General features: G+C 40.2%; 1 protein-coding gene across 1 annotated transcript; it reads right to left on the bottom strand.

Annotated features, from left to right (window-relative positions):
* Positions 1-20,321: 20,321 nt before the first annotated feature.
* tox3 (TOX high mobility group box family member 3) lies at positions 20,322-63,972 on the bottom strand. Its single transcript, XM_022196167.2, has 7 exons — positions 63,152-63,972; positions 37,637-37,702; positions 30,027-30,278; positions 23,524-23,787; positions 23,180-23,410; positions 22,912-22,992; positions 20,322-22,729 (listed from the first exon to the last, which is right to left on the bottom strand). Exons 1-7 carry the CDS (start codon positions 63,251-63,253, stop codon positions 21,890-21,892), a joined length of 1,836 nt encoding a protein of 611 aa, XP_022051859.1. The 5' UTR covers positions 63,254-63,972; the 3' UTR covers positions 20,322-21,889.
* Positions 63,973-72,089: the final 8,117 nt, after the last annotated feature.

Below are 72,089 nucleotides of genomic sequence, written 5' to 3'. Positions count from 1 at the left end.
GAGCCCATATTATGCACATTTGAAGGCTCACAGTTTAATTTTTTAGGCATATTAAAATAGATTTAGGAGCTTTAGAGTTAACAAAGCATTTTTACCCCTCACCGTACACTGCCACAGCACCTCTTTTTACCATCTGTCTGAAACACTGTGTATCACCTCCTGTTTTTTTAAGGACCCCGTTCCAGAAACTGCATTGTGCTCTGATTGCTCAGCTGGCCAGTGCTGGTCATGGACCATGACCACTGATTCTTTTAGTATAGGTGTAACTGTCAAGCTGGTAACAAAACATTGAAGTTAAATATTACATGTTTAGAGACCCCTGCAGAAGTTGCTATGTTACACAGTGGACAGTGTTTTACTGCGATGGTGTTGCCCTTTCCAAAATTACTTCCATCACGATCATTTATTTTTTTACATTAGTACAGGCAAGAAATTTGAACTAAAAGGTGAGTCCAATTTAGGTTGCACTGAATCACAATTTTTTTTAATGTTGCTAAATGGTTGAGCTTTTTCCATTTCTGAATTACAGTTTTAGCACAGCTCTAACCTGGGAGCCCTAACCTTTTCCTACTGCTGAGGTAACATTGCTATCAAAATTAAAACCAATCCACCATCCTTTCAGTTCTTTAGATTCTGCAACTCTTGTGTTCACAGTCGCGGCTAATAACAATATTTGACATGAGACATTTAGAGTTAGCAGAAGTTGCTGTAGAAAACCAAAACCAGTGGTGGACTGTCAGCTGCTCACTCTTTGTATGAAGGTGTGCCAAACTGGCTGGTAGGCAAGTGCAATGCAAATACATTGCATGATGACGTAGACATGTAATGTAAGAAAAGCCTGGACTGCCAATAAGGCATTTCACTTAGGTCAGGATGTCTGTTTTAGGGAATAACTCAAAATTTTGGAACTTTTCAGGCATGTTGCTTGGATAGAATGGCTGTAGAAACACATAAGGGGAAATAAATTCACATAGCATAATATGGCCTTTTCATTGGGCAGCAGCAGCCGGAATGAATTGGAAGTGAGGATGAGATACATGAAACAAACACTAGATCACATAGCTGTTTTATTTCTTGTGAATTCATTGTGGTTTAGTAAACATTTTAAATCCAACATCCAACCTTGCCAGGAATGATTTAAACCATTGTATAGAGAGGTACTTACAGGATGTAATATAATATATAATAATATATAGTATAAATACCAAGCACAAATAGTATCAAGAGTCAGTTTTATTGTAATGAAAAGCTTACGGATTATAAATTTAAAGTTTAAGAAATTATCAAATGAAAATGCTTGAAGCAGTTGTTTAATGTCAGAAAATGGGTGTTTTATCAACACGGCAGATTATATGGCAGCACAATCTACAAGAAAATTGGCATTTTGTTTATCTTTGTTAATTAAATGCCTCTCTAAAGGCCTGCAGAGCTGAGCTCAGCCTTCATCAAACTAACCAGATCACAACAGAAAATTCTCGTAAATGATCAAATGGGTGATGTAACATGACAATAAAGACTTTGCCCACCCTTTGTTTTTCTTGCTGCCCTATTTTTGTCAAATGGTACCGAGGGAGACTTGAGGTACTGTTGCAGTAATTCAAGCTTTTATCCACATATGAGGAGAGGAAAAGGAAACACTTTGAACTCCACAGGAACAGCAAACAGATGCTAATGAACATGATGTTCTAGTACAGGCCTCTGGCAACAGGATTAAAACAATTTAATGGGGAGTAAGGAGGAGAAGATATCCATACGAGCAAGGATGAACCTGAAAATACTGTGCTGATCATGATTCATACTTGGCCTGGTTAGTATTACCAAGAAAATGATTTGCCTTATTAAGTGTTCTCATGAACAGCAGAGCTATTTCAATATTGCAATGATCCAATTCAAATGTTATGACAGAGTTCTTTCCATAGTTTAAATTGTTAAATTGCCGTAACTACAGCATCGTATTCCTGCAAGCAATTATGTTTTTAAGGCCAATCAGTGAATAGAGACTAAATTGAAATTAAGGGCTAAGGTGAAGGTCTCTCCAACTTCAAGCATTTTGTAAATGACCTTTTTTCAATTAAACTCCATGAAGGACAAAGTATGATGTTTTCAACTTATCACACATAGTGCTTTGCATTTAACCCATATCACTAAATAGGAAATAGTAATTTCTTGCGTCATCATTTCGGATGTGGATGAGAAAAATGTTTTTAATAAGCACATGGCACAAGGTGGGGGGAGGAGGGGGGCTTATTGATCCATTTTCCTGATATAATGTAAAGTGTCAGAGTTTTGTCCATTATTGTAGTGAATTGAGTGTCCCCTGTCTTGCACCCCTGTAATAGGAGAGCCAGGTGTAATTGGTTATTTGACCAGCGTAGTTTATCTGAGATGGACTGTGATGGATGCAGCAGTGAAGGGTGAGGCATAAAATTACATATACTGAGACAGCCAGCCAGTTCTGGTACAAAAGGTTGGAAAATGTCATAAGCAGTGTCTGTGTGTAGCAATAACAAGCAGTAGCATAGTACAAACAGAAGCATGAATAATGTATTTACATGTGCGCACACGTGCCCCCCCACACACACACATACACCACCATACACTACAGTACACACGTGCTTACGCACGCACACAAAACAAATCACGTCAAATAAATGCTTGATTATAATGTATGAAATGTTTCTGATCAGTCAGCTGAAAAACTAATTTCATTTTCTCATTAGAAGTCTCTGCCTGAGGCTCATTCTCATGTCAATGTTTATTACTCTGAAAACAGAAAATTAAAATCATCAGCTTGGTCAGAATCAGAGCTGTGAATCACTATTTATGACTTAGAGGAAGAAAGAGAGGCAGAGAGAGCGAGGGAGGGAGGGAAAACATATGAAAGACTGGACAACAATTGAAAGAACTCATCTCATTTTACTGAGGCAGTAGATTTATAGTCAACATGACCTTTTCTTCTCCAGAGATTTGTTGCAATGCAGTCATCCATCATGCTTCTAATTCAGCATAAGGTACAGTAGGTTAGTGAACAGTTTCCATTAGGTTAGTGAGTATATTTGTGCAAGTTAATGAATTGGTTTTAGAGCTGAGATGACGACAGAGTAGTTTTCAGTGCATCTTTGCTTATAAATGGAATAAACAGCTAATCATTTTTATTGTATTCATGACCAGAATAGATTTGTCTGTGTGGTAATAAAGACTATTGAAAAACTGTGCATAATAATTCAGTAAATGATCATAGCATGTTTTGACTCTAGGGATTATCAACAGAACCAAACCATCCTTGAATGATCAACATACTGTGGTGGAACGTACACAACATAGAAAAAAGACTACTTTCTAAAATTTCTTTTGAAGACCAACAACTACCAAAATACAGCCACAGCTGAAAAAGACAAGAATTTCTAAAGATACTTATTGCATTCAATGCAAGATTTTTGCAGAAAAATACCGCTAGAATTACAGAGTATTCAATTTGTTTGTCAGAGATGTACTTACAGCTGCCCTGATCAATATTTTTTAGTAGATTAAATGACCTATGTATAATAGGGAAAAGGTCACTCACAGTGATTAACCTTTAGAAAATTAGCACTTGACCCTGATGTTCCCTTTAGCTGTATAGAGCATTTTTGCATCTTTTAGCTCAGTAGTTTCAGGACTCACGACTTTACTGTTTTAGCTCACTCCCACATTTTTCATCACATCCAGATACAGCAGGCGGCTCAGAGAAAAAAAGCTTCTAAAACCCACAGTCACAAACTCCAGACAGATAGTGACTTGCTAATGGAGCATTCAGCAACTAAAAAGTCCCACATTTCCCTTAATTATGCAGCTAAAAGGCATGATTTGATAAACAGTAAGCACTGTATGAAAATAGTTACCATGTTAAAAAATGTTATATGTGTAAATTTGGAACTCATTCATACCTTCTAACCTTGGCTGGTATTTTGATCCCCTCTCCTTGGATCTCAGTACATAAGACAGGCTCCAATTTCCATTTGTGCCTAACAGCCTGCCATGGTGCTGTAAACTACTGCAACAGTTACAACATGGACCCACATTCGACAGGCATATGGTTTCTTCTCTTCTGGATTTCAGGGTTGTTTTTTTTCTGGGTACAGTTAATGTCAGTGTAAGGTCTCACTGCAGACACATCAAGCCTCCCAAATCCCTTCAAGTGTGAAATAATTTTGATATGATTAAATAAAGATCAAACCTGGTGTTCCCCCCATAGGGGCTGATTATACACAGTACTTTTTATTTTTAACTAGGTTTACCTGACCTTACACACCAAAGCACTCAGACTGTATGTGTATTTTTCAACACTTTGATTACTATTTCATAGCCTACAATGAAAATATCAGGATAAATCATTATTTTTACAGGGATAAACTGAAAATTATATGGCTAATACTTTAATAACACTGCTATTCCTCCTAGTCTGTGGTGATTTATCTCTAAGTACTGGTTGTCTGGAAAAATGTCATTTATACAGAGATGAATGAAATGAGCCGCTCCTAAATCAATTTAGTTCTGTCTGAGTTACAGTAGTTAAAAGAATAAGGCTTCTCTGCACTGAGATGTCTGCAATGCCCTGCTCAGAATCAAGCTCTCGGGTCATGTACGCTCTTTACTGAAGGGCCAGCTTCCCTATGCAAACTCAGGTAAGTCAGGCACATTGCTGTCTGTTACTGCCTCTATTATTACGACACTGTAGGCAATAATTTTGATACCATTTCTGCAAATCACTGCTGCTGTAAGTTGAGCATCGCTTGAGGTAATACTGCAAAAACATAACCTTGAACTATAAATTGTTTTATATGCTACTAATGTCACAAGTCATGTTGAGGTATATATGAGTACAAGTTACTAAACAATATCATTGTAAACTTAAGTCTAGGTGAAAAGTTTGTCTTTTATGCTGAATATTGTGCTGGATTGTGCAGATTCTATACCTAATAAGCAATGTATTTTCATATCACTATATGTGTACAGTATGGATTTTGAAGCTATGTCTGCAACCATATATTGACCCGTCTCCAGTGCCTTGTTATGTGTTCTCCAAATAGTATTCCAGCCTTACAGGCATGAATGTCACATCTGCTGTCAGCAGGTGTGCTTTATTTGTTATCTATCGTTATGCGTATAAGTCTTATTTTTTTCCAGCATCTGTACAACCAGGAAATCAAAGCCAGGTAAAATCTAAGCTGCACAGGTATAAACAAGTGCCGTATCATAGCTTTTCTGACAGCATTGATTATTATGAATCCACTTTAGTTGGTCATTCCTCCTGAAAAGGAAAATAAACTCAGTGGCTAAAGTATTTGGTTACGTAAGCCGGTCCTTTCAGCCTTAGCATGCCAACCACATGATGTTTCACAAATTCCAAAGACATGATCATACCGTTCTGTAAATGCGCAGAGGATTGCCCTGAGACTCATTAGGACTTGATTTGTTGAGGATTCTTTGCATTGAGGCGCAGCCAGCCATACCTTGCTATAAACAGACTTTATTCCACATCTCAGAAACATGTGTCCTGACCTTTCCACCGAGACCTTTCATTTATTTTCTAATACAGTTTCCCTTGTGAGTTACTGTGTTCTATAGTCATAGAAAAGGTCAAAGCAAGCATTCATGTCTGATGTCTGCCTGCTGAATTGACTGTGTCACCTCTAATTTCTCCAGAATTTCTTTTATTTGACATTGTATGCTCAGTATGCTGCATTAAGCACTAGTGGATGAGCTGAATTCTGTATTTGACTGCAGAAACACAATGGTAGTAATAGGCGTAAATGTCCCAATAGAGCCATTAGAGACTTCTCTTAAGAATTTACCAGATATTTGGATTTGTAAACAATTAAAAAATCTTTAGCTGTGATAAATAATAACAGACATTCGTATCATGCCTTGCCTTGAGTGGGCACCATAAACAACCATTCGGTATCCACTGAGTAAAGCAGACATAAAAGAAGTGCAGAGTGGTGCATCTCTTACACCAGCCCCATTCATCCAAAACGCAGACGTTCCTTTAATAACCAAAAAAAGAATGAGGGGATGTGATTTTCCATTAATCAACAATGGCAGAGCAAGCTCATTTGTATTGTTCTGGAGTGCAATTCTGAATTTAGGACATTGTGAAGAAATGACCCCCTTACGCATGTGAACAGCCTCTGAGAGGGGAGGCGGGGGCTGGCGCCTGTCAAGCCGATGTTGATCGATGATGCTGCCTCAGATTATGAACACAGAATTAGCACATTAGGACTTGTATGATAAATAGACCAACCACCAACCAGTCCCCAAATCACCTCAAAGAGCAGCTAGACAAACCGGCTGCACCCACAGCTTAAGCCGCAGTGACCAGTGCGTGATTGTGTAGAAAGTCTTAGTCAGCTTGCTTGGTTTACTCAACTGTTAGTGTCACACTGGGCAACAATGGAGGGTAAAGGTGACGGCAGAAGTGCATGCATTACTGTGAGGATCTGGTCACGGCAGCAGTTTAAATGGAAAAATGTTCATCTATTTGAATGAAGTCAGCGCAAACAGTGCTGGCAGGGGTGTGCACAAGAAAATTCATGCAAATGTTTCACATTATGTTCAACTTTGCTGAACTGCAATACAGAGACTGGTGCTGTTGACCACAAGCATCTGCATTGACAGCGCTGACCTTTAAGGATACAGAGAGCTGGAGAATTCAAAATGCAATGAGCGATCATAGCTCGTTAGCTGTGTGGCACTGCTCACTTTCCTTTAACTCTCCTCTGTCTGAGTAAAAGCGTCTTCACAAAACCATAATGGCTTCCAGTCAGAGTTAGGTTAGGCAATTTTATAAATCTGTTTTTTGAATGAACTTCATTTGCTCACAGATTTAGCTGTTGGTGTTTGTTTATTGCAGCAACGCGAAGCATTACCTCCAAGACAGGAGGTCTTCCCACATAAAAGAAAATTAATTTTTAACTGATTGCCCAGGTCAATCGCAAAGGTCACGTATGCATTAATGATGTTCTGCAGGATACCTAAAGGCTTTCTGTTAGTTTGTTTTTAATACCAAAACCTTCTTTTGTACACAATAACAGAAATATTTCTACTTGTAGCATTTAAAATGTATTTACTAAAGTAGTTCTATGTGTATTCTTGGTATTATAAAATGAGTTCATTGTGTACTTTTGATTATAATTTTTGGAATAAAGACTTAATTAGTGACATAATTTCAGCATACATGTTCAGTGAATTTTTACATTTTGATCGACTGATCATTTTTTTTGTTTTATTTTCTTCTTTTTTTCCCCCAACTATATTTAAAGTTTCAGTGATCACAAACAAAATTATTTTCCTTTTCCTTTTCCATTTTTTAACCGTTCCCTACCCATTTCGACAACATACAATGAAAAAAAAATGTGTATCAATACTTAGAATATTAATAGTACAGCAAAAAAAAACAACAATAGTAGACAAGAGAGAGAAGGAAGAAAAACCTTCATAAAGATAATAGTTATTAATTAACAAACACGAACAGTTCAGACAAGAAAAACAAAGCAAAACAAGAACAAGCAGACAAAGAAAAAAAAGGGCGGGGGGGGGGGGGGTGCAGTCACCTACAAGCTGTCCTTACAGATAAACTTGTACTATAATGACGTTATATCTGCTGTAACAGATACAAAATAAAAGGTTGCCAGATACAGAGAAACCTGTCCTTAGAACCTTGCCATGAAAGACGTATTTTTTTCTAGCTTCAAGTAGTATAATGTATCCCTGACCCAGTGTTTGAATGGGGGGGGTTAGGGTGTATCCATTGTGTTAAAATAAGCCTTCTAGCTAGGAGAGTGACATATGCTATACAGTGGCAGATTGCTGTCCTCAGGTTGGATTCCAAAAATGGCTGTAAGAGGGTTTGGGGTAATTGGTCTTCCAAGTATTTTGGACAGTGCATTAAAAATGGGTAACCAGTCTTTTGAAAGTCTTGGACAATGCCAGAAAGTATGAGCTAAAGTTGCAGGAGAGTTACCGCATCTAGTGCAGGAGTCAGTAACTGATGGATAAATTTTTGAAAGTCTGGCTTTAGATAGATGAAGTCTATGTACTATTTTGAACTGGATCAGTCCATGCCTGGCACATATTGATGAGGAATGTATTCTTGACATTGTATTTGACCACTCAGTATCTTTAAAGTTAATGCGTCACAAGAAGTTGTTTGATAAGATGAAAGCTTTAAGTATAAGATAGATATTGTGCCCCTCGAGGATGGATCAGCTGGGAACAAAGTGTCGATCGGCTGCTGTTCAGGAATTATTGGAAATGATCTGGTATGATTGCGAAGCCAATCTTGAACCTGCAAGTATCTTAGGAAATAAGAGTTCAATCATTTGTTTTTAACCTAATCTTCGTGAAACATCTTTCTCATTTACACTTAAAGTTGTTTTACTCACAAAAAAATAACTATTAATAGCAAGGAGCTTCAGTGCAACGGGTACACATTCTAATAAAATAGTTGTACAGTCAAAAGATAGGTTAATATTTATGAAACAGCTCATTGTGCCATGGAAAATAGAACATTACTTAAATAATGTAAAGCATTTTTCTTCACTTGATAGTTAGCCCCTTAACATAATGTGGTCAATCACAGTCCTAATGTTAGCTTAAAAGAAGGATTACATGTTTGAAATAGTACATTGTTGTAAAATTATTTTTAAAAAATTGTTATTCTATGGTACTTGGTTTTGGCATTTCTTTCGTAAAATCTCCAAAACAGGCTAAAGGAAAATCTAAAATCATTTTGCAATATGGCACCAGTTTAAACTCACCTCATGTGTACATTTTCACATCTACATCTTTGGGTTTGCTAGTTAGCATTAATTTAGCGGCATTATCTCAGTTTTCATGTAGTTTTCTCACTTCAGAAAAACTTATTAATGAATGAAATGATGTGTAATCCAAAGAACAAAATGGTGTGAAAGAGTAATTGGCCTAGTAAAGACACTAGAAATAGAAATAGGCGCTTACCAGCAATATTGTTAGTTAGCTAACTAGTGTATCATCCATTAGCTTATAATAGAAGAACCTGTGGAAGTGACTTCTTCTGCCACAGCGCTCTACACATTATACCTGCACTTTGGTATTTACTCGTTGTTTGGTTCAGAATGAGCAATAAACAATACGTGGTTAGATTTCAGAACGTCTTGGTTGGCTCTTTCAAAACCTCTTTAAGTTTAGGCACTAAAAATTACTTTGTATGGTTTCAGCAACTTTCATGGTTTTGGTTTAACACAACCCTTTCACAATATGGTAAATGTTTTTCCCTATTTCTATTTTCTAAATGTTTCTATTTTCACTTTAGAGGATGTGCTTTCTGTATTATTATTCTTATTCAGAATGGATTATTTCCATGTTAAAAAAAAAAGACTTCTTAGCACAAAAGTATTAACTGGATGATGTCAAGATTTACAAATAAACTTTAACCGATGAATGTGTTCTCCACGCATTTCAATCAACATTTCTTTTATTTTGGTCCTACAAAGATGCTATTGTTATTAACTCCCTAAGTTAATTAGCTAAAGTAACAGTGGCAAAAGTTAAACTCCAGAAAATCATAACATCTTCTTTTAGGGTGACTAAATCTTATTTTTCCTCATAAAAGACAAGCCAAGCACCAAACACACTCACTTATGTTTTGAGCAAATTTGACTTGTTAACAGAACGTTTTGTGATGAGGGAACAGAAGTTTGTCTGACATGACCCGATGAACACGATGAACTGTCACCTGTCAGATGTGTTGACATCAATATGGCAGCAGAAAACTTATCCCAAGACGCACAGTTTGTTGAAAGCAAACACTGTAAAGTCTTTATGAGAAGAGAAATAGCTACTTCAGAGTGCATAATTGGCTGTACACCCACACCTGACACTGACACTGCTGAGATAAGGCTGGAAATAGGAAACTTTTCAAAGAGCAGACAAGCATGAGCCATTTGTGACCTGTTTCTTTTAATTAGTGATACAAGAAATCTAAACATCTTGAACTGCATCTATTAACAATAACAACATACTTCTTCTTGTGGCATGTGAATGGAAATTTTGTAAAATGAGGCCTGCTTTGCAAAAGTAATGTCTATGCTGTAATCATTAACACAAAGAGGGCCTTATTTCTGAAAGAATATGAAAATGTGAGACCTTCTTTCAGGTTCACAAAGGATCTGGATTCTAAGACGACATACAGAACTGCAGTGGGGAGATGACCTATTCACTGTCAGGATAATTGTGAAACAGTTGTATGCAGAAGCCACATAAACACCACTGAGCAGACATAGAGCCATACAGTGCTCGTACACTAGTGCATACACTATCGGTCAAAGGTTTTAGAACACCCCAATTTTCTGTTTTTTATTGGAAATTATGCATGTTAATGTCTCATTGTACTCTGACATGAAAACACAGCACAAAATAACAAATTCAGTAAAAATAATCCATTCAAAAACCAAAATGTATTCTAAACTTTTAACCCTTCAAAGTAGCCACCTTTGGCAGATATAACAGCTAAACACACTCGTGGCATTCTTTCCACAATGGAGATCAAATATTCTTCAGAAAGTTCTTCCCAACTCTGTAGCAGAAGTTCCCATAAATGTGTGACACTTGTAGGTTGCTTTGCTTTCACTCTTCTGTCCAGTTCATCCCAAACCTGCTCCATGGGGTTTAAGTCTGTGCTGCCACTCCGTGTTTTCAACCTTACCATCTTGTTCTTTTTTCTTAAGGTAGTTTTGTCAAAGCTTGGACTTCTGTTTTGGGTCATTATCTTGCTGTAGGATGAACCTCTGACCAACTAGGAACATACCAGAGGGCACTGTATGGTGCTGCAGAATGCTGTGGTAGCTGTTTTGGTTCAGGGTAGCTCTCACTCTGTACAAGTCACTGACCCTGGATCCAGCAAAACAGCCTCAGACCATCACTTCTTCCTCCATGTTTGACAGTTGATGTCACACACTGAGGAACCATCCTTTCGACTACTTTATGGCGTACAAAAATCCTGCGTGATGAACCACAGATTTCAGATTTTGATTCATCAGTCCATAAGACCTTCTTCCAGTCTTCAGTAGTCCATTGGTGGTGTTTCATGGACTCAGGCAAGCCTCTTTTCCTTATTCTGACATCTTAGCAATGGCTTTCTTGCTGCGATTCGACCAGTCAAACCTGTAACTCCAAGTCTTCTCTTCCCATTTGAAACTGAGATGTGCTCACTACGACCACTATTAAGCTGTGATTGAAGCTGTTTTCCTGTGAGTCGCCTATCACAAAGCTGTTGACTCTCAGAAACTTGTCTTCTGATTCTATTGTGGGTTTGGGTTCTCTAGTCCTCCCTTTCAGAGTTTCCCCAGTTTCATTCATTTTGCTACGACAAAATTTTTATTTTGTATCTGTGTGGATTAATCGATTTATCTGTGCAGTTTCACTGTTCAAATAGTAGCATTATTAGTCGATTAGATAGTCCACAGCATTGATCAACAGTGAAATACACTGCCTCACCACCTGGATTTAATGAAGCAAATAGATTAGAGCCTTCCATTGGATAATTACTGCAGTGATGAATATGCTTCAGCAGGCAACAACTTATTTAACCCTAGCTGATGCAGTGAGGAGCTTCTCATGACTTGAACAACTATGTCGTAAGATGTATCCTGTGGTCATGGAAAGGATGGTAATGTGTCTCAGAAGGGTCAAATTATTGGCCTGCATCAAGCAAAGAAACAACTAAGGAGATTTTTGAAACTACTAAAATCAGGTTAAGAATCATCCAAAGCATTATGAAAAACCTGAAGGATAGTGGTGAGTCATCATCTTCAAACAAATGTGGTCGGTCATGTGGTCTGATGAGTCCAGATTTACCCTGTTCCAAAGTGATGGGTGCATCAGGGTAAGAAGAAAGGCAAATGAAATGATGTACTCATCATGGATAGTTTCTACAAGCCTGTGGGGGTTAGGGTTATGATCTAGGGTTGATCAGATGCAGCAACATTATGTGCCCGAAGAATGAGGTCAGCTGACTACCTGAATATTCTGAATGATCAGGTCTTTCCATCAGTGGAGTTTGTCTTCCTTGATGTCACGGGTATGTTCCAAGATGATGATGCCAGGATTCATGGGGCTCACATTGTGAAAGAGTGGATCAGGGAGCATGAGACATCACTTTCACACTTGGATTGGCCTCCACAGAGTCCAGATCTTAGCCCCATGAAGAATCTTTGGAATGTGCTGGAGAAGACTTTGCACAGTGGTCCGACTCTCCCATCATCGGTATAAGACCTTGGTGAAAAATTAATGCATCTCTGGACAGAAATAAATGCTGTGACATTGCAGAAGCTTATCAAAACGATGTCACAGAGAATGAGTGCTGTACTCAAAGCTAAAGGCAGCCCAACAAAATATTAGAGTGTGCAACTTGATCTATTAGGCGGTTCACTTTGAATTTCTGTACAGATATTCTTGGTCCCCAGAGACTTAGCTGTAACAAATGTTTTCATGGTGCCCTGAGTCTTTAATTAAGGCTGACGTGTTTGTCTTACGTGAAATACTTCAGTAACTTTTGCCATCAGCTTTGGTACAGCTATGCGTGCTGCCCAGAGGATATTATCCTACAGACTACTGTGATCTCAGACTTAATATGTAGATCCATGAGCAAGCCAAACTGTTTATGCTGGGAAATAGTTTAACATCTTTTTGATGTTTAAGCTCTAAATTTTGTTCTCACATTCATGGTTCCCAGAAGCTTTATCCTAATGACTTTGGTGATCCTCTGACCTTTTCTTTAACTTCCCCATGACACTAACATTTGTGGATTTGTAGTGGGAAAACTCTACTGGCGGTATTGAAATTAAAATTTCTACTGCTACTTGTTTATAGCTAGAGAGATAGACAACTTAATTAATCTCTGGAGGGATGATGAATAGTCCTAAGTTATAAATATGCACCTGCAAAATTTTAAACATTCCCGTGAGCCTCAGCTCTACTTAGCGTTTCGTCTGAATTAGCAAATCTTAGCACGCTAACACACTAAGCTATGATAGTAGACATTATCTGTGAAAGACTACACTTGCTTCTATGCAAATAAGGTTTTCACAGTGTGTTCGCTGTTGGAATATTATTGGCTATGTTGTGAGGCAAGCAAGTAGGATGAAAATTGCTACAAGCTTCTTTTTAAGATATTGATTAATGGCATACATTTTGAGGAGGCTTTGGTCTTGTTTTATCAATAGTCTTTTTCTTCTTGTGATGAATTCATATTCAACTCTGTAATAACAGATGTGGCAGGACAATGTTAAACCAACTTCTGTAATTCTGAATCTGCTTTTGCATTCTTGAAGCAGTTATGCCTTCATGACCGATTTTTCTGCGCATTTTGAAGTGTCACTTTAGTAAATTAAAAAAAAACCTCAACATATTCACCAAAAAGTTTTGACTGAGGTGTTTTTTGTGCTTTGTTAGAGATTGAAAGCCCTTTTCTGAATAAAAATTTAAGTCACATGACTGATAAGCTGTTTGTGCTTCTTTTGCTGGCGCTGCTTCAGGACAGCATTAACTGTGGCGATACCAGCTGACATGAAAAAATGATTACAGCTTCCTAACTGAAAACAATTCCTGAAGATTTCTCTCAGTTTTCTCTTGTGAGGTTGCCAAAGTTTTAGTTGTTTCTTCTTTATTATTTAAGGTTTTTTAGCGGTTGGTGAACAACAGTAACACAGCCTATACCACCACCTTCTGATCACACTATGTGGCCTACTTTATTGGCTCCAAAGCAGTTAGTGGAAACAAACCTAATTCACATTTTCCTCCTTTTCTTTTTAATTTTTTATTTTTTTTGCAATCTTTCAAAAGTTTGCCTCAAATTCACTTGATAATTGTATGGAAACATGGCTGACCTCCCATCTGTCCTGCCTGCTTTGTGCTCAGGAAGAGTCAGTCTTTTAAATATTCCAGCTACATGTAGAAAATTATCACCTGTAGTGTAAGTCAGAAGTGCAGTGTGTGCGTGCCAAAACACTGGTACACATAATAAACATTAGGCAGCGCGGCCTTTCAGGACTGAAAGGACTGTAGGTGATAATGTGCTGAGGGTAAGTGCAGACCCCTGGCACCCAGCGAGACCTCGGCTCTGCTCCTTCCCTCCCCTCTAGCTGGCCCCTTCTCTCTCCGCAGGCACTGAACAAAGAGAGGACCCAAACAATGGATCACTCTGAGAGCTGAATGGCTTTGCAGGTCAAGCACTAACCCCCCCTCCCTCTTTGACAGAAACACAACCCACACTTGTTCTGCTGAAGAGAGGCTGACCCTCCCGGCAAAGAAATAATGAACGCTGCCTGGGCATTAAACTGATAAAACTACTGGGACTGGAATCAGTTTGGCAGACAAATCACCTCTAATGGCGTGAGGCTGGAGCCTGTCTTCTGTCCTGTCTCCCCCCTCTTCATTACAAGCCTACTGTACACTGTCCAGGCATCCACGCAGCCATGTTAAGCTGCTCGCCAGAGTTCATAGCTCAGGACGTGACCTTAAAGAACAGCTGCTCGCTGTTTCTCCAGGCATCGCTCATTTTTATGTTTACTACATTTTCTGTTTTCATTCAGGGTTGCTTGAAATTGTGTTGCAAACAAAGAAGCCACCGAGTGCAGTGGACTGGAAATGTGTTGAAGAGTTATTTGTTAGGCAAATCGACTGATCAACTGCCACGGGAGCTTCTGTTTATAAATAAAAGCTCCACCTATGACAGCTCCCACAGCATCAGGGTCCAACCCAGACATTTGCATGTTTCATAGTCAAATTGGTTAAAAATACGTTTGCAAATCATCTCCAGAATTCATTGTACTCTTTCATCCGGGAGGTTCATACTGGAGCATCTGGCAGGTTGTAAATCACTTCACAGAATCATGAAGAATTTATTTTCAACTGCCTTCCTGTGCATGTCGGAACTTTCCAGCACATATTCAGTTGTTTTATGGGTTCAAAAACACACCCGAACATCCGGTACTGTGAGGTCAAGGAATTATTTTAATGTTATGAATTATGTGCAAATGCAATTAGATCCAGGTCTGTTCATAGTCAACGTAAGGTACGATAAGATAAAACTTAATTATCCCCATGGGGACCATGGGTACGATCATCATCGTTTACTGATGCTTGCCTCCTTTTCTTCTTCCTCTGCTTTAACTTTGCTCCCTCTCAGTCCGCTGTTTAATGCCTGTATTGTGTATCAGGTGCATTTGAGCTCCTGTCAGATTTGTATATGGCCGCCGTGACACTTCTATGTGGCTCAAACAGTGGTTTTACAGCTCCCCGTCTGCATGGGCAGCTGAGGTCCGGAGGCATGCAAGCTGTTCGGTCTTTCACCTTGGCCCGCGGCCCCTCCCCCAGGTCAGCAGCCATACATTAGATCAAACTAGGCCTCACAGGGTCGAGGAACCGGTGCCAATCACATCACAATGCAGCAGTTTAGCAGTGAGTGGACGGAAACTATAAGCCTCACTGAAGCATGTATTTTTATCCCTTTATCCCTTGTTAATTAATATATTTTCCCCAGTGCAGAACTAATCCTAATTATTGTCATCTAAATTTTCATGTTTGTGAATTATTATTTGAGATTTTCTGTGTAATCTGCCTAAACTGAATTATTTATATGCACTGAAAATCTACAATTAGCAAGGTAAAGTTTACATTGCTTATGCCATTCATTTGTGATGCAATCTTTTCATTATATTTATCACGATAAAACATGTTTAATATGGTAATGAATGGCTAATAATTAAACCATTACATAATTAAATAATAGGAAAATGGCCATTTTTCTGTGTGACTACTTTTACTTATATAATAAATATAGTTTGCTGGTAATTCCTGCGTTGATCGTAGTATGGTATTACTACTTAGTGTATATTTATTTAAAAGTAACAATCACTTTAAATGAATACAATTGGTTTGTGGGGAAAAGGGAGCATTTTACCTGATTTACTTCATTATTAGTCAGTTAGTGTTGCTTACAACCATGAAACAGTCCCATTTTAATGCCATACACAGTATAAAGAACAATAGCAAAATGCAGTTCCCTGATGTCCTGTGTGTATCTCAGCCTGCATCTGCCTCAGATAGCTTCATACACTGTGAGGAGACTCTATGGCTCATTTGCCTCTGCTTCTGCACCCTGAGAATTGACTGTGTAAAAGAATCATCCTCAGCTTGAATCTATTATCACCTGATCCTGTACTGTTGCAAGTCTGCCAGGCTCACAGACTGAATGCCTCACGTTTAACCCTTTCCCCGCCTCTCTGCTGGATGGCATCCCATTTCCCTGACTATTACCAAGAGTAAATGTTTTCCTTCGCCCTCTCCAATGAGTAATTTTTGGTGTCGAACTTGTCTCTAACCTTTTCCTACCCCCTTTTGTTTGGCAACAGCTGTTATCATGGATTTCTTTTTCTTTTTTTTCCTTTCTTTTTTTTTTTTTTTTTTTTTGGTCAGCTGTGATTGCTCCGGGCAAAACAGGAGCAGATGGTGTTTTGCTATGCATGAATGGAGCGTTAGAGGAGTTGGACTGAATAGGCCAAGTTTTGAATGGTGTCTACACAGCACCTGCCTCTTGTAGCAGCAGGGACATCCTAGTGGCATGATCTGTCTTGGCTTCACTGCCATCGTAAGGGATGAAAGAAAGAAACAGAGGGGGAACCTTGTTGGGTACCGTCCATATTTATTGATTTTCCTGCAAAGTCGTGGCATAATGTGGTGTACAGTCAGTTTGAGTTAATTGGATGTGACACAGCGTGCACGTGTAATCTATCACTCTGGTCTCCTGGTACACTTTATCAGTTTTGTTGCCATAGAAACATGTTGGCTCTGTAATAGCCTACATTAACAGGCTAAGTAAGTTGCAATAAAAGGCAATTTCAGAGTTGGGATCCTCTGCTGAACACAAAGCCTATAAAATACTGATGAAATAAATCGGAAAGTGGCAGCGGGGGGAGAGCGAGCTGGATTTTACATTCTTAAACCAAACAAAGTCCAAATAAAAAGAAACTGCTATCGTTTCCATGCAATGCAGGGACATCTGTCAACCTCTGGGGCATGATGATCTGTCACAATAAAGAAAGCTTTCTCAAATCACTGACAGCTTGCTGAGCATTTTCTTTTCTTTTTTTCTTTTTTGGAGCGACTGTATAACTCAACTGAGAATAAATGCTCCAGATGCATTTGGTCTGCAAAGTACTGACAATGCACAATAACATACTGAGCTAACCATAATAATGTAAAACAAACCAGCTCCTCTCGTATGTTCACTGGTGTTATTGTTACAGTGACAACTGCTTCCAATAAACAGTTTTTCTTTGGGCTTTAGATGTTTATTCCTTGACCTTTATGACGCTGACAGCAGGATAATAGTGCTTTGCTTATCTACTCTCAGTCTAGCTTGTGCTCACTGGCACAATATAGACTCAAGTCTTTTTAACGGTCACTGGCATTAGCATGAAAAATCCTATCATTTGGAATTCTGACTGAAAGTATATAAGGATTCATGCAAAATGTATGCTCTAACGTTACATAACAGCAAATCTTGATTCCTTTCAATCCCAGATTGATTATGATTACATACTGTTAATCATTTACTACTTTGAGGGAAGAGGATTAGTCATTAACAGCAGCACCAATTACAGAGCACAGATGAGAGCAGTGTACGTTCCCTGATTGCCGATAGTCAGGATGTATCAGAGGTGTGATGGCGTAGCAGTGCGCAGGCTGACAGGGGTCACAAGGCTGCTGGATCAGACTTACCTCAACACAATTCAACAAAAGCGGGGGATAAGCCTAATGGCTGAATCACTCCGTCTCCACGGCAACATCATTGTGCAGAAATCCAAGGATGGAAAATATGTGTACACGTGCACGATGCGTGTGCAAACATGTGGTTGTGAAAGATGAAAAAGATTGAAGGGGAACAAGGGACCGGATGTGTGATCATTTCTGCTCATTTTTTCTGCGGCAAAACAAATTTCTATTTGTTGTGTGTTTTTTGTTTGATAATTCATATTAATAAGCAGTATCTTTTTTTTATTTAATTAAAATTAAAGGGCTAAATTAACTGAGGAGGAGAATTAACATCCCCGAGATTATCAAAAAGGTTGTACAAGGGTATCATAATATTTATACTAGCCCCACCGAATGTGCTATTAACTTTGCTCGGAGGCATCGTCTGTGGAGCTCCGTTTGTCTGGCAGGTCAAAAGTTCTCTAAACAAGCGATACCATTGGTCAGGGATGTCAACAGTCCAGCCAGCTAACACAGCACCCCCCCCAAACAAAGTTCACTATTCATCTCAGAGGTCAATAGTTCTCTCCGTGAAGCTCATCAACACAAGGTCAAGAATTCCTTAAATGTAGTCATCCATTTGACTGGAGGTAGCTCCCTGCTGTAAACAAGGCTTGGCATTGGACTTGTAGGGTCAGCTGTCTCTGCACTCTCATGGATTAGGTCTTATCACCAAAAAAAAAAAAAAAAACGGCCCGGTTATACTGCGTTGCTTTCCTTAAGGAGGCAAAGTTGAGGCTGTCAGGGCAGAGTGGTAGGTTCTGCATCTGCGGCCAGACTGTGAGAGAGGCTGAGCGTGGGTCTGATGGTCAGATGGCCAGTGTCAGCAGGGCTTTTGTTACGCTCACATTGTATCTGTGCACTGAACGGGAAAACAACAAAAGAGCCAAATAAATCATTAAAATACAGAATCCCTTAGCTTCCACATCTGACTCCTTAGTCATCCTCGGCACTGTGCCGAGCAACTGACCTCAGCGGGGAAGACTGGGACAATTAGGTCACCTCATGATTGCATTACTCAAATGACATATTAATGTCGTAGTGCCCTTCATGCGTTTCATCAGCGTTAGTTAATGATGAGGACAGGAAGAAAGAAGCGCATAGGATATTGATTGCTTCATGCTTCTGTGATCATATCATATCTCACTGCCAGAAGAAAGAAATCTTAGAGATACAACAGTCTAGTGCACAAAGCAGGTGAAATCTATTTATTCACCTATTCAAATAAACCAGGCTCCATTATAGGAGGAGCAGTGTATTATTCTTGTAAATTATGTGTGTGTGTATAACAGTGTTTTGAAAATATCTGTAACCTTTTTATTGCACAGTCCCATAACTCCAACCCTGGCTGTGAGATATTTGTACACACAGTGACCGCAGTACTGAGGGGTTATGGAATAACAAGGAGCTCCATGCATTATTAATGGGCTCTGCTGTGAATCTGTTCAGAATAATAACAGCGATTTCCCAGAGCCTCATTACTGTGTGTTTTTAAAGCATGTGTTTGGTATCCATGGACACCCGCTCTCACATTCTCCTCTTCTCCCTCTGTATTGAGATTCAGGTCATGCACGGCACTTGCTGTTTTTAATTTTCATTTCATCATAAGCACTTTAAGACTGTTGCCAGCGCTTATTTGCAGTTTTCCTGCAGACCTCTTCACTCGGGCTTCTGACAGGACAGATGCTGCAATTAATCACGGCAGAAAAATGGGCATCGTTTCCACGGCGAGCTGAAGAGCCAATCACCGCAGCGGCAGAAACAGCGGAGGCAGGCCTCGGCTCCAAATTACAAATGCTTTCCGAAAACTAACTAATTGAAAACAAACCAAAATTTGAAAATTCTATCAAGCTGCTATCACAGAAGCTCAGGAGCAAATTCTCTCTCCTAATTTGTAACTAACATTAACCCGTGTTTAAAATGTCTCAGCTGCCGTTGGTGAGAAAAAAAAGGGCCCTTCTCTGGGCCAGTGGATTCACAGCCTATTGTGAAGATATGATAATTATTGTTTGCCTGCCTTCCCTCCCCCGCTCGCCATATTATTCAAGGGAGCTCAGCAAACCCCTGGGGATGTCTTGGAAATGAAGCGATTTTAAAGGGAGTAAGAAAGAGGCAGAATCCAATGCACTGGTGTGTGAGAAGGGGACTGTTATTGAGACAAGTACCAGTTACATGCTGACCTTGTCCAGTATCAACACTGTTTTTACACACAGTTACAATGGACTTCCATTCAAATCACTGAGAAACAGCACACACTAGAATAATGCCAACATGAATGCTCATATATCCCTGCAAAGTATTTTTGTCTCATAGAATTACTCCATAGAAAACATACAAATTTATGTATTTTTTTATATCTCGTAAAGAACCGAGCACTACGAATATTTATCCGTGTATTTCTTTTCAATAGCTAACAAGGAGACGTGAAGATACCCCATAGAAGTTATGGCTAATATACCTTCTGAAAGAAACCGATTCCTTCAAATAAATATTTGTGATTGATAGTTTAATTTTGAACAGAGACACAAAGAAATATATAATACTTCATACAAAATTATGGCTACTATCATATTAGTGATGGAATGTCTCTGGATTCGTCTTCATGGCTGAGCAAAAAACTCCAACATTAAATTACTTTTTCTATCGTGAGCTGAAAACAACTTCTCAAGAACCTCATACCAATATGCATTTATTCTATGGACAGTTTTTCAAATGCAATTGGTCTGTAAGCAAAATACAAACAAAATTAATCGCTGCTATTGTAACTCATAAAAAAGTATAAAAGAGCAGAAATGCACTATGTGATATAGCAATCCACAGGTCGTTTAACAATGTTTTAATTAAAGCCTCACATATTAAAACTTTACAACAGGTGATATGAAAAATGTACAACATTTTCGTTTTTTTTTTTTTTTTCTCCAGGGACTTCTGTACAGCTGGCAAAAATACCTCCGATGCCTTTTTAGTTGGCTTTGGCAGTGCAACAAACTGGCTCTGCTAGTTTTCTTTTTTCCTTTTTTAAAACAATGACAGTATCAAGGAGCAGAGTAAAAATACATCAATCCCCAAACCATCTGCCTTGATCTCGAAATTTGTATTTACCATAAAATATCCCCTTTGTTACACAAAATAAAAACATAATTTAATTGTTAAACATCTGAAGTAAAAACAAATAGATTAAAGAAGAACTTTTTTTGGGGGGGGGAGTGCTGCCAGTTACACGCTTTTGGACAAATTATCTTACTGGGTAAAGGAGGTCTCGTCTCTCCCCGCTCTACAAAACATGTACAGCAGATTACAGCTACAGTTTGATGATGTGATGATGTAAATGATTTATGGCAGTTTCGGTCTCTGTCTGTTCAGTCGTTCATCCACTGATCTGCATCCTAAAACCTTTTATCAGTTCCCCTCTTCAAAGACATTGTCTGTATTTGTAACATGGTTTATAAATGTATGTTCAAATATCACTGAGCCTCCAATGTTTGATGATTTGAACAGTTACATCTGTGAGAAGGATGGGTGAAAGAGAAAGGTTGGAGTAAAGAAAGTCTGCTATATACTGGCTAGTGTGGGAACAAAGACTGATGTGTGGGTTACTGGTTTCCAGCAAGGATCCTGTGAGTCATTCAGTCCAGGCAAGTGCTGATAAAAATCCTTTTGCTGAGACGTATTCAGAATGTCCTTACACTGTCCAACTCTGGCCTCATAAATAAAGCTTTATTGTTAAATAAAACAGTGAAAGATACACATCTTTCAACATACTGTGTGCCCAGTCAGTTTAAATTGACAACTGAAAGACCTCACAAACAAACAAACAAACAATCACTGGGTGCTCACCATAACAGGCTTCTGTCATAGCTCAGCCTATTTTATAGACAAAAACCCAGCTAACATGTTTACCGCCTGTACACGCATGTGCATATCTGTCTATAACAATGGACAAGTTCTTTGTATAACATTCTAAATCTTAAACACTTCTTAAGTGCAACTTAGAAAAGCAACGTGGAATGATGCTTTTATTCTATTCCTGTTCTTTGAGAAAGGATTTCCATTTGGCTCAGTAAATGCTGACCTGGGACAGGACCTGGGCATGGGCCTGGATTTGGGAGGGGTGTGGTTGCTGCTGCGGGGCTGGCTGGGGGCTGCCGAGTGAAGCGGAGCCTCCCACTGAATGGGGTGTACCAGGAGAGTGCTGGGGTGGGGAACACTGGGACTGATGCTGCTGCTGCTGTTGTTGTTGCTGCTGCTGCTGCTGCTGAAGATGTTGAATCTGCTGCTGATGCAGCTGATGCTGCATCTGCATGTGCTGCAGTTGCATCTGCTGCTGTTGTTGCTGCTGCTGCTGCTGCTGTTGTTGCTGTTGCTGCTGCTGCATGTGGTGCTGCTGCAGCTGTTGCTGGAGGTGGTGCTGGAAATGCTGATGCTGCATCTGCTGCTGGATCTGCTGGTGATGCATCTGCTGCTGCTGCATCTGATGATGCTGGAGGTGCTGCTGCATCTGCTGTTGCTGCTGCTGCTGCTGCTGGAGCTGCTGCATCGCATGCTGTTGCACCGGTTGCATGGGTGGGCTCATCTGAGACACCGCTGTGGACTGGGCACCCGCCACCATGGCCCCTCCGGCACCCATCTGGCCGAGCAGCTGCGGTGGCATCCCGGAGGACATGTTCTGGTGGGAAACTGTAACCGAGGTCACAATCTGACTGCCCCCTAGTCTCATCTGCAGGGGTTTTGGGGCAATGGCCCGTGGCAGGGCTTGTTGGAGGGCCTGTGCAGCTGATGACATGGAGGGGTGCTGGTTGAGGGGTGATGGCAGCACCAGGCCAGGAGACAGGCTGGTGGAGGCCAGAGTCTGCTGCACTGAGCGGATAGTCTGGGCCTCAGCCGATTCTGCTGCAGCCTTGATAAAGAGAAACATATGAAAATTTATTTCCAGTCAGTTTTTAGTGGTGCACTGTATAGTTTATAGACTTGCTTGTGTTGTTTCTGTAATTACAAGTCCTTGGACATTTCACACATATAAAGAATTCTGAGAAAATTCATTCACACATTTTTAGGTGAAAAGAAGAAACACTTTCTCACCTTGGAAACCAGACTAGCACGGTATGCTGCAAGGGCTTTTAAATATTCTTTCTTGGCAGCTTCTGTTTTGCTTTTGTAAACCTGTGATGACAAAAAAAAAGTATGTGTGAGTAAAACTCTTTATTAGTAATAAATATGATCACTTAATGGCAATACTGAATATATTCAACAGACTGCATGTGTTATGTACATTTGTTTTCTCTCTAAAATTAGCTCTCTGATAATCTCGTTTTCAGTTAAAAGTCCGAAAAACTACATTTTGCACTACCTGCTTCTGCTCCTCTCCCAGCCCATCCCACATGGACGCCACAATCTTGGACACTTCTCCGAAGGTGGCGTTGGGATTCTGACCCTTGATAGCGGCCTGGGTGTCTCTGAAGAACAGAGCGTAAGCTGACACTGGCTTCTGGGGCTCATTGGGATCCTTCTTCTTCTTCTTTTTGGGAGTCTTGGGTTTCTTTGTGGGATCTATGGGGGCTGGTCGCTTCTCTCCAATGACCTGAAATAATGGCAATAGTTGAGATAAAGAACCAAATGCCCTTTAACAGCACCAAGTGGGTTTCCTAATTACCCTTTCATAGAGTCATGCAAATAGTTTCTAACTCTTCTCACCCTGTTGCCGTCGTCCTGGTCATCTTCGTTGATAGAGCTGGAGGGAGACGGGGTTGCCGACTTGCTGGCAGGTGGTGATGGGGAAGTGTGGGTGATGTTGGGACCCGCCATGTTTAAGCTCAGCTGCGCGTTGAGTTGAGATTGGTTGATGGTGGTCAGCTGATTCCTTGATATCATGCCATTGGGGCTGTTCATGCTGATGATGGACTTCATCACCATGGCTGGGTTGGGTGGGTACTGACGTAGATGACCCGGTCCAACATTCTACAAATAAAAGTGACACAAAAGCGAAGAAGGTTTGTCAAGAAAATCATCATTTAACCAATTTCAGCTGTCTTTCATTCATTATTTTCATGCTGTCTGTGAGGTTGTGGCTCAAAGATCTCTGTCTCTGTGCTCACTCCTGCCAAGCTCACGAACCTGTATCCTTTACCAGTGCAGAAATCGGGTCATTGGATTCTGTGATTGTTATGTGGCAGATCACGTGTCACGATGTCCTGGGTCTTAAATGTCTCTATTACAAACCATGATAAATTATCTTGACACCTGAGGAGCCAACTTTATAAGCCAGTAATAGATGGCTACACAGCTCAGTTGATTCATTTCAAAACTCCATTGTATGGAAATCTGTGACACAGCTGTAGAGTGCCCAGTCCCTGTAGGGGAATCGTGGACTGTGGTACATGACTTCAAACACCACAGTAAAAAGAGCCTCAGTTTGTCTGCATGCAGCTACATGTCAGTTCAGTCTGAGGTAGCCACAAGCCTGCATGCTTTATTTAAGGTTAGAAAAAGGCAGCTTTCATAGATCATGTTTGACTGTCAAGGAGTGGAAAAAAAATACTTCTATGCAATCAACTCCATAAATCAACCAGCTAAAGGCAGGACGCTTAAGAGTTCCAGACAGGCCCCCTCCGTTCCACCATGCAAGCTCTAATGTAATGACATTTTCAAAGTCTCTTTCCCAAGGTAAAACATTCAGTTCTTGAAAGATTCTTAAAGAAGGTACAGGCAACATGTTTGCATTGATTGTGGTGAGGATGAGATTACGAGGCCTGCCAGCTCTCCAGAGGGAAGACTGATCAGAGAGCCAGCAGAGCTGACGTGGAACAGAGAAGGGGAAGTGAACACAACAGAAAAGGTGATTTGTTCTCCCTGGGTACATCCATCTGGTATTCAGCAGCACAAACTCAATCTCTCCCAACATCAACACATCATAAACCCACGCACCTGGCTTTATTGAAAGAACCTTATGAATGCCCGTCTTCAAAAACAATATTGTAACACCATTTCAGACAGAAACATATTGGATCTACAATCCATTTCTTTCTCATATGCCATGTCGACTGCTTATCATAAATACAATCTATGAAGTGAGAGCGGATTTATATTTACATGTGCGAGCAGAGCAGGATTCTGGAAAAGGTGAAGCAAAGTTGGGGAAAGAAATTGAAGACATATTGTTGTGATTCTTCAAATATGGAAATCTTGCAAATAAAAGCTGCAATAAACACGCCTGCGACCAAATGACTGTGATTTACATATCTGCAACCCGCCATGTTCCAAGTGCTATTGTCATCTTCATTACTGAGAACACGATGGCTCGCCGTTTGCTCTTTGCTCGCTGTGAACATCAAAGATGCACACACTGAGCTCATTAGTCGTGGCCATCTGTATAATAACACTTTTGCCCAATCCTTATGGTGCAGTTTTGACTTAGAGCAATGGCCCATTCTGCCATTTGTTTGGAATATGCTGAATTTTTCTAGATGGCTTCAAACTGAATGTTGTACATTTTCTAAAAAAGAAAAAAGAAAAAAAAAACATGCACTAAAGACCACAGTTAGACACGTAATTGTATCACACTCAACAGCCTGCTAAATATCTTATTTCACCACATATTATAGCACTAACTGGAGTAGAAGCAATTTAGCTCCTCATGCTGGAAAGGAGAAGTGACAGTTACGTCAGTGAAACTCCAGCATTAGCACGTCTGATTTCAATGAAAACATAACAGCTAATAACAAGCCAGCCAAAAAAAAAATCCTCTTAAGTAACAGTTGTCTTGATTGTGAACATGAATCTGATACTCGGATGTTTATTTATGTCCCTCTGCCTTCTCATTTGCATTTTGATTGCAGTATTGTTAGCAGTCACAGCAGACATCTAGCTAGATATTTTGATAGTCATCATAAATCCGCAAATAAGTCTTTATCTTGAGTACACAGTGGCCAGATGTGCCCTCCTTAGTCAGATTTGTGCGTGCGTGTGTCTAGGTGTGTTGTCTGTTTGTGCATTTGCATATAAAACACTAACAGCAGAGCTGCACTCTCTAATCAATAAAATGTTTTTCGAATGTAAATTCAGTTTGTAATATTCCCCATTGTGTTGCTTTTAATGTGGAAGCTGCAATAGATAACAACAGAATAATGCTGTCAACAATATGCTGCAAAAAGAGGAAGAAACAGCTTGTTTTGTGTTTTGTACATTGTTGTTGGCCTCAACCACTCTTAACACAGCAAACACTCCACACAGAGCCACATAAAGCATTCTGGAAACTAGCAGGAGAAGGAAAAAAAATACACTATTGACAATGTGTGAAACCATTTCCACAATAAACGCAGGCCAATAAACATAGCGGTAGGATTCAAAACGCAACATTATGCATTCACCAGGTGATAAAAATCTCAACACTGATGTCAATAAAAACAGGCTCCAGTCTGTTCTTCAAGATATTGGAAATCAGAATTTGGGGAGAATTTATGAACAGTGGCACCAAGCTGTAACAGGCTGAAAAGAATGTTAACAAGTTCAATTTCCATTCAATCAATGCCAGAGCTCTTGGAAATGTTCCATGGCAGGAGAGGGGTAAAATCATCTATATGGTAATTATAAGGATGAATCCCCCAGTAACTTTCGCCAGCATGAAAGGTCAGTCCTATTAAAGATAGTTTATCAGCGCTCTGCACATATTCCTTTACTCGGCTTCTAAACGGGTACATCATTTTATTTTTTTCCTCCATTTTCAGCAACCTGCTGAAGTCTGTGCTTAAGCCAAATGAGAAAAATGGAATTTTGAATGCCGGTAAAGGCTATAATAGCACGAAGATAAATTGTTTTTCTTTCCCCTGCCCTGTCTCAGTCAAACACACTTCACTCTCTTTCTCTCTCTGTGGTGTGCAGACTCAGTCTATCTCGCAAACCTCTAACCCCCACTTAAAAACAAATCTCTCTCCCTTGTTCTCCTCCCCCCTCGGACTGTGAGGCCAATAGGTCCCCCTCTCCCCTCCTCCTTGGTCTGGTGCAGCCACTGACCCATACCCCTTTCCACCATTTCTCCTGGTGCATTATGGGTATTTAAAACTTGTCCAACATGACATCATTTCAGTTTGAGAGCTGCCTGAGAAAAGTAAATTACAGAATCAATCATGCAGAAGGTCAAGCTGAGACTTCATTACAAGTATTGCATGCCTGCATGAATATCTTTCATTTCTGACTGACCCAATATGTCACAATAGCTGTCTGTCGAGAAAGAAAAGAAAAAAAGAAACGGAGCGAGAGAAAAAAAAGCCACTCTCTTAAATTGATGTACAACTCATGTCAGTGCTTCTTGGCTTGGAAGGGAGATAAGAGGGAAGTGTAGAAAAACATACTTTCTGCAACAGTGCTCACATTTTCCATTTGATTCAGGATATAGTGGTTTTTGACCAGTCAGAACTGAGGGTATTATACTCACTGGCAATCTACACAGTATCAACGCATATCAAATCATGTGCAGAACAAACCACAAATGGCTTTTTCAACCTCACTTTCATCTTGCTTCATGCGTTTGGCCAAAACATGCTACTATTAGATATTAGCATACCTTCGCTGCTGTAAAGCTAATGACATGTGAAACAGCTAGTTTGTACTGAAAAATATACAATGCGTTGCTGCAGAGTGGTAAATGTAATAACACAGTGGGCCTCATATGTCCTAAATATTGATTTTAACATCTAATACAACCAGTTGACTACTGTAGGTTTCAAATCCAATCACGGAGGACACAGAGCCCATTTCAGTACATGCTTACACGTGTCAAGAGAAGCCTAAAGTGTGGCGAAGGCACCAGGTGTTTTTTGAAATAGAACCCAGAGACCCTTGCTGTGCAGCAGGGAGAAAATCGAGAAGAAATTGTGAATAAAGCAATACTGGCAGCTCCGACTCCAGTACTATTTGGCACTATTGAGACTCAATCACAAATCAGGAGCACACATGCTGGGAGACAAAAATGAGAGTCAGAAGCTTGTTAGGAGAGCAGATTAAATAAATAATGACTTCAGATTCAGGGCTTTCCAGGCACATTGCAGCCGAGAAAATGTATTTCTCTTTGTAGAAGCCCGGCATCTGTGGCCAATTTGCAAGACATACGCTGAACATTAAGCGGAGAGGAATTAGCAGAACACTTGGCAATGCAATGACATGGAAGAAGCTTTTGAAAATAGCCCAGGTATATTCACTGGTTCAGTTTCTCATTAAGTTCTGATAAGAGACAGGCTTTCACACACACTAAGTATTCTCCACCAGTAAGCCAGCACAGAGGAAGAAAACCAAGACAAGTGTTTAGGAAATATGAGCATGGTAGCTTGATGAAAAATGTAATTGCAATAGTGCACGGTTTATTTGTTTGCCCCTGCAGCCATAACAAATAACACAGAATGTAATCATGTATATAAGGTTGTCATTCCTTTATCAGTGTGCTGACAAAATGACAAAACACCCCTCTTAGGGCCTTCGTAAATCATTGTCTCGGTATGTGGAATGCACTGCAAACAGTGCTGTTACTTATCTCATTTAAAAGTTGTGTTCTCTTTTCAAAGCCAAGATAAAACCACAGATGAATAGAATTTCTATAGGCATTGTCACAAGACTTTTGGGGATCAATCCCATTTACAGGAAAAATGAAGGGCCACCACGAGCCTTCCTGCGGTACAATGTGTGATGACTGATAACGAGTGAGTAGTGTGCCGACGACAATGCCACGAGGCAAGGAGCAGAAACCCACATTCTCCCTTCAGTTTTTAATAGAGTCTCTGCACAATCAGAGACATGAGCCATGCAAATGGTGTTAAAGAGGAATAATGTTTGAGAATCAAATCTAATCCTCCAGCAAGTCGTGAGAACAGTCAGGAATGTAATTGTGTCAAGGTTCCGTTTCTTCCAGATGCAGAAAGCTTAACTGACCATGAAATGAAAATTCTTTAGGCAAAAAGCCTTCTGGGGATCACTTACTGTATGCGGCAGAGATATTTTAAAAGCTGCAATTATTTTACATGCCAGAAGCATGGAAGCAGGAAAAAGAGCTGTAAAATTTTATAGCCCCTTCCCATATGGAATGTAAATAAATATCTGTAATATCAGTGTGATTCAACAAATGTGTTAGAAAGAAGGGGGGAGCAGGAGGTCTAAAAGCACATTTCATTTATTCACACAGTTCTAAAGATAATAGCACCTCTTCTCAATGCAATGTGATTTGTGACTCACAAAGCAAATGCAGCATCAATATCATCATCTCTTCACTCATGCCTTTTGTCCTTTCATTTCTTCTCTCCTAAATGAATCTTCCATTTTTGTAATAGGTCTGTAAGACAACTAGTCAGCCAGTGACATTTCCATTTTTCCTCCTCAGTGCTTCTATGATTGTGGCATTTGAAAATGTCTTTCCACCCTGAGACAACAGTCTCAATCTGTAGCACATAACAGTCTCAACATAAAGAAAGTGATTAATTCACTCTACAGTTCCATGTTTGACCATCTGTGTCCTTTCAAAGGAGTTCAAACATATTCATCGCAACCTTATAGGAGAGTAATTCTCTGCCCCACTACGATACAAACTCTGGACATACCATGTGTCCTTTTTGAAGACCTCATGTGACATTGGGCTAAAGCTTGTATCAGCATTTACAACAGAAAAAAAGGCTTCTGGAGGTAACATGAATTAAATATGAGCATGTGAAACTGTGGCACTTTTGGGTCCCATTTTCACTGTCCTTCTGAGGATGAATGCGCTTTGTACTCTAACACCTGTGATCTATTCACATCTGCTCACCTTACGGAGAGGGATCATCCACGCTCTGGGTGCTTTTTTTTTTGTTTAAAAAAAAATCTTCACACTAAGTAACATAATATCATGACATTTACTCAATGTGATCATACACCTCCTGTGTTGTAAACAAGGCCAGATGCTGTGCCAGATGCGCTGACAACAGGAGGTGTACAAAAACTGTGAAGGTGACATTATGGTTCAGTAAAAGGGCTCAGTATGAGTGACTGAAATCAGAGGATCTCTAATAGTTTATACTTTTAAATCTTATCTTTCAGTTTGGATACACCATGAACAACCACATCTGGAGCTGCAGCTACAAGCAGGACATACACTGGGGCTGTAGACAAATGAGGATAAGAAACAGAAAATAAATGGACCTGATGATTTGCTAGTGGTATATATGGATAGCAGTGCTCACCACAGGCTGGCCATTGTTGACAGACACCCCCTCTTGGTCCATCATGTTGCGTGAGATGGTAATCGAGGGCAGATCCAGGCTCTGTGGGGGGAACTGAGGGATTAAGGGACCCCTGTGCGGAGCTGGGGGCTCTGGCATCGGTGGGAACTGTGAGTCGACCTCTGACAGACCCAGACCGGACTCAGTCTCAGGTGGAGGTGTAATGGGAGGAATCTCAAACTCCTCGTCTCCCAAGCTGGGCGTATGAAAAGTCTGCAAGAAAGAGGGAAGAAGAGGGAAGTCGTGAAATCCAGCAACACAAAACAGTCAGGAAGCATTTGCTGAGGTGGGCCTTATCTAACACGCCGGAAGGAAACCTTCAGGGATTAAATCAGACGACTTTGTTTAAGAGAGGGAGTGTTTTAGTAGAGTGGTAATACACTTGTCTGTAAGTGCACTAAGATGTAACATTTCCTAAACCTATTAAAGTCCACTTTGAGGCAAAAGAAGGAAAAAGGCGAGTGTGGAGGAAGATGTCAAAAGCAAAAATATCAAGCAGCAATCATGGGAGAGAGAGGATACATGATAAAAGCCCTTAATCTTGGGGATGGAAGATGTTGGGTTGAAGTGCAGTGAAAATACACGTCACAGGGAGATGGGTTTAAAGAACATTTTTAAAGATTATTACGCTTGGCCAGAAGTGTTTCTTTTTGTTCCCCTTGCCTGCACCCTTAAATCTGCTCATCAAACAGCCTAATCCTTCTGCCTTTCGAATTAAAGCTTTTGGTCACACTTAATTTGCTTATGTGCCTTCTTGGAGATGGGACTGTTCACCTACTTGGGTCTTGTTTTCATCTGCACATTGCATTAAGCCACTCTCTGTAAAGCCAAAATATTCATACCCTCACAATGACCACACTGCAGGTCCACATAAATGCAAGGCCAAACAGCATGCTATCTGTGGCGCTAGCTTTGGCTGCTGTTGTTAAGTTACCGAAAACCTCTTCAAAGCGTTGCTCTCTTACTGAAAGTGACATGGTTTTAACCGCTAACACTTCGCTTGAACACATCCTGTCATACTTTTAAAATCAAGTTAAACTCCCAGCGTTATTGAAGATGTTGAACAGGATGTGAAATGCAACAATAAAAAGCAAGTGCTGCGTTGTGAAGCTTCTTCAGGTTGATCTCAAACATTACTTTCTCGTCCCTGGGTCACTATTACAGCAGTGTTTGCATGTTAAGCTGCCTCCAGCGTCCTCATCAGCTATTTCAAATTTCTCAAGACAATCCTGGCATGAAAATAATTGGCCAAAAATAGGAGTAAACAGGCACTTACACCAATTTGAACAGGCCCAGATGAGTCTCGCACATGTCGATTCACCTTTTCACACACCTGCATTTAAGTCTCAGAGGGATTGAGGGTCCTGGAGATGATCATGCTTTGCTTTTTGAGATAAGCTTCTTTGAAAGGGGTGCTGGTTTCTCTTTTCACTCACTCATATCAAAACATTACATCATTTACTCACATGTAAAGCCTCATACTGTGCCTTAGCGTTTTAGCATGCTGTGTAAATAGTGAGCAAGCTCCAAACCCCAGCAGAGGTGAAGTTGTGCTACCTAACACAAACCTAATATTAACAGTCCTGACATCTACCAGCAGAGTTAACTGGAGTCTAAAAACCCAGCTAACAACCCTGCCTTCCTCCACTGTCTGTCTGTCTGTCTCCAGTAGGGGATGGAATAACAGAAGGGAGACAACGGAGGGAATATGCCAACACAGACCTTGATTAGGGAGTATTAATGTTCCCCTTGCTTGCTTTAGCACACAGACACTTGAAACTAATTCATTGCCTACTCAGGGCAGCTGTCTTGACAAGCACTGATGAATTCCAGTGGCAGGGGAAGCTAATAGAGTTTTTATTCTTCCCTTTTCTTTCTCCCTTCCTGCTCTCTACCACTGTTTCACTTTTCGGTGCTTGTTTCACAGCTAGAGAATCAGTTCTCCTTTCAGGAGGAGCTAAGGTCATATTCATCACAGCCCAGGCCTCTGGCTCGCAGAGTGCAAAATAAATCATGAGCACCTTCACTAGGAACCATTTACTATCAGTCCTCTGCTGTCATATTAGGCTTCGGCCCACTCAAAAAAACCCTCTGGAAGTTAGTTCACAATTATGTCTGTTCAGCAGGGTGTGGATCAAAACCCAGTGTGTGTTTATAAGGTTAATAAAACAAAACTGTCGTGAGTCATGGACAAAAAGTTCCAGTAGCACATGGAAACCATCAGAGATCGTCCATCATCACAGTCTTCACTCATCTTCTTCAACTTCCCCTGTGGAGCAGGGTCAATCTCCACGCCAGCTTTCAGATCTATGGTCCAAGTTTCATCTGGATCATATCATAGAGCAACCTGAAGACATTGGCACACTTTTATCTCTCTGACAGAAAACAATCACTCTGTCTTAGTCTTGCTTTGTCCACTACAGTCAGATGCACTGCTCAGGCTGCGATAGCTATTGCAGAGAATCATCACTTATATTTTTTGCTCTTGCTCGACTATGGATACTATTTGCTGATGCAAGTGGGTTTGCTGTGATGTTACGATATATAAAGTAAATCAGGGCAGAACTACAGTATATAGGCCACTGGAGCCTATATTCTGGTGCATTGTGGCCTGAATTACAGAGGCAACCTAGAGATTTGATACAAATGCTGAAGAGGAAGGTTGGCTGAGGTCAGCTCCACTTTTGTGGGAGAACTGCACAAGCATGACCGTGACCTTTCATGAAACACAGACATGTACTTGGAGTAGAGGAATGCTGGTGTTTAGTATCTGCTAAACAGTGTGGAATCGGAGAGAAGGGAGAAAAAAAAATCACAGTGGCATAAAGAGGATGGAGGAAGATCAGTATCAAAGACTGTGTGCATCGCCTCTCTTTGTTAATGATGACACAAATTAACATCTACACCAGGGGCACTGATAATGGAGACATGGAGTTTATGTCTCACATGGTGGTATGGGAGATGTCAGTTGTCTGTGTAGAAAAGACCTTCTCCCCAGGGAAGAGGTGCCAGATTTTAGTGGAACCCACAGAGTGTTACAGTGTTGCACACTGTCTGGTGTCATTTCACATAAAGCCAGTCTAATTCTGCACCAGGAGCAGCTTAGGGGGCTCTGATCGGAGATTAAGAGATGCACAATCCACTTTCTTCGCATCACCAGCCTGATTATCCATTTAAATTGTTCTGAAAGGCTCAGCAGAGCCAAGTGCCAAGCCAGATGCTGGCTTGGGATGTGCAGGCATGTACATGTTAAGGGGTACGCAAGGGAGAACACAACAGACAGAGAGAGGAGGAGTAATGTGTGTGTGCGTGTGTCTTTCCTTTGGCAGCTATAGGGTTGAGTGGTGTAAGGGCAGAGCAGGGCTTGTAACAGAGAGGCCTGATGTCCTTGGTATGAGCATCCTGAGCAGCTGTGTTGGAAATCCTCTGCCCTTAGTGTTTGTTGGAGGTGGTAAATCTGGACCAGCCAATATCGTAACGGAAAATTATCAAAATTTATCTTGCCTGGAAACAATAACTGTGGCATTTATATAGATTAGATCATGTTAAAAAAACCTAAGTTGTCTTTCCCAGTTGCAGATGTACTTTAATGACTCACATACACACTGCATATTGTTCAAACCCAATGCTAACATTGGCATGCTAAGTTCCTCACTATGACAATGCCAACATGCTAATGTCTAGCATGTATACATCTCAGTATAGTAACATGCCTATAACTGATAATTAGTGCTTAACACAAAATACAGCAAAGGCTGATGGGATTTGTATGCATTTAATCCTAGAGTATTTGCAAATTCAAAATCTGACTTGATATTGTGCTAATGTGAACTCGGGGAGTCAAACATATGTAATTGATGCAGCATGGTCAGCCAGTCCTGAAAGCATGAATCTGAATCTGTGGTTGATCATCAGCCAAGGAAGTTCTGTACATTTGTGCTATTTAGTTGTGAAATGCAGGGAAAATCTATTTCCACACAGTGTGTATCATTTGCTGTGTGAAAACTCGTTCTAAGTTGTATTTTGGAAATTTTATAAATAGATTTGGCAGTTTCAAGTTTTATATGACCCAAAATCACGAGTTAAGTGGGCTAAGTGTCTACTCAGTTGACTACTTGAGACATCAAACAAAGATATTTCAGAACATTTTTTTATTCACTTACTCACGTATATAGAATAATCTGTTATCTATTGCACTGAGGTTAAACACCTCAGGAATTCTAAGTGGATACAGCTCACAGATCATCTGTAAATTAAGAAAATTAAAAATTCTGAGTTGTCATAATGGAAAATAAAAACTTACTTCATTCTGGAGTAGGTTAATAACAGAAAAAAATCTGTTAATTTAAATTTTTTAATTGAAGTTAAAGGCAAAAATGTGTTGCCTAGAAACTTGGAGTTTTCTCAACTTTTTATTTTTCTAGTGTTGACATTTATGACTTAAAACCACAAACGCAAACCTCATGATGGCAGTAGACATCTGGGAATCATGATTTTCTTTACAAAATTCTGCACCAATCCATTTAGCAGATGTTGAGATATTTCACAGGATTAGTGAAAACTTATTTGGATTATCTCCTGTGAAATATCCTGGTGGTGCTGAATGGAAAGCCAGGGGATCACTGAAGCCAGGAGTCCTCAATGGCAATCCATGGTTTAATTGTCAAGACACGCCGCTAAAAACAAAAAGAAATCCACGTCACAGTGGTGCTGAAGGACAAGTTAGAGGACCACTGAAGTTATTAGGATTCATCCTCTAGAAACTATGAATATGTCTACAATATTTCAGGGATAATAGTAATCCAGTGCAATAATAACTGAGCAGTGTGCCAGGGCCGACCATCCTGCTGCTACTATGGACTAAAGCCTAATACAATGGGACTTTGACGTAAGCAGTATTCACAACATCTTTTGGTCAATAGCATAATGCAGGTTTATAAAGAATATATGAAGCCTATTTTGGCTCTCTATATAATAAATGAAACCTTGACAACAACAGAAACATAGACTGAGGTGACATGGATGTGACTCGGTGAATTTTCCCGTCCAGTGTTTTGTCTGTGATGCCGTGGTGCTTTTTCAATATCAGGACAGGGAGCAAGAAAAAGCTTTTCAGGCAATAGTCCGAGTCCTTCAATAAATGTAGTAATGCAATTCACAGATGCAATAACCAAGACTTGTTAAAGGTAGCAGCATGCAATTACTGCATATAATAGGCCTCAGAATCAATAGAGGCTGGATTGAGGATCCAGTTTCAAATATCTAGACAGGCAGAGTGCAGCTACTCAAATGACAACATCAACCATGGCACCCCTAATCAGCATTATTTCAAATTTGGATCATTTGTAGTCCATTTCTACATATTTATAGTTCATTACATGACTCTAATTTGATTGGGAAAGTAAAGTGATACATCTGAGTGGAACACAATCTCAGTATACAGTATCCTTTTCCCTGAGGGAAGCAGTCAAGCTTTCCCTGCTAGGATGTATGCTTTACCAGGCACACCAAGGTCATCTTATCTCATCCTCTAAGTGCATAAGGTAAATGATACGCCGGCCATCCACACAACAAATAAACTACTGCTCTGAAGTAGAAACGTTCTGCCTTTTGAACAACACATACTGCACATAATTTTAAGTATACAGCATGCATTGTGTAAACATGTAGTAGAGGAATGTATCTTTAAGTTTTCCTGGCACTGAAAAGGACAAGCTCTGCAATCTTCAAGCTCTACAATTGTATTGTATAATGACAATAAAGAATATTCTATTTCTATTCTATTCTTCTATTTGCAGTAAAGCAAACCATCTGTCTTTATGGCAACTTTTGAAGAAAGAATAACCCATGCTTCCTCTAGTAGACGAAATTCTCTCAAGTTACCACACTGTACCGCTAATGGTGGTGTCTATTAATACAATATACCTACGGTTTGGTTTGAAAACAATAGCCAACCAAATGCAGCAGCATAAATTTAACTGTGCTGTCAAAGTTAGCGGTTCATCACGGAGCCCTCATAAAGGAGACTTCCTTTCCTACTGTACCCACAACACAAGCCCGACACATTAAGAAGATTAATATAGCATTAGAGTGGAGATAGTGTGAAACCTCACAACTCAAAGTGGAAGTCACTTTAATCTCACTTCAGCTCAGGTTGCAACAAACAATACCTTGGACACTCCAATGCTTGAAAGGAAAAAAAAAATCTATGCTAAAGACTTCTTCTCTCTCCCTTCTTTCCTTCTAAGCACAATACCATCTGTGCCCTAACACTGGAAACAGTTGTTCCTTTTGATAAAATGCAAATGAGCTGGGCTGTTTTTATCAAGGATCCCCCCGCTCCTCCTCCTCCAGCCCATCCCCCCCATTCCCTTCACTGCCACAGTAGGCCCTCACAGCTGGGGGCTGAACGCTCTCCAAGCAGCCTGTGTCGGCGTGGTCCCTGCTGCAGTGGGCCTCAGCAGCCCGTGGATACAGAGGATGCGCCCACTCAGCGTAAATGTGGGGGAAAATTAGACTTCTTCCATAATACTCTGTGGCTTTGTGAAGCGGTCACTTTATGAACATGAGGTCACATGCTACAGACACTTCTGTGTAGCTGCCTTGAATGTCGCAGTTGCATCCCTGCTGCCCGGCTGACATGAATGAAAACAATAAGGTTAACAATGACATCTATCTCAGTATTTTGGAGCTGTGCAATGATGCTTTGCTGTGGGTTTTGAAGCCAGATCAATCTCCCCCTGCTAAACTGGATGAGATTGGACCGTTTGAACCACAGAGGATGACGGGTATTTTTGGTGCACTTGTCTCTAATGACAGGGCAGCGGAGTGGGTGGAGGGGGAATAAAATGGGTAAATTTAGCTCTCTGTTAGGACTACTATGGCTCACTGAGGCGGCTATATACCTCCACAGAAACAACTACTCTCATCTTTCTTTTAATGCATCTGTACAGTACATAATTGTTCCAGTAGCTCTGCATTCAAAGACTGCCGGAGACATTTCACTAAGTGTAAGAGGCAGCTGACTGTAGAATCTCTTTATGCTTCGCCATTATGTCTTTAAAAAGAGGAAGAAAACAGGTGTTTATATCCTCAGCTTTCTGAGATACCTCTTCATCTTAGAGTGTGGTCGAGTCGGTCAGATCACATTAGCATCAGCTCTCTGAAGTGACTACAAGCCAATATAGGGTGAACCGAGCTCATTTTTCCTCATCTTTAACTGTAAACTCTTGTATCAGTCTAAAAAAAACAGGATCACTTGAGGCAATAAATAAGTGGCCTGTGATTGAGATGAAAAAATAATAATAATTCATCATCGTATCAAACATAAAGCTTATTCGTTCTAACACTGGCTTTCACTGTGGCTAATTTCATCCATCTACACTTCCTGAAATAATGACTCACACATGACACCTATGATAACTACTGAAAACTGAATATAGGTGTTAGCAAGTAAGAAACAGAAGAAACACTTCACTCCACTGTACTTGGTCACTTTTGTACTTTTGCACTAACTGGATGTTCCATGTCTGAAAGGAAATTTGAATATGGAAAACCTAAAGTGTACTTACATCCCCAGCGGCGAGCAGGGCACCATTCGCCTCGGCCATGTTCATGTAGTTGTTGTTATTCTGGAACTGCAAATGAAGACAAAAGACACACTCAGATCACGAGTGTCCAGATAACATCAAGTGCGAGTGGAGCTGCTCCGCTTTCATAACAGACACCTGTCACTCAAACAGATTGTCACACTTGGCTCTGAATGTTTGCACACTGTTGTTAAACCCTTTCTCTGTGAACACAAGCGCATTCTGCCACTCTGCCATTATTGTGACATGACGAGAGGCACGTGAGAGGCCCTGGCCAATTCAAACCAGGGTAATGAGAATCTGGTCCGGCCATTCAGCTCTTATGGGATGGCAATTAAGGATAGGTTTGCATCACAAAGCCAAGTATCAAGATGCAGTGGCAGGTTATTAACTTCAAATAACCTATGGGAGAGGAGGGATACTGAGGGGAAATAAGGAGGCGGAGGTGTTTTTAATATGGGTGGAGTACATTTTGGGTCAATAGGAGCTGGGTTCAACAACTCATTTGACTGACTCTATACCTACAAAGAATCTCATTTCACCCTGTTTCACTGCAGCAAATTAAGTGAATTCTATACCCGTATTTACATGTTAATATGAGATTATTAACTGTGTGGAACAAAGTAGCAGTGGTGGATTTATGAGTGCCATGCTGTAGAGAAGACACATTAGTATTTAAGGCAGTTGATGAGCCATTAAAACCCTGTACTTTGGTAAGAAATAACATGTTTTCACAACATCCCCCCGCCCCTCCCAACCCACACATAGCCCTGCTGGCAAAATGGCAGCCACTTCCTTTCTTTGGAGACACAACCACGCTGACAGGTAGGAACAATGGGACATAGAATGAAGAATTATGGGCTAGCAGCTGGGCCCAGGAGCACAATGCACCTCTGTGTGAGTGAGGAGAGCATAACCCAGCCTACACAGCTCAGAGGAGAAAGAATCACGGCATGTTTGCGTCTTCATGAGGTTCCACTGAGAACACCTATTTTCAACAAAGCTTTGCAGTAATCTTTGTGTGTTTATTACAAAGTCACCCTCTTAAAACATCATGAGTGACAAACAAAAACCTCCAATAGACCGGGGGAGAGAGAAAGAGCGAGAGGAAGAGAAAAAAAAAAGCTTCTTATCTGAGCAGAAGCCAAACAATAGTGGAAACAAATTAAGATCAGAGCGAACTGAGAAGTGCATTAATATATTTTCTAGCCCTTTGTGTTTTTTTTGTATTCTCCTTTTCTTCTGAGTGGTTAGTATGCGAATGTAATTACCGAAAGAACTGCTGCTAATCAACTGCGAATGGTATCCATTAATTAGTTTATGCCCTGGAGAGAGAGCGGAGAGTCAGCAGCAATGTTAACAGTGTTACGCACCAATAAGAAGGGGAGCCACAAGCTCTGCTAGCAGTTGCTGAAGCAGGTGGTTTGAGCTGTCTAGGCCTCCGGTGCCATCTTAACCAGAGCTGCCCCACTAAACTATATCTGACTCGAGCACTGGGGTTTACATGTTTGCACAAATGTTCATATAAACGTATAAATTCTCACACACAGAGACTCACAGGCCCCCGGTGAGGAACAACTGTCAATTGCTAGCACTCCTTCATGTCCCAGCTGTGTGTAACTTTGAGACATGACATGGCTGGGTTACGTCAGCCATTCGGTTCGTAATTAACCTTACGCTAGGCTTATCTTGGAAGTGTTACTCTGTCCCCCTTCTTCTTTTAGATAATAAATTGAAGTCTCAGAGATATCCCTCTCTATTCAAGCACTAGGAACATTGTTCCGATTGTGGGGGGAGATAGGGCTTCGTGCAGGGCTGTCTCTGTTTCTTCTGTCCCTGTGTCTCTCTGGATGTGAAAAAGATTTTCAGGAGTGAGCTGACAAATGCTCTTCACTGTAAATAGTTCCCTGAGAATTTGGGGAAACCTCACACAAATGAGATACACTTGAAATCTTTCTGCTTCTTCTAATATAGATGTTTTCTATACTCTCTTGTTGACTTGAAAGAAAAGAAGCTGTAAAAGAGAGAAGAAGCTTACAGTCACACATTTTCAACTCAATTACTCGCCGTGTTACACATCAGTGGGTAAAGCAGATGACAACTTCACAAGCTTTTACATGTTTGTAAATCAGAAAGCGATGTTTCATTAAAACAAACATCACACTGAGAAGTATGGCTGAGTTACATACTGTAACCTCGGACATTGATCTGAATCACATTAGCTTCATTAGAGCAAGCACTATCAAGTTAAGTCCAAGTGCCAATTAGTAGTGTGAACCTCCTTGGGCTCTGTCTCCATGAGTCATTTTTTATTGTATTTCCTGAGTCCTTTAAGAGCAGTTCTGAATCTCCTCAGAGAACTGTGACTAACATCCCAAGAAATGTCCCCAGACACCGGTATCAATCTTCACCATTAAAAGCTGTACCATGTTGGGCCGGAGGCCTCGGTGGACGACCAGAGCAGGCAGTGAAGATTGTTATTGTTATTCCCAATTCGTTTTTTGGGGGGGCACTCTGCGCTCATGTTTGCGGTGGTGCCGATTGAGCCAAATGCCAGATGAAATTAAGTGTGATTGGAAGGGCCGCGCAGCTGACGGTAAGGGACGGTGCTAAAATGGGTCAACGCAGACAATGAAGGCTCTGTAATTAAAATGATGTGACGAGCTAGAAGAGAGCTGCCATGTGAGGGGTCACACAATGGTGTGTATGCCCACATGCAGGAATATTTTAGAAACAGAGATGGAATATAAATGAAAAGTTGAGGAAATACAAAGAGTTTAATCGCTTCCTTTCTGCAAGATGAATTCTCCTGAAACTCATCAAAGTGACCCTAAATGTCTAGTAAAGCACTAAAGCCACAGACCAGGCACTGCCGTTTCATACAGTCAAAAAAACAGCATCTCACCTCTTCCCATTTCCAAAAAAAATCGGTCATGTACTTTGTGTGCTTTGCCTCTTCTGGCAGAAGGGAACCATAGGGAAGCTGTAGAAAAGAGTGCTTTAAAATAGCTTTGGGGTTGAAGGCTTTTATTAACAGAGTGAATTCACAGTTAAAGGTGCTCTGTAATATGAGCTGCACTAAGAGCAGACATGGCTACATGGCAGAGCAAATGCTGGGCACTCAGTGTTTTTATTTCCCCTTCTGCACCACCAGCACATTTCTTCTATAACTGTTTAACAGGAGAGAATTAAGAGCTTACATGGACCCTGATCCTGATGTGAAAAGACTCCACTGTCTGCATGATCGCAGGCCGACAGAAAAAAACAAGCAGCCTCACAGTGAACAGGATGAATATGAATTTATAGGGTTGTACGTACCTGTTCGGTATGGTTTTTCTTTTAGGATTTCGTTTATTATTATTGTGAATGCTTCAGTTATTCATTATCACATTGTACAGTTGCAATCACTATCTAAACAACATTGTTTTTTTTCTGACTAAAGCTAGTGTAATTTTGATGCTTGATTTTTTTTCCTTACTTTTTAACTCCCAGTGCAGGAATATTTGTATGAAAGAATGTCCAGAGGGAAATAAGGTGTTTTACAGCTATTACAGCAAACAAAATTATTTCAACCTCAGGGCGAACACAATATTGCACCAGCATGACCCCATCTCACCTCCAATATGATGCAGTAACCACACAGATCCTATCAGTAAACATGAACTGAACAGACCAAGATTCACAGAATATACACCTGAAGAGCCTCTGATAGCACTGCTGCTTTGTCTACAAATGGAAAAACATGTCCATACGTTTATATCTGAACATCAAATACCGCTTTGTCAGAGGTGATTAAATGACAAAGCATTACTGAGAAAATTAACAAAAAAGAAAGAGTGCTTTCATTTCACTCTGCATTTTTAAATCAGGTTTAGCAGACTGCGCCTTGGTTTTACAGTGCGATCAAGGAGTCACAATATCGGTGCCGTCTGTCAGCAGGTAACCAAATTGGACACATTCTTGCTCCCCACTGAAAACCACCAAGTTAATTCAATCAAGAGCCCAGGCTTTTCCAGAAACAAATCAACTGCTGACAAGCGATTTTACAGTTCAGCTTGAGCTCAGTAATCACAGCCTAGCATGTGTTCTCTGGAACATGACACTTGTGCTAATATGTTCTCCAGTGGTCTCCATAAAAGACAGTGAAAACACCGCAGTTAAAACTCAACCTCCAGTCCCAAGAAACTTGCTGTAATTTGCTCTGTATTATTTTATGCAATTTCCTCTAAACCTCGGCCTGTCGCAAGATTGTAGCCTCTCATTGAGAGAAGGGGACAGGACACACAAAAGAGCAGCACCGTTCCCTTTCTTGCCATCCAGGTGGGGCTCTGTTGCAGCTTCTGGCAAAGTTGTCTTCTGATTCCCGAGGTCCTCCTCACCAAATACATGCTCATTTACAACCCAATTCAGCGTACACACTCTGCCTCTCTGGTGATCACAAGGCCTATTCACACCCAGCAGGTCGCTGTGCATGCAGTGCCGAGCTGACATATATAGATATATTTCCTCCTATGTGTGCAGCAGTCAATTTGTAAAGCGACTCTACAACACAGCATGTCCACACAGTCGGCTCGCAAGCTGTGTTCTGATCTGCAGGCTGAATCGATTGGTAATTCAGTTTAAAGCTAAAATCATTACTCCCCTTGCCCAGCACTGTCTTCCACCATTAAGACTGCTAGTCCTCAACTACACAAGGTAACACTGAGGGGAAGTTCATTGTAAGCATCTCACTCTTCCTTTACCTCACAGTGGTAGCGCAACGGCAGCAGCGAGGAGGATCCGACGTGAGAAAAAGTCTTATGTGGGATCTGAATCAAGCTGATGACAGTGTTGTTCAGGCTGTGTGGTGATTATCTCCCCTCTCACACCACACAGACCACTGTGGCCTCAACTAGAGTCATCACAGCTTGCTCTGCTTTAGTAAACATGGACCTGGAGGTCCATGTTTACCCTTTAAACCCTTGTAGAGATATAAAACCTCCCACGGAATTACAATGTTTCCTGGCCACTTACTGTAAGCTATCTTTATGTAATGTTTGATCAGAGAATGGTAAACAGGTATAAGAATCAGGTTGAAATTTGGACATTAAATTTTGGGAAGATGTCATCACTTCAGTCACTGAAATATGAGAGCAAGACATTACAGATGGCGTTGTCATGAGCAAACCCGCAGCAAAACCTCTGTTCTTCAAATTACTCTACATGGTAAAGGAACATTATAATTCAGTCACGGAGCATGAAGGTAAGTTTGCATATCCAACCAAAATGACAAGCTTAACTGTCAGAATAAAGGAAAAACTTGCAAGCGATTTCACAGCTCAGCAAATATGTATTATGCTTTTTCAAGCTTCTCAGTCATTATGGTAGTGTTGAAAGACAGTAAAAGCCAAACTATAGTTTGTGCATTCGGCATATTCCTTGGGGCTAAATTTATATTCAGCACAGACATGGTGTACAACAGTGATAACATGGAGACACAAACAGACCAGGGTGAAACAGCGTTTGTAAGATCTTTGCTTTTTTTAAGTATTTGCAAATAAGATTAGTTGAGTTTACTGCCTCAGTTCACACATTAGTTCAAGCAGAAAAGCTGTCAATCATGGAAAAATAAACTTGTGGCACACTGCAATCAGTTTTTTGTTTTTTTTTAGTTTGCTTTAAATCACATTTGATCACAGTAGTGTTATACATCTCTGGTTATTGCAATGATAAAATACCAGTTCCCAATTTAAAAGCACAATTTAACAGGACTAATTGTCTACAGCTACGCTAATGGTTCTGTGTAGGCATAGAGGTTAAACATATGCTAATGATTAACAGGTAATGTGCTACACTGCACCATTTTCATCGCAAAAGTACTTGTGGCCATTTTAGTTTATTGCATTTGCATGCTAACATTTTGCTAATGAGCACTACACACAAAGCAGTTGCTGCAGCTCAAGCTAATTGAATGGCAATAGTTTTCCATAAAGTACCAGACAAATGAAACACTTTTAATCAAAGCTATTAAAATTTATTCTGGGAGGAACAAAAAAGCACAAAATGTACAATCAACAGTTGTAGAGACATTTCACTCATTGGGATTCCTCTGCTGGGAACCATGAATGTATGTATACAATTCCATACAATCCATTCCACAGTTGTTGGGCTATTTAAGTCTGGACCAAAGACGTGTACTGACTCCTCCAACAGACTGACATTGTCGACATTGGAGTCACACAGCACGCATGTCCAAAAATAAGACAACTCTTAGTTTGAATTGTACATCAAGGCATTTTGGTAAAATAATACAAACATCTACAGCTTCTTTTTCATCCAGTTTTATGTGTAATCTGTGATTTTAAGCTTAAACACAGCAAATGCAGTCACACATTAACACACTAATTTTGTTGCATAGCCACAACCAATGCCACTATGATACACAATGGAACTAAAATACACTGAGGTTCACCATAGCTACTGTTTTTCTCTGAGGCCTAAGACTTGCAAATGCTGCCAAAACAAAGATGGTCTCAGCATTTGTCATAATGGACCAATAGCCTGAGCCCAGCAGTCTCACCACTATGCAGGTCAACATCCAACATCCCGTTTTTTTTTTCCCTAGCTGTTGAGTCTGTTCTGTACTCTCAAGAGCAAATCCTAAAAGAAAGCGCAAGCTAAATGGGGTTCCATCTTTGATCTGGCGGGGTGCAAAGCCATTGGCCCACAGCCACAAAGGAGCTTAGGCGATGGAGAGGGCCTCAGAAACATGGTGTAGCTTTCTCACAATGGCTGCTGTTGCATGGACACACAGCTCTTGAGGAAGCAACATGAGAAAGGCTTAGCTTGCTGGTGTTGTCTTGCTTTTACTGCTAAGCCATGTCTCAAGGCTGTTTACTCTCAGCAGCTTTGATGCAACTCCAACTCAAGATGGTATCAGAGGTGTGGATTTTAACCAAAGCTCACTCTGTCCTTCTTGACATTCTTCTAGGACAGATCAGGAGGCTACTGTGGGGTTAAAGGAGCTAATAATTAAAAGCCACATATTTAAATCACACAAGGACAGTTTTCTGATGCTGGAAACCGGTTTGTTTTTTGGTAGCACTAATGGTGATGGCTGTGCTACTTCTCCTCGTTTGTCAGCCCTGGGATTTAGATTCACATAAAGCTCTATTGAAGGCCGCTGAGAGTGGAGTCCACTCTTATTGCTCGAGCAGCACAGCTGCATTTTTCTATTCCCCATGTGCCATTACTGGTTAATACACTCATTATAGATGGCTTTGGGAATGTGCAGTCAAGAGCTTTTAGTGATGGACTCAAAAGTATTCTCTGTGTCTTACATAGTAATGTCAGAAAAAGAATATATTTGATTTTGCGAACAAAAACAAGAGGCTATGGTACACATTTATAGTGCAGCCATAATGCTACAAAGGAGTTGTTCTTCCTTTGAATCATATTTAATCATTTTGAAGCCTGAAGTAGTGAGAACATTAACATCAAGATACCTCGTAAAAGCCTCACTGTTTACTAAACCATCTTTGTGAGCAATGTTGCCAAGTGACTAACTTGGTCCAACTGCATTTGATGCTAATAAACATAAAATTAATTTCTTTCTTTTAAGAAATGTTTACAGAAAGATCTTATAAGTACACAGACGTTCGAATCTTATTACATGTGCAGCCAGCTGGATTCTTAATCTCAGTTTCTTCATCTGTTCCTGTTACTTTCCAATCAAACTTCTCGGGTCCAGTAACAGTAATGTTCCTGTGTGCACTGTGACAATACTTTCCAAGGTGGTGTGCAACCTGTGTCTTTTCTGTTATTCTTAACAGTAGACCGGAGTAAACACAAACCAGTCAGTTGTTCAATCTCTATAAATCTGAAAAGCACAAACTGCTGAGCGGTGACTCATATATCAGTCTATTATATACTACAGGCCTGACTGTATTAAACAAATGGCTAGGCCTGCAGCTGGAAAAGAGAGGCAATATAGAGAGAGCAGAGGTTATTGTCTAATTTAAATCTTGGCTGCTTTCCCAGAACTGTACCACATTCCAATTTGCGGCTGTGTTGCTTGGCGCTACTGACAGAGGTCCGGCTGCAAATACTCTCGGGCTCCTCTCCAGAAATGTGTCTCCAAACTGACAATCAACAAGTTGGCAGAGATTAACAGAATGACGGGGGCAAATTAGGTGAAATAATGAAAATGCACAGATATAGATTCTGCGCTTTGTGCCATTTCTGCACACGTGTTCCTTTTCTTTCTCCTGTGGTTGCAATAATGCATCTATAATCATTAAGACTTGATGTGCAACAACATGGGCACATAAAGAAAGCCAGTACATTGCTTCTGTAATGTCTGAGTTCCATAATGAAATAGCAGCTGGAAAAGACATCTGTGAACACATAGTAGTTACAGAATGGTTGAGTGAGCTCTTAGAAGCAATTAGCTGTTTCAAGCATTTTCTCCTTGGCATACTATTGTCCGTTCATCTGCTAGATTGACAGCACACCAGGACATCATTAGCAAACCTGACAGCTGTTGAGTCGTAGACATTGTTTTTCCTGTGACAGCCACCATCAGGCGAAGTGCTTCACTAGTGTTTTTAACAGTATTTAAACTCAAAATGTCACTTTAACATTTCCTACTTCAAAAGCAGCGTGAGATTAAGATACAGGCTTTGAATAATTACAAACACTAAGCCTCAACTTTGATTCCATATCATTGCACTGACATTTAAAGAGATTCGGAACAAAGACATGTTACACATCTTTTAGTCATAATGCAAAAATTATTTCTTTCCTCGGTGTAAAACGACAGGTTGGAGATCAAAGACGCACAAAAACCTGGAGGTCTGCCATGTGTGGAAGCAGCACTTTTGAAAGAGAACAGTGTGAGTTAGCAAAGTGTTTGCACATGGTAGGGGGAAAAAAAGTTAAAAACCTCTATGCAAAATTCCTTTCTGTTTGATGAGACTTGTCAGTGTGTGGCCAATCAAATGTGACTATTTCTCGACTGAATTTCCCTATTGATAGTATCAGGCAAACAAGTGAGCATTCATTTGTCAGACAAATCGTATCCTTGCATGCATGTTATATATACTCGGTTACTGTAGGTAAAAAAGAAAAAAAAAGCACATGCAACAGTGTGATATTACCAGAGCAAATAGGGCTGAATCTCTTCTCTTTCCACAATTGAAAATAACCATATACACTGTATCTGTTCTTCCCCTTTTACAGCTCTATTGATTGGCCCATTTGACAACTACCTCCAAGCACTTTCAAACCATTTCTCTAGTGCAGGCAGCTAAAAAAAAGGGAGGGTCACTGACATTTTCTGTATTTGAGCCTTGACCTCTATTTTAGGAGTATGCTGTGAATTTCTCTACGAAAAATAAATGAGATCAGGGTGCAGTCTGCTCTGCACTTACACCTTCCTGTGCACATCTTCTGCCATCACTCATTTGTCTTCATTAAGCTTGTTTGACCCGCTTTTCCAACCCTCTGTCAGTACATGTATATAAATATATACCTACATGTAATCTGTAGACAGCATCTGTGAGTGCAATCCTTTAAGGCATGTTTTTCTTGGTATGTAGAGGTGATGAAAAATTAAATGTAAATACTGCAACAACCAAACTATTTAGAGCCAAAGTATATGTGAAAAGCTCTCCCCAGTCAGTCACCAGCATTCAGTCAACAAACACTGGATGACAAATGCCACTAAACCAATTAATCAATATGTAAACAAAGCCTGCAAGGGGAAAATCAGTGATTTCAACAGGGGGCGCCATGCTGTACAATACTGACTGCAGCTTTAAGTAGGAATGAGAAACAGAATTCCCACTGTCAACTTGTCATCGGCTAATTTACCTGGAGCCAGAGGGGGAGATTCACTGGACACATAGGGAGAGTTAATCTCTTCATTCATCTTCGCTAAAGAGATCGACCCAATTAGCTCGCCACATTGACTGACAGCCCTTGTGTTTGCTTTTCTCCTTTGACTCCCTCCCCACCTTCTTAAATCAGGAGTTATGCAGTTTATGCGAGCCCTAGCTGAAGGACTCTAACATTATTCGAGAGCACTGTACAACAGTGAAATGATCATGATGTCTTCATTCAAATCTGTCGAGTCTGAAATATTCACCACTGCAATTTGCTGTGACTGATTAGCCAGTGGAAGGGTTGCTTGGGGATAGCTCTCCAGAGCTCTGTAATTGAGCGGATTTGACTTGGGAGAGGGTTTTTTTTTCTGCTGATAACTACAGACATTCCCTTTTTTAATGTATTTTTCCTTTTTCAGCCTTTCCTAAGAGCCAGTGCACATCACAATTATGACGCTTGCAGAAACAGCAATATGTAGGACAGTTTGTACTCTGATTGCTGTCCAGAGAAAATGTGATTCTTCATCATGTTTCATCTGATTATTTTACACTGTATCATTGACTGTAGCCCAGAGACCGGTCAGTGTAGAAATGCCAGGTCTGGAAACTCAAAGATCAGGAGTAACAACAGCTCTATATTTTCCACAAATAATACAGCACAAAATAGAAGATGTTGACAAAATTCTAGAGTTATGCCTAAAATTGTTCAAACCCATGCCAGATTTTGATTAATAGTAAACTGATATTTGACTGAGATGTTTCTTCTGGCTGGAAATGATGTAAATAACTGAGAAAGAGACATGTCAATGATAAATTTGAACTATTGCTGTCATTTTTTAAATACATTTTTTCACTTTTTTTCACAAAATGCAGCATCTACTTCGTTCTAAATGGTCATGGTAATTTCTACCATGTTCTAGAGCATTTTAGTACACTAGGAATTGAGAAGTTAGTTCTCTAGTGAGTCAATTTCAAGCCATGGCTAAAACCAATGAGCTTTCGCAAGTTTACGGTTAGGACCCATCATTGAGAGAGTGTTGGGTGTTGTGACTGCTCATGGCATGGGAAAAGGCTAAGAAGCCATATCCAAGAGTTTTCAAGTGCCAGTGGCCCCAGTGCAAAACATAATGAAAAAGCACAAGGAGTTCCACATTGTGAACTATCTCAAAGAGCAAGATAAAAAAAAAAGCCAAAAGTGACTCCTGCAAGAATGGTACTGCGAGAAGCCAAGAAGAATCCAAAGATCCCCACCAGGGCCATTCTGATGAATCTGAGCAAATTTGGTACCAACATCTCAAGACAGACACTCCAGCACACACTGAACAAGGATGCCAACCAGGAAGGACTCCACTTCTCCAAGACAGGCACACAAAAGGTCCCCTGAATGTTGCAAAACCTCACCTGGACAGAGTGGAAAAGCTTTTCTTCGTCAATTCTGTGGTTGGATGAGAGAAAAATGAGCTGGTATAGACACGGGCACGTGACTTTCATTTTGTAACCGGCTCAGGAAGTTTTCAACCTCAAGAACATCATCCCCACAGTCAAGTAGGGTGTGGTGGGTATGTAATGCTTTGGGGGTGTTTCTCAACCCGTGGGCCAGGCAATTTTGTCAAAGTAAGCTTCACCATGAGAAAAGAAGTCTAGATTAGGATTCTGGAGGAAAACATGAGGCAGTCTGCAGAAAAACTCCCAACAAGACAATGATCCGAAAAATACTGCCAAAGTGGTCAAGAAATGGTTAAAAGAAAAAAAATGTTGTGAACATGTTGGAGTGACCCAACCAAAGTCCAGATCTGAATCTCATTAAATATTTGTGGTGGCAGATGAAGACCAGAGTGATGGAAAAGGAAGCCTTCCAACCTCAAGGACCTGAAGGTCATTGCAAAAGAGGAGTGGTTCAAAATCCCAGTAGACACATGTGAAGAGCAGCTACAGTTGTACTCATAAGTTTACATACTCTGGCAAAATTTGTGAAATATTGTCTTTTTTTTTTAGAAAATATATTTGATGATGGAAAAACTTCTCTTTCGGTTTGGGTTAGTGGTCAGACAAAGTTACTTATTGTCCGGCAACTGTATTTGCTCTGATCGTTCATGTTTTCATTAAAGAATGGTACATATTTTACAAATTCTGAGAAAGGTATGCAAACTTATAAGCACAACTGTATAATACCTATTTGATTACTGTGATGGCAATGCTTTGCCACTGATAACTGAGCAAGGGTATGGATTATTTTGTGCTGTCATGAATTTCATCGATCACTATCTTTTAGATGTTTGTTGGGGAGAAAGATAATCAAGTCATTATCCTTAAAACTATTTTATTCAACAGAGACTATGTATTAACTGGAATAAGAAGTAACACTTTCTCCTTCTTACCAGTGAAAGCTAAACTCACAAGCAATTAAATGCATCATTGCACAATTTAATATAGTCGGGGGTTTTGCTGAAACAGCCCTGCTTTGTGTGGTATGAGCAGTGGCTTGTGGTGGCTAATATTAGCTAATACGAGGAATTTTTTCGTAAATAATGTTGTGTAACTTCTAATATTGAGTTTAATGGCTTTGAACTAGTGAATTTTAACATTGTACAACACTGGACATGTGAGACTAGACAAATATTCACCGTGATGACCTGTGACACTTTGACATGTGTATGATTATATACAGCATTTGGCTTAAAATTGCAATTTAGCCTCCACACCACCTCTTGTGGGGACGTTCTGAGAGCAAACTAATTTAAATATTTCTTGTCCTCGTTGGCAATTACTAAAAATCCATCTGTATGAGTTTGAGCCCGAATCAGATATGGAATATGAAAGTGGGCAGCACCAACATCCGCAGCAAAGAGGATTAGAGCAGGATGTCTGTGTTTGGTAAATATTATGCTAATCACCTGCTTATTGTGTGACATAATGGTGGATTTAGTCTTACAATCACAAGCTGCATATAATGTTTTTTTTTTTATAAATATATATGCCCCAGTTAAGAGATGTATGTGTGGGAAAAATACACTAAAAATGCCAACTGAAGTGGAAAAAACAGAAAATACCAAACACAGCTAGCAAAATGTTCTTCTGCTGTTGCCACATGATGGTATAGTATCTTCCTGCACCATTGTGCCTCTAGTAGATGACCATATAAAGAAATCTATGGTGAACTGATTGTTACTAAAACAGAAAGAAAAAAATGTGTTCAGAGCAGAAACCTGAGCTTTTGGCTCACATGGATCATTTCTACATATGTTTACCTCATTATTTCAAACTGGCCCTATTTACAAAAAACATCTGACACTGTAACATTATATTAGGAAATCAGGAAAAACATAATATGTCCCCTTTAAAAGGGATGATAAACAGTGCACTGACAGGGTAAGCCATCAAATAACGTCTAATAATGAGCCGTTTCATTCTAATCCTGCATGGGTAATTATGAGATTAATATGTCAATCCTAGTTTTGGCAGATTCTGGAGCCAGGAAAGGCTGTGTTTACAACAATCCCTGCACCACAATTCACTGAAAACAGCTTTCCTCTTTCACATTAAATCTCATTTATTTTGTACAGGGGTTAAAAAAAAAAGAAAGATGCTGTTATTCTTTTCCAAAACACACCACTAATGCTCTGGGGCATGATTTGTCATTGTTATTCAGTGCTCGCTCACCTACACTTAAAACATGATCCTTCTGGATTTTAATTAAGCACCAAGGTACCTCCCAGGGGGTTCTGGCTTGGCAAAGGAAAATACTTTGATTTATGTACTACTTTGTTGTTCCTGCTTGAAGCTTGCCTGTTATGAGAGACGCTGGTGATGAATGAAAGAACTGGGCAGTTACTCTTATTTGTTAATTAGTTCCTGTTGGGGATGTATTCTGAGAAAATCAACACCTTCCAAGAGTGAAGCTCAAAGCAGAGCTGCCCCTCTCCAACTATGTCAACAATTACATTAGGACTGGATAAACTGGGTATCTGACTTTAAGCTGGCTACATGTTCAGCTACATTTGGTGGAAATTCACTTCTAAATCAAACTAAAGCTGATAGGAATTTGCCTGTGTGTGTCAAGCATGCCAGCAGGATAATACAGCAATTTACATGCATCCCCTTTATGCCCACCCAACCCACACAGCAGAAAAACAGCACAGATCAGCAAAAATACTTATTTGCAGGACATTATAGAATGTTATTTCAGCAGCAACAGTATTCAAACTGAACATACTGGCTGTTACAATAGTAATTAACCGTAAACATTGCAGCAGCTCAAGAGAGTTTCGTAAGTAGAGGTTCCTATTTGTCAATTATTGATATCCTTCTCAGACTCCTGGGTATGACATTAACACAACCTTTTAGCATTGCATTTATAAGGACTTCATGGTTGTATATACTAATGCACGAGGCAAAACGATAAACATCAGAATATACATTTAGATGTTGGTGCTGCACAGCAATCTGTGAGAAAAATGGGAACATTATTCTCCTGTAGTAATAAGAAGCCTGACACATTTCAGACAGATGATCCTATAGAATATTCCAGGCAGTCTCCACATGTTCAGTAACATCCCAAAGGTATTATACTTGTTAGCCAAAACTAATATTGTTGTTTCTCTTTGTAGATAGGTATTCAGTAGTGGAAGGCAGCCAGTTTTTAAAAATGTACTGGCAAGAGTATAATCCAGGCTACCCAGGTGTACAATATGCAGCTTTTTTTCACAACTGGCCACAGGCCATGCAATAACAGATGATAAGTACTCACAAGTGATGTAACAACGTTCAGAGAATTATTTTTTTTTTAAGCAATTCTGCAAAATCTCTGCAGTCTTTGATTTCGTCGATTCAAGAACTGAAATTTGTTTCACTTTTATTAGTCGCTCTGGTTTCAGTATCAGCTGATGTGATTGATGTACCATTGCTCTCTTTCAGCAATTTCATCTTGTCCTGCTGTGCCGTATATCTACATTCACAAATCAAAGCAGTAGTTGAAGACACATGTCATGAGAAGACATGAAAGAGAAGAAGGTAAGCCACCTCGGTGACATATGAATGGTTCACAGGAAGACCTTGTGCGAGCTCTGCTCTCCTGGATGCATATCAGAAGCTAATGGAGTCCCGAAACTACAGGGGTGCTGCGGGATCGCTGCGATTAGCTCGTGGAACTGCTGAAGGTCACCACTGCTGAGCTGAGCAGCCACAAGCCTTCATAAAACCATGCAGCGTATCATTATTTTCAAAGTGTTTCATTATGGACGGTTAACCTTGGCTAACTCCAACCTAACACTTTAATCAGCTGCCTGTAATGCCTTTGAAACATTGTAATCATTCGGTTTCTCTTCTTGTTTATCAGCAGGGGAGAGAAAAATGTAGGGGAGCTTATTTAAAAAAAAAAAAAAAATCATTTAAATCCTTCTTTCAAGGTTGAGCAGGTATTTGTAAAGTTATACCATGAGTCAGAACCTTAAAAAATGAGAAACTAGATCAGTTTCCTTGGAAGGAATGTCATTTGAAAGAATCATCAGTGGCTGTCCAGGGAGGGAAACCCTGCCAACGCCGAGGCCTCACAGACCTTGAGCTTGTTTCTACTTCTGCCATCCCACACTATGACCACATACAAGAGTTCACTAGCCAGCAGAAACATACACACACACACCACAGTAAACAAGTACATGCTGTGAATGAGCCTCGACTTCAACTCCCGAAATATCAGAAGTTGACTCAAGAATTTTATGGACCCCATTCATACTCCCAGTCGAGGTTTTAGGGAATGGACCTTTATTATGTGGCTGAAGCTTTCACTGAGACTGTGTCCATTGTTCCTTTTGATCATGTAGCTGAATAAAAACTAGATGGATTCATGAATACTGCATGATTTACATCAAATGGAAAATCTCTCAGAAGAATTCTCAAAGCAGTGATATTTCATTAACATGTCGAGAGCTGTGCTCATTCAAATGAAGACAACTGATGGCAATTAAAGCCACAAGAATGATTGAAGAGATGAGTGAACAGTGTATTTTTTAAAATGCAGAGCATCTTTCATTTGTCGTCCCTGCAGGATGCAGTCCTGACAACTAAAGCATGATTAACATCTTTATGGTTGTGTTAGGCAACCATTAAAAACAAGCTCTTTGTTGAGGGTTGGGGAAAGATTAAAATCTTAGATCAATATTGAAAAAGTTGTGTGTATCGTGTCTCAAGCTTCAGGTCAGGTGTGCACAGGCTGCACAAACACAAGGGGAGAAATGGTACAACATGGTTGTAAAAACTGAGCAAAGAAAGAGACAGTGATAGCAAATTAAAGAGCAGAAATTTTTATTGTGAATGAAATCCTGTGCCTTTATACCAAAAGACAGACATTTCTGACAAACCAAAGTGTAGCAGAGACATTAAAAGCCAAATATATTCTTCTAAACTACAACTGCTTCATTTGTTTAAAGGAACAATCCTCCACAGATATTCTGTAATGAGATTTTTTTTCCTTCATACTGAACAATTACAGCAAAAAATGCAAAACTTATGTCAGAGAGCCCTTATCAGTCCACTACATGTACACACGTGGACAAAATTGTTGGTACCCCTCAGTTAAAGAAGGAAAAACCCACAATTCTCACTGAAATCACTTGAAACTCACAAAAGTAACAATAAATAAAAATTTATTGAAAATTAAATAATCAAAATCAGCCATCTTTTTTGAATTGTTGATTAACATAATTATTTAAAAAAACAAACTAATGAAATAGGGCTGGACAAAAATGATGGTACCCATAACTTAATATTTTGTTGCACAACCTTTTGAGGCAATCACTGCAATTAAACGATTTCTGTATTTGTCAATGAGCGTTCTGCAGCTGTCAACAGGTATTTTGGCCCACTCCTCATGAGCAAACAGCTCCAGTTGTCTCAGGTTTGATGGGTGTCTTCTCCAAATGGCATGTTTCAGCTCCTTCCACATATGTTCAATGGGATTCAGATCTGGGCTCATAGAAGGCCACTTTAGAATAGTCCAACGCTTTTCTCTCAGCCATTCTTGGGTGTTTTTGGCTGTGTGTTTTGGATCGTTGTCCTGTTGGAAGACCCATGACCTGCGACTGAGACCAAGCTTTCTGACACTAGGCAGCACATTTCTCTCCAGAATGCCTTGATAGTCTTCAGATTTCATCGTACCTTGCACACTTTCAAGACACCCTGTGCCAGATGCAGCAAAGCAGCCCCAAAACATTACTGAGCCTCCTCCATGTTTCACCGTAGGGACAGTGTTCTTTTTTTCGTATGCTTGGTTTTTGAGTCTATGAACATAGAGTTGATGTGCCTTACCAAAAAGCTCCAGTTTGGCCTCATCTGTCCAAAGGACATTCTCCCAGAAGCTTTGTGGCTTGTCAACATGCATTTTTGCAAATTCCAGTCTGGCTTTTTTATGAGTTTTTTTCAGCAGTGGTGTCCTCCTTGGTCGTCTTCCATGAAGTCCACTTTGGCTCAAACAACGACGAATGGTGCGATCTGACACTGATGTACCTTGGCCTTGGAGTTCACCTTTAATTTCTTTGGAGGTTGCTCTGGGCTCTTTGGATACAATTCGAACGATCCGTCTCTTCAATTTGTCATCAATTTTCCTCTTGCGGCCACGTCCAGGGAGGTTGGCTACTGTCCCGTGGGTCTTGAACTTCTGAATAATATGAGCCACTGTTGTCACAGGAACTTCAAGCTGTTTAGAGATGGTCTTATAGCCTTTACCTTTAAGATGTTTGTCTATAATTTTTTTTCGGATGTCCTGGGACAATTCTCTCCTTCGCTTTCTGTTGTCCATGTTCAGTGTGGTACACACCTTTTCACCAAACAGCAGGGTGACTACTTGTCTCCCTTTAAATAGGCAGACTGACTGATTATGAGTTTGGAAACACCTGTGATGTCAATTAAATGACACACCTGAGTTAATCATGTCACTCTGGTCAAATAGTTTTCAATCTTTTATAGAGGTACCATCATTTTTGTCCAGGCCTGTTTCATTAGTTTGTTTTTTTAAATAATTATGTTAATCAACAATTCAAAAGTAATGGCTGTTTTTGATTATTTAATTTTCAATAAATTTTTATTTATTGTTACTTTTGTGAGTTTCAAGTGATTTCAGTGAGAATTGTGGGTTTTTCCTTCTTTAACTGAGGGGTACCAACAATTTTGTCCACGTGTGTACGTATATAAAGGATGCAATCAAAGTGCTGCAGGGTGAGGTGGCAGTTTTCCAGCTCTGGGAGGCTATTAAAGCTCGTTCAGTGGGTGAAGTGGGTTTATGGGCTGCAGTATTGCTCCTATGGTTGTTACTGTTAATATTATCCAACTGCCACAGACTTTATGTTTGAGAAGGAGTAGTTGGCAATCACTGACACCTCATCATGCAAACAGGAGGCAAAACAGTGTCCAAGGTTGTTTATTTTACCTGTAAGCTGCAGAGATATCACTCTGGATTGAAGAAAGACGTTCTTTAAAGTGGTGATTGCATGTTCTGCTGCATGATAAACAGGTTGTGTTTAAAGCTGGTCTTCCTTGAACCCTGCAGCAGTTTGCTCCAACACGCCATCTATTTGACCATTCAAATGAAAGTTTTATTTACCCGCATTATTTAAGCTCTTTGTCCAACGGGTCTGAGGGATATTTGCACACCTGCTACTATTGTCAGTGCTTTTAGTGCAACCTGGTAACACACTGCATTATGGGAATGTGTGATGTGGGAGGGAGGGCAGAAAGAAAAAGGAGGATTAATCACACTGTGCAACATGTAATACTACACACCTGCAGCTCAGGCTCCTATAATGACAAAGAAATTCATGCTGAAGCCAATACCAGAACAAGGGTACAGTGAGTAATATTTGTAAGAGTAGGATGTTTTAGTTTGAATGGTCACAGCTGTATAGAAACATAGGGAAAAAAATACGGCATCTAGAAAATAACTAATTTGTGCATTTCAGGTAGCAAATCTCAATTTTGAAAATGTGGTACACTGCATTTACTCTGCTGTAAGCTCACATGCAAGTAAACAGCAGGAACAGCTAGGGCAAAGAATAACATCAAGATAAACGCAATGAATTCAACTGGTCCTGGTTAAAAAATATCACCCATAATTGTGCGAGATGGAGGACATTCATCAGTGGCCTGTGCTCCTTGAATAGAGCCAAGGGCTTAAGTCAAGCAAGCCAAGTTAAAAGCAAAACAGCAGAATGTTTTGATACAGTTTGTGAGCCCATTAAGAGAATTGGACATTAGATCTATGAAACATGGAACGGCTGCCTCTCTGGAAAGCTTTAAAAATGAATGTGTCTTAACAGCGAGGCTAACCGCTAAAGGGACACAACACTTATTGAATCAGCCATCCAGAAGTGATTGACTGGTCCTTTTGAAAACTGCTTAATTCACAGTAAAAGCAGTTTTTCTGGGGCACGGGGAGTCGTCCCCCCTCCTTTTAATAAGTCAGCAAGGTTGAGGCTGTCAAAGATGTAGCGAGCCAAAACCAGATTAAAACAGTCGATCACAGTGGAAAAATATCTCTTGCGTGGGCTCTGCTTTGATTCAAACGGGCGCAGTCTTCACAAAAAGATGACTCCTTCAAAATGACTTCTGGAGGTTAATGTTTACTCCTGACCTTGCAGGATAAACTAACCTGAGCAGTAAATGTGCTATTTTTCATGTCAGTGATATATACGCGCAGCTTAGCAAAACTCTTGTAAGTCAAGTGCTTTTGCTACTTGAGCTAAGTAGTAGCAATCTTTTCTAAAGATCATCAAATCTTGAAACTAAAACTCAACCCCCTCTCTGGCCTGGACGATGTCAGCTTTTCTTCTGTCGTGGGGAGCTGCACATGAGGTTAACAACTGTCTCGTAGATGAGTTCAGTGTCTGTGTGCAACTATGATTTATGGATGTTTTGAATGGGCTCAGCTTTTCTGGCTATGTGGCTCCTCTCACAAAAAAAAAAAAAAAAACCCACTTCACTTTAAATGTTGGTGTTTTGTCACGCAACATTTGCAGTTGAAGGGCACGTGGAAAGCTCTTTAAATCCACATACACTGCGTTTGATTAAATTCACCGTTTGAATTATTACTGTGTCATATTTCATTTGCACTTTAATGGTACATTCAATAATTACACGTTTTGGAGAAAAACAATAAGAAAGCAAAAAGCAATTCTGAGCAACAGATTGTACTATGTTGCACAAACACACTCTAGTTTGAATCTAATACCTAAAAATCTGTGGACAAATGACTAACATTCTTTTAAAAAATGAGACATTTACAGGACTCAAATAACTTGGAGTGCTGCAACTGAAAAACAAACTATTCTTCCATGACTTTAGATGTCAAGATAAACTGTTTTTCCTCAGGTGCTTAAATGGTTTGATGGATGGCATAGTGATGCTGTGTACATGATAACAAATGTGACTCCTCTTTGCGTCCGTCCTCTTTGTACCACTGAAAGACGTGTTTTTTTTAAACAGGCATCCAGCTACAAATAGTCCATAAAGAGAGTTGTTTTAGTTCAGTCTAGATGAACGCTGTCAAGGTTAATCCTCAAGGAAAAATATATTATGAGCACATTATCGCGTGGATTCTTCAATTGGTTTTAGAGAGGGGCTCTTATTTGGTCATGAGCTCACAAGCTGAAGCCAACTCTCAGTGCACCAAGATTGTCTTTGTCTTTAGCCTTGTCAGAAGGCCACATGGTACCCTGTGGGTCCTCAACCCGCAAGTTGAGAAACAACTTTCGAGTGTGAGGTCTGCTTAAATGAACCACGCTGAGTAATGCATGAGAAGATGTAATGAAGTGGATTTATGAGCAGTGATGGCAGGATTACAGAGGGTCTTTACGAGTGCTGATCTGGGTAATGGTCTATGTCTGTCTAAGATTTCAGAGCCTTTGTCACATCCACCTCATAAACAAAGCAGACAACCTGGTCTTGTGTTTCCCACAGGTTCAGACGATCACATTTTTCTGGTATAACAAGTTGAAATGAAGAACCGAATTGAGGCGGGCTTAGCCGATGTGTATGCGCGTGCATTTGTGCTGTATGTCAACATTTCAGCGTGATCAACAAAGAGAGCGACAGCTGTGATAATGTGGTGCCACAGAAATCAGAAACTATCAGGCTCACGGTTTGATAAGATGCTGTTAGACCTCTAGTTTAGGCCGCCTCTCTCTTATGTCTCTATAGCCTCGTGGCATCGCAGCAACAATCGTCAATCAGTTCACAAGGAACAGCGTGCAGGAGGTGGAGAGCTGTGTATTAACAAAACGCGAACATCTGCTCAATGTAGACACGTGTCGTGTGGTCTGTGACACAGAGCAGTCATTTTCAGAGGCAGGAACTCCAAGTACAGTGTGTGTAGCGGGCGGACTAAAAATAACACTAGTCTCAGTGGGGAAATTAGGTGTTTAATAAATCTGCTGAACTACATCTCCTGACAAGCCACAATTAAAAGGCTCGGCAATACACATCAGCTATTCACTTCTTGGACATTTAAACATTTAACATGCACCTTGGAGTCATATCCATCAACTGTTGAGTTTGACAAAGCAGACAGCCTCTAAGGTTACACCTCGCCCCCTCCCCTACACACACACACAGCATTACACACACACATTTAAAGTTGTGTTTGGATATGTTTAGAATGTGTGTGATGAAATGGCACCAGCTGTGTACACTGGAGAGATGCACAAGGCCCCCTGGTTGAGCAGAGTCTTAACCCCTTCCCTTCCGATGAAGCAAAGGGGACAGCCGAGACAAAAGAAGCCTGACACGCTGTGGTTTGAACACAATAAGAGATTATTGCCCAGGAGTTTGCTTCTGTCAAAGTACAGTAATTCACTAAGACCCTCCCCCCAGGTCCTTAAATCCTTGTTGTTGTAGGTTTCCTTACATATACATATGTCAAAGGACCCACATGAACCATAAGCAGGCCTGTTTCACCAACAGCACATTTTACAGGCTCATTAAAAGCCTATGATAACTGCAGCTACATCATCATGTCAAGTCCTGAACAACTTCCTAATCACTGGCTTTACAGCACCGCTAGTCTTTGATAGAACAGTGTGAGGATGACATGATGCAAAGTAAAATGTGTAGTCAATTAGAATTTGTTATCAAGACCATTTCTGGGGGGAAAAAAAACATTTATTATGCAGTACAGTTTGATGCAAGTTACTTTAAATTCAGCGTGGGAATAGTGGATTCCAATAAGGCTGGGAAAAACTACTACACAGAAGTAGAATTGCTGACCAATAAATTGACAAAAAACTATTAATAAATACGACCAGAAATGGGGTTAAATTAAAAACAAAAACTTTTTCATTTTTTTCATTGCCGATTATTCTGACAAATATTCTCTTGATTAATCGATTGGTTGATAGATATTTGCTATCAGTGTTTCCCAAAGCCCAAGATGGCATCTTCAAATGCCTTGTTTTGTCTACAACCCAAAGATATTGACTCTACTGACACAGAAAAGTCAAGACACATGAAAATATCCTATTTAGGTTTTTAGTATTTGGACTTCTTTCTTTAAAAACAAAAATGCTCACCGATAAAAAAAAAAATGTAATGTTTACTTGTCCTTTTGTGCTTAATGCTTTACTAAGCACAAAACTCATATGTCTCTTTACTACACTACACTACACATTAACAACATCCCAATTATGCTATGAAGCCATACATCAATGTGTTTATCCAAATCCACCTGTGACGGTGCTATTAAATGCTCTAATATGGTAAATTCCCAACTACAAAGAATTATGATGTCTCTGTGGTGCTGGAATTAGTTTTGCAAATAAACCTCAAGTGTTAGCGCCAGTGCAGGTGAAGAGTTTGTATTAACATCTGTTGGTGATTTCTTGGCGCCTGGAGGTAATGAAAGCACACACTAAATGGATACTGTATCTGAAACATTATTAAACCTCGAGGAAAAAAAGACCAGATGGCCATAAATATGGGAATAACACTGGGTCTCTTTCATGAAACCATTAAAGTCAATCACATTTGACTTTCAGAAATACCAAAACCAGTCAAATACCAACAGCTCCTAGTCTTTGGTTGATTGTGTGCATGACTGAGGAGTCTTCCCAGAAGAAACTGTTTTGGATCACTGACATCTCAAAAATAAGGAATTTGACAAAGGAGAATGAGATACACAAATATATAAGCCATGTGCTTAGTTTAAGTTTTTCAGACCTAAACTTTAAAGGCAGTTTTTTTTTTTTTTTCTGGCTAAAACTAGGTCTTCAGAGCACAAAGCAAACAGCCGGGAAAACTAAGAGTCATTATCAGATAAAGTGAAAACAACACAAGCTGCAATAACAACCAATCAGTAAAAGCAGGAGCCTTGGTGGTTTTGCCCTTGAGCATAGCTGATCCGTGTTCAACCTCAAGTCGAGGTAGTTTAAGAGCAAGGGACCCTACTGTGACAGCCCTGTCACCCACCCAAACGCTGCAGCTAATGTTTAAAAGTCCCAGAAATGAAACGCTACATATTGAGTTTTGATAAAAGGGCCATGTTTAATTCCATCAGATTACAGCAAGGGATTTTTTTCCCTGCTAAACAGATTTTAGGAGCATTATTCAGCTGTGTGAAGTTGTGGCATGTTTCTCTTCTGCACCTCTGCTTCTCCTTCATCTCAGTGCCAAAAAAAACAGGCAGCTTCATTAGTCATGACTGCAGCACCTAATTAAGTTTGTGCCACTCGTTTGGATTTTTCTGTAAATTTAAAAGAATCTCTGATGTTTCAAAGTGCCTCTGGGCCCTTCTGTCTCTGTTGTCATTAAAATTGAACATTTCCTGCGCCAGCGTTTTGGGAGGGTATTGCCTTGTTTTCAAATCAAAACTGTGAATCTAGTGAAAGTTTTGCTGTTTGCAAAAGGTGCTGTGACAGCTTATAAATAGATTAAAGAAGTAATGCTTTCAGTGGTGTGTGACTTGTAAGCATGCCACATCTTTTGGATGACTAACCGCTCTGCATTGTGCTACCTTTCAGCGAGCTGATTCAAATAAATTGGAGTCCTATTTGAAAGATGCATGCAAAAGAGCCTATTTGTTCACCGTGGAAAGGCATTGTAATTAGCATGAAATGCATGCTTTGTACTCTCCCTCCCTCTTTCTCTCTCTCCAACATAACTGGTAGAGATACTGGATAAGCACCTTCTCACCACCCTCCCTCTCGCTCGCTGCCTCCTTTTGCATTGTGGCCAATTACTGTTACAGATGGAAAATTTCACTTGACCTGGGGAATTTATGAGCAGGAATAAAATCGCACTTCGACTCTTACACCAATTCAAAGTGATGTAGTTAAAGTTTCTCAGGGCTGATGAAGACATGATGAAATTGGGCACATATGACAACTTGGCCACATGACAAAGAGCTGATGAAACAGTGAGACAAACCTGGTAACTGTTTTGAGCAGCATCAGATTGCAAACAGAGCTGCACTATAGGGCTGGATAATTTGGGGAGGGGGGCAGTAGTAGTGTGTTTGTGTGTCGGTGTGTGTGTGTGCGTTCAAGTAGGCGTGGGGGATGTAGGAGGTACCATTGTTTAGACTTCATAAAAGCCACACACAGCAGTTGTGTGATTTCTGTCTGTCATATTGATGCTCCTTGTTGCTGGTGTACACGGGAGTCCAGCTGCTGATGCATCACAGGCCTAATATTTCAAGTGTTACATCACAGACTAAATATCACAAACCATCAAGTGTGTTTTACATAAGCTCTGCCGCGCGTTTCAGAGTTAATAAACTTGTCATATCGCGGCAATGTTCTTATTCACAACTCAGACACAGAGCAGCTTGTATACAGACCCAGAGAAGTGTATGAAACAACTTGTAAACGGCGCAGAGTATATGCTATGTAACCTGGCAGTGAGCAGATAAAACTGTGCACAGTGTGACAGTCTGAGGGTATAACTGATGCCATGTGTAAGATAAGTGCACAACACAGCGCAGTGCTGACAATGATTGCATTCATGCTGCACAGATAAATAGTGAGCCGTCTATTTCTCTTTCTGCCCGCACATGTTTTTCTAATTTTCTAATTAAACTTGAAAATTGATCAACAGAGAGTTCATTTAAAAGGACTGTCTGCAAAAGCTACCCACAGGATGCTAGTTAGATGCTCAGAATAAAGTTAAATACCCTGTTTTTAACCAAAAGGAGAGGTGAAAAAAAACTGTTCCTACAACATGCATCGTGGAGCAGAGCCGTTCATTTGATACACACTATCTTATTTTCATCACATTCTCAGTGTAATGTGGGCTGCTGATGCAATGATCCACCTCTGATGTTGAGGAACATGAAACCGTAAAGGCAACAGCGCCCATGACTGTGGATCACATCCCTCTGGTAAGAGTTTAGCAGTGCAATGAGGACAAAAAGTAACACTGTGTGAGCCACTACACTTGTCCTGTGCTCCCATTTCACCAACAAGCAGCACGCAACAACTAAGTTAGTAGCTTCAACAGGACCGGAGCATTAATTAGGCAACTTCATGGAGGTTAGTGGAGGGAGGTCAAATCAGATGAACTTCACTTTTAGCCAGACTTATTAAGGCTGCTTATTAAGCCTGGTGCGCTCGTGGTTTCAGCACCAACGTGGTCGCAAAAAACAAAGCACAAAACTCACCTTGTTGAAGTTGTAGTAGCCCAAACAGTGGGCAAAATCCAGGTTGGGTGGATCTCCTGGAATAGAATTCCCACCAGCGGTCGGATAAAACCTTACATCCATGCTGAGAGTGTGTGGAGCCGCGCAGCTATAGCTGAATGTAGCCGCTGTGCACCGAGCTCAGTGTTTCTGCCGTTTACAATCCAAGCGCACAGACAGATGGAGAAAGAGAGGCGGCGGGGCTGACCCAAGCCTGGTCGGGTTAAACGACACACTGAAGGAAGCAGGGAGTGCAGGTAAAAGTTTTGGTATTCCTCTTCTACACCTGGTTCTGCCGCTTCATTTCTGAGGACATGCAGGCTGGACTGAGCCCAAGAAGAAGCTGGTGTCCCTCACAGAGCGGCAGACGCGCCGTGTCCACGCATTTACACACAGCTGCTGCTGCCGCTGCTGTATACAAAGGAGCCACGAGACCGGCGGCTGAGCGTGGGTCCACCTCCTCGTCCTCCTCCTTCTTCTTCACGCGCAGGGGAAAAAACACGCGCACACAAACTGGAGGTAAAGTAGCGAAGACAGTAGAAGTCCGTCAGAAACAGGAGCCACGCGGGACTCGTCCGTGTGTCTCCTCCGTCAGAAGTTTATCTGTCCAAGTTAGCAAACTAGTTGGAGCAGCAGTTGGAGGAAGAAAGTAGCTAACTGGCCCATCTGCTAAACACGGCGTTTGTAAAACAAGCAGCAGAACAGCACTCTACAGATGGTGCAATTAGTTAGTGTGATGTAGTACACAGCGTATCCCGCTCAGCCCTCAGCTCTGCCTGTCGGAGTGATGAACAAGGAGAAATGTGTGAACAAGCCAGCCACGCCCCAAACACACCAGGCCACTCCCATACAGCACTGCACGTTCCCAACATGGTGCCTCTGATAATTAATCACAATTAACGCTATGTATTTACTCACTACCTGCTTTTCATTGTTCTAACCTACATCATTTTTAAAAAAAATATTTTTGTATCAGCTGTGACAGTTATATATTCAGTGACGGGTTAAAACTGAGAATAACTTCACATTTCCTTCTGTTTTCACCTATGTCACCAGTGGTAATGCTTAAAGGTAGCTGCCACCATTTTTTCCCCACAGAAAAACAGCAGCTTTTGAATTTCTGCACATTTTAACCCCGCTCAGTTCAGTTTTGCCAAGTTTTTATTATGTATTCATTCACCTCAAACAGTCAGTATTTTGCTAACTTCTGAAAATGAGCAATTAGTTTCAATTACCACTTGAGTTACTCATCCAATTCTTGCATGCAAAAGTTATTAATGTTAAAGGAAAATTATTTTGTGTTACTTTTAAATATAAATTGTCTTTGTAAGCACACACTGAGGTTGTATTGTTTCAGTGTTGCTGTAGCATTGCATTCTGCAGAAGAGAATAGTCTTCCTGCACCTCCTCATTACTCTACTATAAAAAAAAAGCTTCAGTTTGTCTATTTTTCTTTAAATTACAGTTATATTGGACAGTGCTAAAGGATGAATAGTGATATGGGAAATGTTTTGGTGAAAGATTTGCATGCAGGGATGTCAATAAAAGGCTAATTCGCCAGAAGTTCCTATGCAAGATTGTCTTACTGCATGATCTTCTACAAAACTTGACATTTTCAGTGTAGTAGGTTGTTTCCCAGAGGTTGTTGTTGTTTTCTGAAGTGAAGGGGATTTTGAACAGTGGCCCATAGACAACAGAAGGTGTGGAGTCAATCATGTGAAATGTACAGTCACTGGCAGGGCTATATCCCAATCTAGTGGTTCAAACTAATTCACTTCAAAACAGTCAATGTTGCACACACTACTGAAACTAGTTAGCTACAGTTACTGGTTACTTCTTTTGTAGGTGACTGAATTACTCTTCCGATCCCTGCATGTAAAGGTAGCTAGTAACATGGAAAAGAAGCTTTTGTGCTACTTTTAAAGCAAGGCCATGTTTAACCACAAAGCCAGTCTCACAAGGGCAACTGCAGTCTGCAGCCTCCACATGGGTAACCTGTATAGGTGTGGATGAGGCAAATAGAGGCAGCAGTAGACTAGCATGCCTAAGGAGACCTGCACAGAAGATACGGGGAGAGCAATGGAGGGTGGAGGGCTGAACCCGAGCCACATTTCTCCCATGGGAGACAATAAAGAACTCTGGCTTCATGTTAAGAAAGTGGGGTCAGATGACAGCCAGACTATACTTAACCTGTTAAATCTGCAGTTGCTGATTAATATTTCTCCCAGTTAGCTTCAGTCAATTCCAGCCGTTTTCAGTACAAAAAATCGCTAATATTCTATTTTTAAATTAAAAAAATGACGAAAAATACAGGGAATATTGGACGCACATCGCGAGGTGCATTTCCTTGAAAACGACTGATTCGTGGATTTTATACCGACTTCAGGACATGTTTTGGACAAAATAGTTTACTGGCTTGTGTTGTCTGGATGTAAAAGGTTGGATTATGGCCGTTTTTGTGGAATCTTTTTTTCTGTGTGTAATAATAAACCCGGAAATGTGAGTCGCGCTGTGTGCGTTGAAGCCGTGTATAGAGAACGGATGGATGAATATTTGTTTTTGTCGGACAAATGTGTTTTTATCACCCGCTGTGGTAATCACATCTGAAAGTGGTTTATACCGGCGGATTCATGAGAATCTAAGCTTTCCATCGGCGTATAGTGTTTGTATAATCGGGTTTGCAGCCGTCGGACATTCTTGAAATTCCTATGCAAATTAGTAGGTGTACCGCCGGCGGTACACCTACTACGCACTGAAGCGTAAAGGGTTAAGTTGCAGTAATGACTTAATGGCATGTTATTTCCAGCAGTACAAACAGATACTGGATGTTAGCTGTGTAGCCTGCATTTGTGTCTTTGTGTGTGTTTTCGTCATGGATCAAACTCAGACTCAGAACTCACCACAAACTTCACTTCTCTCTGTTGTTTTCCTGCAGTTTCCGCTTCATGCTCTGTCTGAATGCACCTGTATTTTCAGACCACTGCTGCTTCTCAAAGTCTAGACATGTTTATCCGCAGCTTGTATTTCTTTATGTCTCTGCGCAAATACACAAGAACAGCCTCATGGCAACAACTGCAAAAAAATTATCAATTTGAAATGTGTAGGGGAAAACAGGCTTAGAGCTACAATGTTGTAGAGTTTGCGAGTATTATTCCAGAAATAAAAAACATTTGACCAATGGTCAGAGTTGCAACTTTCATCCTCTGAGCTGCTGTCAGTGAAAAGCACGGATCTATTTCTACAATAGTCAAAAGAGTCTGTATACCTGAGTAACTAACCTTTGCCTGCTGAGTGGTATGTTTTTGGATTGTGCTTACACTCACACCATGATGTGACTTTTCCTTCTGATGACATAGTCTCAGTCAGGACGCTGCAAGTAGAACTGCCCCACCTCCATTCAGCTGTAGCTGCGTCCCAGAGCCTTTCTGTCGGAGCCTCTGGGACTGTGGATGAGACAGTCCTGGAACAAGGCTGGTGATTACATTTAGCTCTTTGAAGACTGCCTCTGGCTGCACATATCTCTGTTGCTATGTTGCACTAGCATGATTACAATAAGTCATCTGTGTTTTTATCATTTGGTTAGCTATGCCTCGTTTGTAATTGCTTGCCGCTGTTATTCTATTCAGGGATTAATATTGAACTTCACCTTGTGTTCTGACTTTGCCATCTAATTTTAATATCCACTGCACTTGCTCTTTCAGTCTATATGCATACATATTCAGTTGCATACAGAGTAAAATAATTCAGATGCTCTTTAACATGTCTTCCTTTATTAAATACATTGCTTATAAAAAATAATAAGCTGACACTGCTCTAGATTATAGGGAAATGTAAAGCGACACTCTCCACAAAACAACATGTTTGAAATTTTCCCTGGCTGCAGTGAGTGGTGTTTTAGACACAATATAAAAATACTGTACAAATGAAATAACAACAGGCTATCTATTTTTTAAAAAAAGAGAAAAATATGAGAAAGTTCCACAGCTAATGGAAAGGGTGGAGGTGGTGGTGCAGTGAGGCCACTGAGAAAACAATACACCCTTTTCTTGTTATGCTAAATGTGGTATTTGAAACTACTTCATGGATTTTAATGATACAAGCACACATTGTACAGTTGTCAGTGTCTCAAAAAACTATTTATATGATTTTGCAAAATGGACTCAAATGTTTTTAATCTGCCTTTTTCTATTTTTAATGCATTATTACATTTAGGTAAAAAGCATAGGAATGTAGTTCAATGTGTGGTACCATGATAAAGCTTTCACTTTTCACTTTTGATTTATTCAGTTTTGAAGGAGGTATGATACATTTTATTGGTGCCGTTTTCACTGAATGTTTTTTCAAAAGCACTGACCAAACGAATGAATCAACACATTACACAAAACTGATTAAATCCACTGTATTCCCAAATGAATAACAAAAAATACAAAAAGCATTTGCCTGAATGGAGAATGATAAACCCATCAATAGCTAAATCTAATTACCAAACACATCACCCCAGCACAGTTTCTGCAGTTTCTAAAGTGGTCATTCTTTCAGTGTCACCTTCCAACATGAAATAAAATGTAACAAATAATCAACACCTAATCACTGATTACAGGAGATATTAGATTACAGAGTAAAAAACAAAAAGCTGTTATTTTGCTAAATGTAATTCTACCCTCCTAAAATCCTTTGTACACAGACTTGTACCTCTGACTCTTTGTCAAAGAAAGGGGTCTTTTTATTGTGGTTGATAATTGCAGTGGTGATTCAGCCAGGCAGGTTTCATCTCCGCCCCACTGCTGAAAGTGCTTTAGTATCCAACCGCATCATGTCGACTATAGAAATACCAAATAGTACTAATGTATCCCTGGCCACCCGACATAACCCTGTGCACTCTCTTGTTTTACTGTTCAGTAAATGCTTGCTTTGTACTTGCAGCCTGTGTACAGTTCTCCCAGCACACTTTGTTTTGTCTCTGACTTAGAAACTGATAAAAGTGTTACTTTTAGGCTGCTACTGGAAACTGTTATTTCCAGACAGCCAGATCAGAGATATTATTTTTGAGCAGAAAGTACCTCACAGCACTGGGAGAGAATATGTTCACACCAGGGATCCATAGAAGCCCACCTACTGTAAGGCTGTGTGATCAGCTTTACAGGTAGCTGCGGTGTATGTGTATAAACAAGTAAAAATAGTTTATTGGCTACTAGTGAGACAGTTGAAAGGTTTGTGTAAAAACTGAATCATAAAGAAATAAAAAGCAAAGCTCTGTGAGTGAAGTTGTGTGCACTACAAAGAAAAAACACTGAGATGGTGTTGAAGGAAATATGTTACTGGTTTCTGAAGAAAATCTTAAGAAGTTGTTTTTTGGAATTATTTAAATCAAATAGAACACTTAGCATTTGATACTGATTTTGAGAATATGTGACTAGAAATGAATGAAACTTCAAAATCTATTTATTGCATTGTTTTTCACAGCAGACATGTTGACTTGTCGTATCAAGAAAAGCACAGGTAGATTTAATAGCAATAATGATGGCTGTATTACATCAGATTCCCTCAGTGACTCACTACACAATATGCACAACACCAGCTCTCTGGAACATGCCCACCTAGATGGAACGCAGGCATAATTAATGTTATTAATTACACCTATATGACATGTCAGAATGTCTGTAATGACAAAGGACCATGAGAATTTCTAACGCACACCATCATATCAATTAAATAGCCAGTGTTTCAGTAAAGACAGGAGTAAATGGAGGATTCTGGGATGCACTGCTCACTGCACATAAAGAAGACTTTTCATCCACCTGTCACATTCAGCTCTCCAGAGGAGAAAGAAGAGGTCAGAATAAACATGAAAATCAATGCTGCTGGCCATGAGAATGCATAAGCCAAGTTCTGCTGTTATGTCATATTTGTCTGCAGATGTCAGACTTTCTTTGTAAATGTCTGCTTTGAAGTGTGTCAGAATGTGTTGTTGTATGTGGATGCTGTTTGAGTGAACATCTACGACCGTTTAATCTTCACCAGCCTCCTGAAGTAATCTGTGATGTTCAAGATTGCAGCTCTGCAAGAGTGTCAAATTCTGTAAATTCTCTTTCTGTGCAAATCACCCCTGCCCTTTAACTCTGGGAATTAATATTTAAAGTCCATGGGTATAAAATAGAATATAAGTCATAGAATGTTTTGCTCTGATGTGTTTAACCTTTGTATCTCTACTATGCCATATACACTCAACAAAAATATAAATGCAACACTTTTGTTTTTGCTCCCATTTTTTATGAGATGAACTGAAAGATCTAAAACTTTTTCCACATACACAATATGACCATTTCTCTCAAATATTGTTCACAAATCTGTCTAAATCTGTGATAGTGAGCACTTCTCCTTTGCTGAGATAATCCATCCCACCTCACAGGTGTGCCATATCAAGATGCTGATTAGACACCATGATTAGTGCACAGGTGTGCCTTAGACTGCCCACAATAAAAGGCCACTCTGAAAGGTGCAGTTTTGTTTAATTGGGGTGGGGTGGGGTGGGGTGGGGTGGGGGGTCCACATCACCTCATGTTGCAGCAGGATAATGCACGGCTCCATGTTGGAAGGATCTGTACACAATTGTTGGAAGCTGAAAAAGTCCCAGTTCTTGCATGGCCAGCATACTCACAGGACATGTCACCCATTGAGCATGTTTGGGATGCTCTGGATCGGCGTATACGTCATCGTTTACCAGTTCCCACCAATGTCCAGCAACTTCGCACTGCTATTGAAGAGGAGTGGATCCTCCCCAGTAAAACAAAACTGCACCTTTCAGAGTGTCCTTTTATTGTGGACAGTCTAAGGCACACCTGTGCACTAATCATGGTGTTTAATCAGCATCTTGATATGGCACACCTGTGAGGTGGGATGGATTATCTCAGCAAAGGAGAAGTGCTCACTATCACAGATTTAGACAGATTTGTGAACAATATTTGAGAGAAATAGTGATATTGTGTATGTGGAAAAAGTTTTAGATCTTTGAGTTCATCTCATAAAAAATGGGAGCAAAAACAAAAGTATTACGTTTATATTTTTGTTGAGTGTAATTATGAATTATACTTCTGTGTCACATAATGACTAATTAATTTATATATAAATGTATATAGCAATATCTACCAGCAATAACAGCACAGCTCTTTTGATTTAACAGAATAAATAGTGTTGCGTTCCTTTACTTATTCAGATAACATGTGTTTGTCTTTCCTAGATAGGGTGCTTTGAAGTACTTGTTATGAGACAGAGGGAAACACTATGCAAGTGGGATGTGTGTTGGCATGTAATATACGCAAGCTTAATCAATGACATACAGTGCTAAACTCTGCTGTGCTGTGCTGGAGGAGATAATCCTCATTTGAATGCTCTCCAGAGCTTGCTTAAAGATGGTCAACAATCCATGATCGTCGCCAGGAAATCTACTTTGTAATTATGGACACACTGATGCATATGCAAACCATTTTTCGTCATGTTTCTGTTTGATAGTGGTTCTTGCACGCACAACGAAGCAGTGCGTTCACATACAACACACACTGATACGCCCACCAATCAAATCTCATTCACTCTTGCACATGCAGACACATAAAAAAAGCCCACGCAGTCTCCCACACACCACATATCAGATAAGCAAGCTCCACTACATTCCCAATTCAGCCTGGTCGCTGTTGTTATTTATTCCTGTTTTTAATGTTGTTTGGCTGCGCAGCCGGGGAGTCGAATTAATTTCCTTTCTGATGGTTGGGTATCAGTGTCTCAGCCAGATGAATTATGCTTTTCTGCTATATGTCATTTCCTCTCAGCCTGGCAACACTGCTACCATTTGGTAACGTGAAAACAAATTATCTTCTGCTGGCTCCTGCTCAGATTCAATTAAAGCGGTACAGCGTAATTATATGGCGATACAAAAGAGTAATAAATGCAAAATAATTAATTAACCTAATAATCATTATTTATTGCACATCCCCCTTCATATTAAGTGTGGGATTCTGACAGCATGCGACACCTTCACGAATAAGAGCTGTCTGATGCTTGTCACTAAAGTGTAAGTGTTATAAAATCCACGTTTGCTATCTCGCTTTTGTCATTTTAAATCCTGTTTAAAGTCAGGCTCAGGTACTTGTCATGCTCAGAGCTATTATGATTACTATCACCATCACCCATGGAGAAAATATGCACACAACAGCTAATTAAAAAAATAATTTGGTAAATTTTTGAGCAGACAGTTTCTGAGACAGTGACTTGAATGCACAAAACCAAATTCTGTTATCAGTAAGTAGCGTGAAGTGAAACAACAACAAAAAAATGAAAGCATATAGGGAAAGATTAGTATATAAGCTATTGATTATTGTATGCGATATTGCCTTTTACACTCACAGTATCATTAGCATAAAGCAAACAATTATAACTAGAAAACTCAAAAGTTTCTAAAGCATGTAAGCGTGCTTGTAGATTTAAAAGAACATTGTTCTAACATTTAAAGTAGTAGAGGTATTGAAATACATTGTGGCATTTGGTATACAATTAGAAAAAGAAACAGCCACAGCAGTGGAAACAGAAGTGTTGAAAGGCTGAAATGCTGATGTAAGTGGAAATATGGACTAAAACTGAGGTATTTGTTTTGGGCAAGTTTAAGTTTTGCCATCTTGGTACTGTCCGAATCTGTATGATTCCCAGCTAACCCAAAGATTAAAAAAGAGGTCCCAAAATATGCATAATTTTAGGCCCTAAATGCAATTAAACCATTGACTTCTAGAAAGATTCCCCACCTGTACAGTCACCACAAAGGGGTAAACTACCTATAGAGACCAAAACAACTTTTGTACCACGTTGTCAACATTTCATTTCTGATATAAAATTTGATATGTTCTATTATGTGAGTCACTGCGTACTTGACTCA

Source organism: Acanthochromis polyacanthus, chromosome 2 (genome assembly GCF_021347895.1).
Source record: "Acanthochromis polyacanthus isolate Apoly-LR-REF ecotype Palm Island chromosome 2, KAUST_Apoly_ChrSc, whole genome shotgun sequence".
Taxonomy (NCBI): Eukaryota; Metazoa; Chordata; class Actinopteri; family Pomacentridae; genus Acanthochromis; species Acanthochromis polyacanthus.
The sequence above is the reverse complement of the archived record's forward strand: the minus strand, read 5'-3'. Positions and strand labels throughout refer to the sequence as shown.

Excerpts from the sequence above, each read along its gene's own strand:
- tox3 (XM_022196167.2), bottom strand. The coding sequence starts at position 63,253 with ATGGATGTAAGGTTTTATCCGACCGCTGGTGGGAATTCTATTCCAGGA. Across the intron at positions 23,788-30,026 it reads TCAACAATGGCCAGCCTGTG|AATGTTGGACCGGGTCATCT; the intron begins GTGAGCACTGCT and ends TTTTATTTGTAG. Across the intron at positions 23,411-23,523 it reads ACCAGGACGACGGCAACAGG|GTCATTGGAGAGAAGCGACC; the intron begins GTGAGAAGAGTT and ends CCATTATTTCAG.